Below are 71,914 nucleotides of genomic sequence, written 5' to 3' on the forward strand. Positions count from 1 at the left end.
GGATGCTAATGTCTAAATAAATTCTCCTTGTACCAGCAAGTTACTAAGGTTCTATAGGGTCTTAGGGAAGGGGAGAGTCAAGAAAACACTTGAATTTTTAAAAAACTAATATAAAAATCCTGAGAAAAAGTTGAATACAGTGGGCCAGAGAAATTTCTCTTAAACATATTTCCTGGGTAGGTAGCCCTAGGAATGAAAGGGGGAAGTAAATGGATTACAAAAAACTGCTGAGTTACTTTCAAGTGCTATGCGGATAATAGTTTGGACACTGAATGAAGAGATGAGTCTGGACTTGGGGAGTAACCCTTCAGTCATCAGAAAAGAACTTAACTTTGGATAATGGTGGACAGGAGTGGGCTGGGAAGGACATCCTTTTATTGTATACATGAACTCATGACAAGTTAAAGTGAATCTGATTTTTTTTTTATTAGCGACCTGCGTTCTCAATTTTGATGGATGGAATCATAATCCATTACTCACCAGTTCAGAAACATGGACATCACTGGAGTCACATTGACTCTACTTGTCCCTTGTCCTTCAAGATTAATCTCCAATGAGCCCTGCCAATTTTGCCTTTTCTTTCTCATCCATTCCCTCCTCTCCATTGTTACCACTACTGACCTAGTTTGGGTTCCCATAATCTCCCACTTAGACAACTGGTATTCCTGCCTCCTGTCTAATCCCCTTCCAATCCATCCTTCATGTGCTGCTAGAATAATCTTTCTCAAGCATATATCCTACCATATCACGGTCCTTTTTAATAACACCCACTCCTGCTCCCCAGCTGCCTGGTTCATTCTGTGTAAAAATTAAACACTGAGTGTAACATTCCAGATCTTTCCTTCCCTGTGTAACTTTCAGCTTTCTCTCTGGCCACTCCCCACATCTCATATACACATCTTGTGCTCTAGTCATACTGACCTACTTTCAGTTCCCCAAACACAGCATGCTTTATCAAGCCCCTACACATACCTGGAATGCTTTCTCTTTCCTGTACCAACCTGAAGAACTCCAATTCATCCTTGCAATTCAGTTCATGAATCATTTCTTCCTTACTTTCCCCAACGACAGTCCCCTGTCCCTCCCTCAGAGGCCCCGTAGTTTCTTGGACACACTTGTACATTGCACATACTTGTTTGCTTGCTTGTTCCCAACTGGCAATGGGAAACTCTCTGAGAACAAGATGGATTTTATTGTTCTTTATTCTGTTCATGTCTAGCATAGGCTTAAAATAGGTGCTTGAAGTTTGTTGAATGAATGGGCAAATATTTTATAGGTATTTTTGGTTGCCCCAAGTTGTGGTCAAGGAACTTCTGAACCCAAAATAACTGATGACTGGTGTGCTGGTATGCTTCAGGGAAAGGCCCTGATATTTTTTGTTCTTGTTTTTGTTTTTTGGAGGCCATAATATTTTAACTACTTATTCAACAATTATTGATTAAGCATGTACTGTATTTCAGGTCCTGTGACATTTTTAAAAATCAGGAGGTATTACATTAAGCAAGAAAAGCAGTCCTGGCTTCCAAGAGCTTTAAAACTGTTTGGAATTAAAATATGAAGCTATTTTTGTGTGGTACTAAAGATTGAACCCAGGGGCATTCAACCACTGAGCCATAACCCCATCCCTTTTATTATTATTAATTTTTACGTTTTGAGACAGGATCTCACTATCCTGGAACTTGTGATCTTGTGATCTTTTGTCTCAGCCTTCTGAGTGACTGGAATTACAGGCATATGCCACCACGCCCAGCTTAAAATATGAAGCTATTTTTGAAGTCAGATGTTGGGAGGTGTGACTATTTCACCCTACCAAAGGGAAATTTAAATAACTTTTTGAATAATCTTCAAATGGTCCCCCATGCAATATGTGCAACCTGAAAAGGTTTAGAAGAGTGGTTAATAGGTGGGATGACATGACCAAGAATTGCCACATGGCGGCAGTGCTTCTCCAAGGATAAAGATTTAGAGTCCCAGGACTTTTAAGAAAAGCAAGTAGTTCTCAAACTGCTGCAGAGGAATAAATTGTAGTGATACAAAAGTAACATGGTAGGCTTTCTTGATTAAAAAAAAAAAAAAAAGTAAAAGATACAATTTGGTCATTTATCTCCCTCCAAACTTTGGTATCTGCTATTGTCTGACAAAGAGCAAATATAAATAGGATATTTGGAAATAGGCTGGGTATATTAAATTTCATGACTTATTTTTTCATGGACATGTAGTCTCATAATTTACTTTAAAATACTGGTTTGTGTGATATATGATATATCCTACTATTGAAAATGTTTTAATTTATATGACATGATTTAGAGCATCAGTACTGCAAAATATTTCATGTACAATACTATATGCTTCCAGGTATACTGACAATTAGCACCCACCCAGCACCCCTCCTCTGGTGTTTTTTTTTTTTTTTTTTTTTTTTTTTTTTTTTTTTTTGCAGTACTAGAGATTAAACCCAGGGCTTTCACCATGTTTGGCAAGCATACTACACTGAGATACAACCCCAGTTCAAATTCATTTGAAAATTATGATCTGATCCAATGTTTTCTAGTTACCAACAAGGAAAACAAGGCGTGGAGGAAATAAATGACCTACCTAAATTCACATCTATGAAACAAGATCAGGTTAATCCCTATAGAGGGAACACTCCAGATATTTCCCTCATTGCCATCTATCAACTTGGTAAATAGGGTTTGTTGTATTAATCATGAGGGACAAGGTATTAAGGAGGGTGACTCCCAGGTTTCTGGGTTGGTAAGTGCTGGATTATGATGCCATTCACCAAAATTGAGAATATAAGCCACTAATTTCATTTTAGCTTGGCACAAGTTAACATGTAGATAGAGTAAGAGCTTTCCTGGGCACGGGAGGAAGAAGGAATTGTTTAGTGAGTATAGAATTTCATGTTACAAGATGAAGAGTACTTAAGATTGGTTGTAATTTGAATGTACTTAACACTATTGAATTGTCTACTTTAAAGTTGTTAAGGCTGTGGGTGTAGCTCGGAGGTAGAGCATGTGCTAAGCTCAAGTAAGGCCTTGGGTTCAGTTGCCAGCACATCCACAAAAAAAGGTTAAACTGGTAAATATTATGTTATGTATATGTTACCAAAATAAACAAATGAATAAAAATTTCCCCTTTATAGTTCACTCTCCACTCTTTTTTTTTAAATTGGAACTTTCTCTCTCTCACTTTATTATTATTATTATTATTATTATTATTATTATTATTAGTTGAATCCAGGGAAGCTCTACCACTGATCTATATTCCCTGCCCTTTTCATTTTTTATTTGAGGCAGGATTTCACTAAGTTGCTGAGGCTGGCCTTGAATTTATAATCCTCTTGCCTTGGCTTTCCCAGTTGTGGGGATTACAGGTGTACACCACTGCACTTGGCTGGAGTTTTTTCTCTTAGCTTATCTGGTGAATGAGTAAAGAGCTGTTCCCTAAAGAGATCTGAAAATATTAGTATAAGGTATATTATTTTGTTTATTCACTTTCAGAGGGAGTTCAAAAAGAATAATATAGCTGTCAAATGAATGAATTAATCAATTCAGTAGATATTTATCATTTTTCCTACCACAGGCCAGAGTTGTTCCAAGTCCTTGGTTCTCAAAGCATGGTTGCCAAATTAGCAGAATTAGCAGTTCCTGGTAACTTGTTAGAAATACACATCCATGGTCTCCACTTTAGGCACACTGAATCAGAAATGAGAGGGGTGGGATCCAGCAATCTGTGTTTTTACCAGTCTTTCATATCATCTGATGGATGTTTTAAGTTTGAAAATGACTATTCTAGATAGTGAGGATAGAGTGGTTAAAAAGTCCGAAGTGCCTGTCTTCTTGGAGCAATAATAGACAGATAGATAAAAATTTATTTTAGGAAGAGGTGCTACCAGGGAAAACAGAACAGGGGAAGAAAGGAGTTTGCTCAGGCAAGTTCTTTCTGAGATATGTGAGTTCTGAAGTCACACATAGCAGGGTATGAAAATGGGTTCCACCAATTACTAACATTTTAAAAGAATGTTTTTCTCATATGCTAAAATGGAGAGAATCATTTCTCACCTTACCAGCCTATTCTGAAGATTAAATAAGATAATGATTATAAAATTGTGGCAACTTGTGTCTGACATAAAATGAGCACCCAATAAATATTAGTCCTTCACTTGAGGGAGGGATGCTTATAGATGTATACTTGAGAATCTTCCATGTAGAAATTAATAGTGAAGTGAATGAAAATACAAATAGACTAAGACATGAGGATGAGATTATTATTTCTTTTTTTTTCTTTTTGGTTCTGAGGATTCAACCCAGGGCCTTACGCAGGCTAGGCAAGTGCTATACCACTGAGTTACACCCCAGCCCAAGATCTTGGTGAGTGCAGAAATGGTTTGAGAGGTGATGATGAGGAAAAGAAATGAAGGTGAGGACAGGAGTTTTTTAACAGGAGCTAAAACTGGAAACTTGGAAGAGGAGGACAGTGGATAGGGTGACCAACCTTCATGGTATGCCTATGACTGAGGTTCCCAGCATTGTGGAATTTTAACTGGGAAAGTCCGGGACAAATTAGACTAAGTTGATCATCCTACCATTTGATGTGACCATGGGGGTGAAGTGGCGTGACAGATACTCTGACCTTTCTTTCCTAGTGCCCTCTGATCTTCACCTTGCAGTAATCTTGTAAAATGCCTTATAGGACCTGACACAAAGGAAGCCAGAGGGCAAGAGAGCTGGAGTAATATAACCCAGAGAGGTCACCCTTGCTTGGACACAGAAAGAACACAAGAAAGGACAGAGAATTGAATCAGAGAGGCAAAAAGAAAATAACCCACATAGTGGCAAAACTGAGATTAGAATGAGTAGGATAAATATGACTCCAGAGCTTTGATTCCTCTTCCCCCTCAAGGCTTATTCAAAGGTGGAAAGTCCTCTAGGGGTGAGCATTTTTCACATCCTCGAATCAACTCTGAATAAATTTATAAAGGTTATCCAAGGATATTCTCTGAGCATCCTGCAAGACGTTTTTTTAAAAAAATATTTTGTAGTTGTAGATGGACACAATATCTTTATTTATTTTTATGTGGTGCTGAGGATCGAATCCTGTGTCTCACACGTGCCAAGTAAGCGCTCTACCACTGAACTACAACCCCAGCCCCCGCAAAGGTACAAGGGTGAGTACCTAGTAGACGCAGCAGACAGCATCTAGCTGCTCCAAGGATGGTGTCGCAGATAGTGGTGGGGGCGGAGCTCGGTCTTCCTCCGAAAAGACTACACCACCACTGGATGTCTGATTCCCGGTTTACTTTTTGCCTGGAGTGCTCACTCCTCAATTTGCTTGGTGCGAATTGTCCACCTATTGCAAGGGTCAAATGTCAATGACCACTACCCACAAGGTACCTTCTTGCAGGTAAGAGGCCGGACCGCCCCGACCGGCAGGAACCTATACCCTACTACAGGCTCCGTGACAAGAACAGGCGGGACCCGCCAAACCACCCCAGATTATATTCGCAGGGCCGGCCGGAGGCGCTTCGTGATTGGTGAGACGGATGGGGGCGTGGCCTTGGTTGGAACTCCTCCTCCGGATTGGTGCAAATCATCGAGGGTGGGGCATCCGCTGCGTCTGGGCGCGAAAGCTCGAACGTCGCTTCCTAGCTGGAGACGTCGGGAGCTGCTGTCCTCAAGCTGAGGGAAACGGGAACCGAATCCGGTTCGGAACAGAACGCTGGGGAGGCCGGAATCATGACGGGCGAGGTGGGTTCTGAAGTGAGTTTACGTACATACCTCCCACCGGGCCGCGGAGGCGGCGCACCGAGGGTCGGGGTGGGTCGGAGCCGGAGAGGTGGTGAGCTGTGGCGCGGGTTCGGGCGGACTACAGCTCCTGGAGTGCTCCGCGCCATTGCGGCTCGGCCCGGTGGGTTAGCGACTGCGCGTGGGGTCCGCAGTCGGCTTCCCGCGCGCGGGTGGCCGCGGTACCCCTGGGGTCGGTGGCGCGCGAGGCCCGCCGCCTAACTCTCCTCAGCTGGTCCCCGCAGCCCACCCTTCCCTTTGGCGCCTTTCCAGCGGCGCGGGCTCCTCCTCTTACAGCGCCCCGAAAGCAAGGAGACCCGCGCCGCGGGATGCGGGGCGGGATTCTGAGTAGTCGCGAGAGCGTGTTGAGTTCGGAGCCGGGTCTGGAACGGACCTTTGAGGGGGTCGTGCGCCGGCCCCCTGCGTTTTCCGACAGGTCCCGGAACCGGGAAGTAACACCCGGCGGTCTCGGCTGGCAGCTGACGGCTCGCAGGTGCCTCTGGACAGAGAATACATCTGTTTCCAGACCTGTGTTCTTTTCTGGGGTCGGGACTAGGGCAAGACTCTTGCCTTGGGGGCAAAATTTTAAGGGTCTACGGAAAAATTCAGTGGTCGAGTGAAGTTCATATTAATGCAGTATTTTAGAAAACCAAAATTAATGCAAAAAGCCTCTAATTTGATCTTGAACGGAAATGGCAATTTTTTTTTCTTTTGGTACTGGGGCTTGAACCCAGGATCGCTTTACCACTGAGCTACATCCCAGATCTTTTAAGTTTTTGAGACAGGGTCTCGATGAATTGCTGAGGCTGGCCTTGAACTTGTGAGCCTCCTGTCTTAATCCCTAGTCGTAATCCCATCGTAATTCCCAGTTGCTGGGATTACGGGTGTGTCACTCTGCCCAGCAAAGGAGCAAATTTAAATAAAGATTCGACTTTACATGGTTTTTGTCTAATCTCATCCTAATCCAATAAAGACCTTGTTTCCAACAAAACTATTAGGAAAAGCAGGCAGCTGCAGGCGCAGTGTAATTGGTCTGTTATCTGAAGCTACTGGGGAGGCTGAGGCAGTAAGATCACTTTTGAGGTGTGAGCAACTTGACACTGTCTTAAAATTAAAAAATAAAAATAAAAAGGGCTGATGGTGTAGCTCCATGATAGATCATCCCTGGGTTCAATCCCCAGGACTGGAAATAAGTAAATAAAAGAAGCAAGAAAAAATGAAGAAAGAAAAAGTTTTAAAAAATAAAGAATAAAGACAAAAAGCAAGCAGCAGACCTCATGAGACATAGTTGGCTGGTTTAATTTTTTAAATTATATATACATATATATTAAACATTAAAAATTTTTTAAAAACATTGATTACTGAGTTTTTAAAGACACCTCTGCCCTACACTTTTCTTGGCACTGCCCTTTGAACTGCAAATTGCCTACAGTAGATTTCCTTATTAAGAGTGTCACTGGGGGCTGGGGAGATAGCTCAGCTGGTAGAGTGCTTGCCTTGCAAGCACAAGGCCCTGAGTTGGATCCCCAGTACCAGGAAAAAAAAAAAAAAAAAGAGTGTCACTGTGTATTGAGCTATGTGGTTACTTAAACTCAAGTTTTCACATTTACAAACAGAACTAATAATGTTACTGCTTTGGGTTGTTGGAATGATCATCAGCATATACAGGATAATCCTCAGTGATTCCTCATTACATGTTTTCTTTGGTTATTATTTTAATAATTTGGCTAAGCATTCAAAGCGATTTGATAGTTGTTTTGAGAAACCACTAGAGTAAGGCCTTGTACCCAGTTCCATTACAGATGTTAATATTTTCCTTTTTATTAGTAAGTTGATTCAGAGTTCTGAGAACACCAAGGCAGTACATGACCTGGATCTAGGGTCACCTGGGTCACATACTGATCAAGTCACTTTACATTCCTCTCCTTTATATTTATATTTTTTACTATTGTTTAAAATTTTATTTAGGAATTTTCAAATCTCTACAAACATAGAAAAATTAATATAATGAAGCCATCATCTAACTTTGACTTATCAAATAATGGCCAGCTTTGTTTCTATCCCTACTCACTTCCCCATCAGTGAATTATTTGTAAGAAATCCCAGACCTCATACTGTTTCATCCACAAATATTCCAATGTACATTTCTAGAAACTAAGGACTTTCTAAAAAAGGAGTGCTATAATATTATTACCACATCTAAAAACATTTAGTCAATGTTTTGACTAATACATATATTTTCAAATTTTGTTTGAGTTAGGATCCCAACAAGTCTGCATATTGCAGTAGCTAAAATATGTTTTTTATCTGGACTCCATGGTGTAACCCTGTAATCCCAGTTGCTTGGGAGGCTGAGGCAAGAGGATTGTGAGTTCAAAACCAACCTCAGCAATTTAGCATGGCCCTAAGCAACTCAGCAAGACCCTGTCTCTAAATAAAATATAAAAAGGACTGGGGATGTGGCTCAGTGGCTAAGTCCCCCTGGGTTTAATCCCCAGTACCAAGTATATATAAATATATACATATATATTTCTTGATATTTTATATTTCCTATAAACTCTTTAATCTATAGGTCCTCCCTTTTTTTTTCCTTTTTTTTTTTTTTTTTAAAGGTTCCAGGGATCCAACTGAGGGCACGAGGTATGCTGACCAGTGATGTGCCACTGAGTTATACCCCCCAGCTCCTGTTGTTAAAGAAACCACCTAGTTTCTACCGTAGAATTTCCCATACCTAGATTGCATCTCTCTATGTTACTGTTCTATGTTACTGTTTTTTTGTACCATTGATTGAACCCAGGGGCATTTAACCATTGAGCTAAGTCCCCAGCTCCCCTTTTTTTTTTTTTAGTTGTTAATTATCCTTTATTTTATTTGTTTATATATGATGTTGAGAACTGAACCCAGTGCCTCGCACATGCTAGGCAAGTGCCTCACCCTGAGCTACAACCTCAGTGCCCCCAGTCCTTTTATATTTTATTTTGAGACAGGGTCTTGCTAAGTTGCTTAGGGCCTCCCTAAGTTGCTGAGGCTAGCTTTGAACTTACAATCCTCCTGCTTCAGCCTTCTGAACTGTTGGAATTATAGGTGTATAGCACTGTGCCCAGCTTACCAGCTTAGATTGCATCTCTGTAGGTTTTTTTTTTTTTGCGGTACTGGGGATTGAACCCAGGGCTTTGTGCTTGCGAGGCAAATACTCTACCAACTGAGCTATATCCCCAGCCCTCTGTAGTGTTATTTTTTCCCTCTATTTCCTGTAAATGGATAGCAGTTCCAGAGTCTCAATCAGATACAGACCTGATTGTCTGACAAGAATGTTTCATAGATGGTGTTGGGTACTTCTAGTAGGCTGTATATAAAGTCTGGTTGTTTTTATTTTGGTAATGTTAGCAGCCATTAATGATCATTTTCTAGGCCTGTTATTTAATTGCAGGTTGCTAAAACTGTGGCAGTCTATGATTTCTTTATTGATTAACTGGACATTTTCTCAGAAGAAAAACTTCCCTTATTTTATATTTATTTAGTCGCACTGGGGTTGAATTCAGAGGCCCTCTACTACTGAGCCATGCCTCTAGCCCTTCTATTTAGGACCACACTAAAGTGCTAAAGCTGGCCTCAAACTTGTGATCCTCCTGCCTCAGTCTTTGGGATTATTGGTGTGCATCACCATGCCCAGCTAAAGCTTCCCTTATCAATCATTTGGGTATATTAAGGAAAAGTTTACATAGAAAAAACATGATAAATGATTCTTTTCATTTATTTAATATTACTCAAAAGAGTTGGTTCTGTTAGTATCCTTCAGAGATGTAATTTTAAAGGTTTATAATGAATTTTGTTTTTTGTCCTCATCAAATGATTGTATTGATTCTTTCCTTATTTCAATGTGATGATCCTGTGTTGATATGTTTATCAGTTTATGTTCTGTGTGTGTGTGTCTGTGTGTGTGTGTGTTTTGAGATGGGGTCTTGCTGTGTTGCTCAGGCTGATCTTGAACTCCTTGAACTTGTGCAACCTTCCTGCCTCAGCCTCCTGACTAGTTAGGACTATAGGCACATACCACTGTGCCCAGCTGTTGGTGTGCACTTGGAGCTTTCAGTCACCTTCTAATTAATGTAAAGCTTGTTTCATTTTTTAGGTTCATCTAGAAATTAACGATCTAAGACTCATTTCCCAAGGATCAGACAGTCCTTCTGACAGTGGGCAGGGCAGCTGTGAAATGACTGGGTCCTTGAGTGAAAGAGGTTCGTAATATTTACTTTAATTTTAGGAATGGAGTGTGGGAGCCTGGGTTATAAGTGGATTGTATTAATTTCATTATTGTCTTGACATTAAATTATTAATGTTTCAACCTTACTGTTTCTAATGTTTATTATAAAAGTAAAATAATAGTGCTTCTATCTTTTTGAAATTATTGCTTTCTGTTATATTACTGAATGTATAAAATATCCAATAGCTACCACATTGCCTGGTTAAATGCATTTATCCTTTATTTTTTTTTTTTATTTTTTAAATTTTGGTACTGGGGATTGAACTCAGGGGCACTCCACCACTGAGCCACATCCCCAGCCCTGTTTTGTATTTTATTTAGAGACAGGGTCTCACTCAGTTGATTATTAGCACCTCGCTTTTGCTGAGGCTGGCTTTGAACTTGTGATCCTCCTGCTTCAGCTTCCTGAGCCTCTGGGGTTATAGGCTTGTGCCACTGTGCCTGGCTGTATTTATCCTTTTTTTTTTTTTTAAGTTGTCACTGGATCTTTATTTATTTATATGTGGTGCTGAGAATTGAACCCAGTGCCTCATACATGCTAGGCAAACGTTCTACCCCTGAGCCACAACCCCAGCCCCTGCATTTATCCTTTAATAAAAGTATTTTTAACAAGTACCAGAAGGATTAGAACAATTTACACATTGTCAATATATATATAATTACATTTTTCATCCAGGGACATTTCTTGTTGGAAAATATTTTTCAAAAATATATTTTTAGGTATATTTTGCTACAATATGTCCTTAATGATATTTACATAGTTTCACAAGGATGTATATCACTTGTATAATTGAATGTATTTTTTGAGGGGTAGTGGGACTAGGAGGAAGGTCAAATACTTGTATGCTTTTCTTTTTTTCTTTTTTCAGCACTTGGAATTGTACCCATAGACACTGTACTACTAAGCTACATCCCTAGACCTTTTTTTTTTTTAATTTTTGTTTTGAGGTAGGGTCTGATTAAATTGCTAAGGCTGGCCTTGAATGAGATCTTCCTACTTCAGCCTTCCCTTGTTGCTGATATTACAGACATGCCCCACCAAACCTAGCTGGTTGTATACCTTTAAAAATATTGTTTTTCTTTCAGATTCAGATGAAGAAATATTTGTGAGTAAGAAATTGAAAAGCAGGAAAGTGCTCCAAGACAGTGATTCTGAAACAGAGTACATAAATGCCTCTCTAGAAAAAACTACCTATGACAGTGCTGAGGAAAATAAAGAGAATTTATATGCTGGGAAAAGTGGAAAAATTAAAAGGGTTTACAACACTCTGGCAGACAGTGATGAAATTGACATGGAGGAGTCTTTGTATCAGGGGAATCTTGAAACCCAGGTGACACCTTGCTTAGAGCTGAGTCTCCAATCTGGAAACTCTGCAGAACTTACCACTGGTAGAAAGATTTCCAAAAAGACCATATGTGATAAAGAAGTAATTGAAGGAAAAACAAAAATAAAATCAAAGAGAAGACTTAAGAAAGAGGAGAAAAAGATGGAAAAAATTAGGCGGCTCAAAAGGAAGGAGAAAAAAAATAAGGTATATTATTTTGTTTTAAAATTCTTATGTAATCTTTTCAAAGTTATTTTTTAAACATTTTTATAATTAATTGCACATAATCGTGGAATTCTGTGTGGTATTTTAATACATGTATACAGTGTGTAATGATCAAGGTAATTGGCAAATCCATCACCTTCAATATGTAGCATTTCTTTGTGTTAGGAACATTAAAAATATTCTCTACAAGTTATTTTGAAATGCTCAACCATAAGTGTCCTATCTTTATTGACCTTCTCCCACACCCTTCCCAGGTTCTGGGTATTACTATTCTATTCTCTACTTCAGCTTTTGAATTTGCAGATGTTAATGGGAACATGTATTTGTCTATCTGAGCCTGACTTCTTTCACTTAACATGATGTCCTCCTCCAGTTTCATGTAAATTGACAGAATTTTATCATCTTTATGGTTAAATAATAAGCCATTTTGTATATATGCCATATATATGTATATTATGTGTATGTAGGGTATAGAAGATTGAACCCAGGGCCTCATGCATACTAGGCAAGCACCCCATGACTGGATATGCCCCCAGCCCTTTTTATTTCATTTTGAAATAGGGTCTTACTAAGTTGCCCAATCTGACATTGAATTTGTGATCCTCCTGCCTCAGCCTCCCGAGTAACTGGAATTATAGGCATGAACTATCTCACCCAGCTACCATTTTCTTATCTATTCATTGAGATACTTTTTTTCTTTTGTGGTGCTGGGGATCAAGGCCAAGGCCAAGGCCACCTCACACATGCTAGGCAAATGCTGTATCACTGAGTTACATCCCCAGCCCAAGATATGTATTAGAGTCATTTGCTTTTTCTCATGTAGATTAACATTTTAGAAAAAGTGACTTTCAATTATTAAGGTAGTTTCTGCACTCAGAACATAGCTTTGAATTGACTGCTTTGCATAGAGACTAATAGGATACGTTTTATTTATTTATTCATTTATTTTTTTATTGGTACCAGGGATTGAACCCACTGAGCTAAATCCCCAGCCCTTTTTATTTTGAGACAGGGTGGGTTTCACTAAATTGCTTAGGGCCTTGCTAAGTTACTGAGGCTGGCTTTGAACTTTTGATCTTCCTGCCTCAGCCTCCCAAGCTTCTGGGATGATAGGTGTATACCACAGTGCCACTGGATGTGTGTTTTAAAACTTATTGGGTGTATTTACTGTTGTAGATATGTAGAGGATACTGACAAATAAATGAGTTTCTGATTTTTCTTTGTGAGAACCTGAAGTAATTCATTCTTCATACCCCCAGTACTAGGAACTGTACCAGTGGGTGGTCATAACACTGAGCTGTAGCCCCAGCCCTTTTAAAAAAATTTTTTTTAAATATATTTTTTAGATATTGCTAGACCTTTATTTTATTCATTTATTTATATGTGGTGCTGAGAATTTAACCCAGTGCCTCACATGCTAGGCAAGTGCTCTACCACTGAGCCACAACCCCAGCACCCCCAGCCCTTTTAATTTTATTTTGAGACAGGCTCTTGCTAAATTGCCTGGGTTGACCTTGAGCTGGGGATCCTCCTGCCTTAGCCTCCTGAGATGCTGGGATTACAGATGTGCACCACCATACCCTGCCCTCCCTCCCTCCCTCCCTTTCTTTTTTTTTCGTTTTTTTTTTTTTGGTACTGGGGAGTAAATCCAGGGGCACTTAACCACTGAGCCACATCCCCAGCCCTTTCTTGTGTTTTATTTAGAGACAGGATCTCACTGAGTTTCCTTGGTACTTGCTAAATTGCTGAGGCTGACTTTGAACTCGAGATCCTCCTGCCTCAGCCTCCCAAGCCACGGATTTCTAGGGGTATGCCACCATGCCTAGCCCTTTCTATTTTTTTGTTTTGAGACAAGATCTTTAAATTGTGGAGGCTGGCCTTGAATTTGTGATCCTCTTGCCTCAGTTTCATGAGTAGTTGAGATTATAGGTGTGTACCACCATGCCTGGCTGAAAGGAGGATTTTTTTTTTTTTTTTTTTTTTTTTTAATGCATCCCTCAACCAAAAGTTGGCTAACTAGAAAAATCATCCTGTGTTTTGTAAATTAGTTGCTCAATAAGTAATTAGTTGACTTTTCAAAAAATATTTACTGTTTACTAAAAAGTTAATTTTGAGCAATTGTATAAAAACCCACAGCTTGGACCCAGTTATCAAAGGATAACTGGGTTCAGAACCAGTGAGAAGGTTCTAGATGCCGTGTATTTTTCTGTTGATTAAGTTGGGCTTTTTCTGCTTGATCCAAATTGCCTTGTAATGTTGTGAAATGTTGGACTTAAAATGATTGGATTATGCTTTTTCTTTATGCATTATCTAGGAAAATGATGTAGAACATCCATTTAATGACAGTGGCTGTCTTCTTGCGGATAAAGACCTTTTTGAAACGGGTTTGGAGGAGGAAAATAACTCTCCATTGGAAGATGAAGAGTCATTAGAATCAATAAGGACGGCTGTGAAAAACAAAGTAAAAAATCACAAGGCAAGCAAAACATGGTTACAATAAGTTCTAACCAACTACTTTTAACATTTACTGTATTTTTTTTGATTCCCTGTTGCATCTTCCCCTGCCTCTTTCTTCCTCTCCTTCCCTTCCTCTCTCTCTCTCCCTCCCCATTTTCCTCCCCTCCCCGCTTCCCCTCTCCCTCCCTCCCTCCCTCTCCTTCTTTCTGTTCTGGGATTGAACCCAGGGGCACTTAACCACTGAGACACATCCCCAGCCCTTTTTATTTTTTATTTTGAGACAGGGTCTGCCTAAATTGCTTAGGACCTTGGTAGGTGGCTGAGGCTGGCTTTGAACTTGTAATCTTCCTCCTCAGTCTCCTGAGTTGCCTGGATTACAGGTGCACACCACCATTCCCAGCTTTAATTTTTTTTTAAGCGAATAAAAGCTCGTGTTGATTGATTTCACTTTTTTAGCTTGTTTATTTTGGAAAATTGCAGTACAAGTGATAGGTATGCTGATTTGTTCGGAAACTAGTTCTTGGTTATGGCCCTTGTAGGAATGTTGGGGGAAGGCTTGGGAATGTAGCTTAGTGGTAGATGTGTGCCTAGTTTACATGAGCCCCTCCCTGGGTTCTTTGATCCCCAGTACCACACACACAAAGCATAACTGCTCTTCCTACGATTTTATTTAGCTCTCTGGAAGTCATTGCCTTTCTTGAGAGAAATATGTAAGCAATGGTATAAGAAATGAGGATCCAGATTCCATTTGCAACATCTAATTTGTGCTCTGCACAGTGTTGCATGCCTGTAATACCAGCTACTCCAGAGGCTGAGGCAGGAGGTTTGCAAGTTCAAGGCCAGCCTGTCTCAAGAGCCTGTCTCAAAATAAAAATGAAAGGGTTTGGAATGTAGCTCAGTGGTACAGTGTCCCTGGGTTCAATCCCCAATACTAGGGGAAATAGGGGTAATTTATTTTCTAAGCATAATTGGATGCTGTGTGTTTAAAAGTTTCTATTTGGTAAAAAAAATTAAAATAAATAAATTTTTCTATTTGATAATTATTGATTTATTAGTAATGTAGCATAATATAGTAAGAAATGTTCTTTGAGTTTAGTTGTTTTTTTTTTTGGAGGGGGTGGTTACTGGAGACTGAACCCAGGGACGCTTAACCCCTGGGCCACAACCCAGACCTTTTTATTTTTTATTTTGAGATAGGGCCTCGATAATTTGCTTAGGGCCTCAGCAGGCTGGCTTTGAACTTGTGATTCTCCTGCCTCAGGCTTCTGAGCTGCTGGATTACAGGCGGGTACCACTGCATCCAGCTTGAGTTTAGTTATTATCCTCACAATCAACTTGCAATCTTTTTCAGAAAAAGGAATCATCTTTAGAGAGTGGAATCTGTTCATTTGAAGAAGAAAGTGAGTTATCAAAAGGCATCATGAAGAAGGTAAAGTAGAGCCCTGTGTAGAAGTTACATTGACCTCTTTCCACAGGAGATTGTGGGTTTCTCAGGAATAAATATTTTATCTTGTCTGTCTTATTTTCCTGGTATTCAGTATATTGCTTTGTGCACAAATATGGATTGAATTGAATTAATTTTCTGGGACTTGCAAATAAATAAACTCCGTGAGTTTATATTGTATTACTAATGCTTACTGTTCCTTCTCCTTTTTTCTTGGAGATAATAAACTTCTTGGGAATGAGTAGCTGTCTTGCTGAACAATACCATTAATGTAGTCTTAATTTTTGTTTTCTTTAAGGAAAGAAAGGCAGCCAAGTTAAGTAAGGAAGCATTAAAAAAATTGCATAGTGAGACTCAGCGCCTTATTCGAGGTAATGCAAACCAGTAGGGTAAGAGTAAAATTTAAGGAAAATCTTGTATTGGATGTCAGGGTTGTTTTTGTTTTTTTCACTCATAATATAAACTCAGATAATTTATATCAAGTTTAGAATTGATCTTAGTGAGTTGTCATTGTTCTAAAGCTCTTTGAACATTAGTATAAACTGAGCAAACTTCCAAAAATATAGTGGAGGTAAGGAAGAAATTTTTTTTTAAATAAGAAAAGGTTACTTTGTTATGCCTTTTATCTGGTCGAACATCAATGCCCTTTAAAATCCTGCTCTTCAAGTACAAATCTTTTATTTACAAAGTAGTTATGATTTCAGTCTTATCCCTGTATGTTGAGACTCAACAGCTATCTGTTTGCAATGGTGATCAAAAATAACAACACTGCACAAAGAAAAGCCCTGCCTCATCAGACCATGCCTGGATGGTGCTTGGACCTGTCCTGCACTTCCCACTAGGTGTGATAAAGACAGCCTGGCCTTCATTGGACTAAATGCCTCTTGATTAACAAATGGCTGGGTCACTATTTTCTATGGGGACCAGTTAGAACTTAGCAGTTTTGGCTGCTGCCTATCTATTCTGTGTTCTAAAAATTTCTTTGAATCATGACTTGTAATAGAATGCTTAGACAACACGAGGAAGAAACTTTTTAATGTTTGTCTATGGATTTATTGCATCTGGATCCACTTAGCAGGGTTTTTTGTTGTTGTTTGTTTTGTTTTTTTAATACAAAGTCTTGATTTGTTGCCCAGACTGGCCTTGAACTCCTGGGCTCAAGCAATCTTCCTGCCTCACCCTCCTGAGGAGCTGGGACTAAGGGTGTGTGTCCCTGCACTCCGCTTAGAAGGTTTTCAAATATATAAAATTTTAGGCCCCAGAAAGATTCTGATTTACTAAGTTGGATATGGGATCTAAGAATCTGTATTTCTTAAGAACTTCCAGGATTGTTTTGATTACAAAGTTAGACTTAAAAGCTACTGGTCTTCAAGGAGCTCTTTTGTAGTTAGCTTCTATCTATGTTAAAGGCAGAATTGTTTTCTATTTCTGGGGATAGATTTGGTTATAGTGTTTTAACTGAATATGAAGTTACATTTCAGAATATACCATATATATATATATATATTTGCTTGTTATGTTCCATTTTTTAGAATCTGCACTTAATCTTCCATATCATATGCCTGAGAATAAAACCATTCATGATTTCTTCAAACGTAAACCCAGGCCCACCTGCCAGGGAAATGCCATGGCACTTCTGAAGTAAGAACCTTATTTCCTTGTTGATTATATTCTTAATGAACACAGATGTTTTGAGGCAAACATCTGGTGTAAAAATTTCAGATTCCTTATTCTCTTTAAACTGATTTAACTTATTCTGTTCTAAGGGATGAGGATGTTTTAAGTTTTAAGATAATTTTAGATTCCAGCTCATTTTCTCTTCTCTAGGTCATCTAAGTATTGGCCAACCCATCACAAAGAAATTATAGACACTACAAATATAACTGAAATGAATGGTGACCCCCATAGCAAAGATTCTGAACAGACAACTGGTGCAGAGTATGAAACAGAACTTAATGCTCTTACTATGGTTTCAAAAGAACCTGAGATCACTACTCAATCAGATGAAGCTTGCAGTAAAGATCTGGTAAGAAGCGAAGAAGTAGCATTTCAGGAGGAGAAGAAGCAGAGTGATGCTAGATCTTCACCTGGGAACAGCTCAGTGTCACAGCAGGAAAGCAGCTTCTTTAGGAAGAAGGCCAGTGAGGAGTATCAGATTGGAGGGCTTGTGGCATCTGCATCTCGTGCCCTGGAGGGAGAAGGTGGCCTGAAACAAGCTGAAGAAATAGATGAGAAAGTGGAAGAACCCATGGAGCAAACTAAGTTGGCAGTTGTGCCACCTGAAAAAGTTAGAAAGTTCACTCTGGATAGACTTAAGCAATTGGGAGTAGATGTTTCCGCTAAACCACGGCTGGGTGCTGATGAAGATTCCTTTGTGATACTTGATGAACCTGGAACAAACAAAGGTAATGTTTTAAATTTTGGGGAGTTGCCTTGAGGTGAGTTATGTTGGCAACTTTCTACTGTTTGCCCCTATGGAAGACAGGGAATGTAGGAGAAACCAATAACCACACATGATCTTATTCTCCAAAGATATGGATGGAATTCCATGTAGATAAATTCAGTAGGGTATGAGAATGCTCTAAACCTTTAAAATGGAAGCCTCTTGATAGTTAATATGCAAAAGAAGTACATTGCTATTGTGTTATGGAATTGAAGAATTTATTATAGCCTTTGCAACCTGAATGCCTAAATTTTTCTATGATTCTATGTCCTTCAAATGTAAACCCAGACTCACTGGCCAGGGAAATGCCCTGGCATTTCTGAAATAAGAACCTCCTTTCCTTGTTTTTAAGTCATTTATAAAAAACATTTTTCAATTTTTTACAGTGAAAGATGAACATTTTGGTTCATTTAAATTGTCTATAAAATTAATTTCTTATTTTTTCCATTTATTCAACAAATATCTTCTACATGCAAGATACTGTAGAACATAGCAGGATACACCTGACATTTATTGTACCTTTGAGATGCTTACACACTCTAGTATCAGAGATAAGAAATATGCAAAAAAAAAATACAGGTTAATACAAGGGAGAAAGTTGTGACATCTTTCATAATGACCCTTGTTATTGGAAGGGAATTGGTTCCAGTCTTTCCCATCCCCAACCAAGGATTCCCAAATCTGCCAGTGCTTAAGTCTTTTAAATAAAATTGCATATTTTACATCTGACCTATGACATCCTCCCATATACTTTAAATCATCTCTAGGTTATTTGCAATAATATATAAGTGCTCTACAAATAGTTGTATCGTTTAGGGAATAAGAACAAGAAAAAGTTTATACACGTTTAGTACAGATACAGTTTTCAAGTATTTTCAAGTGGAGCTTGGTTGAATCAGCAGATATAGAAAGAACCCTTGAATATACAGAGCTATCATTAATAATTGGAAAAAATAAAATAACACAAAGAAAAGGGAAAAGTATTCTTTTCTGAAAGAAACAGTTAGAATAAAATGCTATTGAAGTTCAGAGGAGGGATAAGTTTCTTCTAAGGGTGGTTAAAGGAAGGCTTAGGGAGTAGGTAGATGTAACTACTTGTTCCCTGCCTTCTCTTTATACTATGAGTTGGGAATCTCCTGTCTTGTGCCCTTCTTTGTTCCTAGAGTTTTCTCAGTGGATGACATGTTGTGGGCATTTGTATTTATTGAACAGATGAATGATCCCTACACTGAATTTGGGTATTATTACATTGAGTAAACTTCTGAATTGAGGTAGGTATTCCCTCCTCTGTGTTGAGGAAGCATGGCATGGTGGTTATAGGATAGACTATAGTAAAACCAGGGTTTGACTATGGATTATATTAGCAATTGTTTAACCTTGGATATGCTTATTTAACCTCTTCAAATCATCTTTTTAAAAAATGAAATAAGAGGTATATGACTTATGGGCTATAATGAGAATTTATTGATATAATTCAAAGGATAGGATAAAGAAACACTCAGATAGTGGTTGCCACTTCAGATTATTTACACTAAGATTCTCCTTGACTGAACAGCTTATTGTTGGCAGCTGCTATGTCAGCCACTATGTCTGCTGTGTAAACTATGCTCAGTGAGACTTTGTTTAGTTGGATGAACTTGGTGGAGCTAGAGAGAAGGACATTCTTGGCAAGGACAGAAAGGGCTCTGCATGGTGCATATTAGGAGGAGGTAAGAGTCAGTTTGGTTGGAGCTGGAGATGTGGAAGGGTTATGGAACAGAACTAGCCTAACTTCATTAGCAAAGAAGTTTGAATATGAGCTGCTTCCCAGAACATTAATGGAAAAACATGAGACTAGAAGTTATCAGTTCCAGATTAATAAGCGGGGAAGAGTAATTTCTTGTTACTGTATTAGACACTGCAAAATTTTGTTATATGGGATTAAAAGTTATCTAAACTGTCTTGGACTAAAAGGAAAAGGAAAAGATATTTTGGGGGTACCAACTCTATTCCACACTTTTTTTTTTTTTTTTTTTTTAATTTTTGTGGTATTAGGGATTGAACCCAAGGCCTTGTGTGCTAAGGTATAACCCCAGCTCTCCTTTTAATTTTGAGATAGGGTCCCTCTAAGTTGCGAAGGCCGGTCTGATCCTTGCCATTCTCCTGCCTCTATCTCTTGAGTAACTGAGGTTATAGGTATACACTGCTGTGTCTAGCTACCATAACAATAGGGTTGGGGTTTTTTTGTTTTTTGTTTTTTGGATTTTTTTGGTACCAGGGGTTGAACCCAGGGCGCTTAACCACTGAGCCACATTCCCAGCCCATTTTTTATTTTTTAGTTTGAGACAGGGTCTTGCTAAGTTGCTGAGGCTGACCTTGAACTTATGATCCTCTTTTCTTAGCCTTCCAAGTTGTTGAAATTACAGGGATGCACCACCATGCCCAGCAATAATAGCTTTCTTATTACTTATGTTTCTTATTTTCAAAACCCCAGGTATTATTTTGCAAGATGAAGAAACAGACTCAAAGAGGTCGAATAATTTTTCCAGCATTATAATTGGCTTGTATAAGGACCTAGCACAATGCCTGCCACATAGTATACACTTATTTTTAACTCAAAATGATTTCCGTTAGAAATAATTGGCAAGGAGTCTGGGTATGTGGCTCAGCAGTAGTGCTCCTGCCTAGCATGCACGATGCCTTAGGTTTGATTCGTAGCACCACAAAAAGAAAGAAAGAAAATTGAAATTCATGTGAGTTGGTCATATGGTGTATGCCTATAATCTCAGCGACTCGGGAGACTGAGACAGGAGGATCACAAGTTCAAGACCAACCTCAGAAATTTAGCAAGGCTATAAGCAACTTAGCGAGACCCTGTCTCAAAATAAAAGGGTAGGGAATTGTGGTTCAGAGCTTAAGTGCCCCTGGGTTAAATCTCTGATACCAAAAAAAAAAAAAAAGAAAGAAAAAAGAAATCCACATGAAAGCTAGTTTCTAGATCAGCCTTTTCCGTGATATTCTGTACATGAAGTTAAAATCTACTCATTTATTCATGCAATAAACTTTTTCTTATTTAACACTGTGTTGGGTACTGTGTATGAAAGTAAGACATAGTTCCTACTTTCAAGGAAATTAAAGTGCAGTAGGAGTGATAGACACTTAAGTAAACAGACTGTTAGAATCCTGAATTGTAAGTACTATGACAAAGGTAAGCCTAGAGGAATGGTAGCATACTTGGATTATGGAGTCAGGGGAGCTTCTGAAAGGAGTTAAGTCCTGAAAACTTGAGGAGATACCAAGGCACAGAGGTAAGGGAGAGCTTTTTTGGTGGAGGGGACAGAACTACAAAAGACACAGATATAATAGAAAGCACTGAGAGTTCTAGCTGGTGAAAGTGACGATTTCAAGGGTATTGATAACCAGAGTCTAGATTGTGCAGGACTTTTAGGTCATGCTAGGAGTGTGCACTTTTTAGCTTTTGTGAGTGGAGGACCATTGAATAGTTTTTAGCATGGGAAAGGACCTAATCAGATATTTATTTGAGGAAATTCAATCAGGTAACTGGTGGAAGGTGTTTAAAGTAGAAACATTAGAATCAGCAATTTCTTTATCTCATATGGAGTAAAGTTTCTATGAGAAAATGCAGTAGATTACTGATGTTCTTTGCAATAGCCTAGGGAGTACTCTTTATCTCTAATTTCTCTACTCTCTGGACAGAACAATGGAAATGAGAAGAATTTTAGATCCAAGCTACTGGTAGAGTCTTGAACTGGAACAGAGATATTTCTCTTGAAGAGATGAGAGGTTCTAGGAAAAGACTGATGGAGAGAGGAGTTTGAATCAGGATTTTAGGAAAAAGAAAGTGGTTGAGTCTTATAATAAAGGGCAAAGAAAGTGGTTACTGTAGTAGATTGAGGGATGAAGATCTTTGAAGATGTTTACTTTCTCTAGTTACAAATGAAGATAACTTCTGCCTCATTATTTTAATTCCTGAGTAAGCTTCCTACTCAACCACTTCTTTTATTCTTTTGGCATCAGTAGTTATCTGCCTATTTCTGCTTCTTTTCCACTGCCATCACCTGTTGGTTCCAACTTTACTGATGACTACAAAACGGGAGACAGACTTATAGATTCTCTCTCTTTTCTTTTTTTTTAATTATTTTTATATATATTTTTAGTTGTTGATGGACCTTTATTTTATTCATTTATTTATATGTGGTGCTGAGAATCAAACCCAGTGTCTCACACGTGGTAGGCAGGTGCTCTACCACTGAGCCGCAACCCCAGCCCTCCCTTTTCTTTTGTTTGTAATGTAAACATACCATTCTTTGGAGTTGAATTTTTGCTACCAATAATGTTAGGGATAAAAATATTTCCTTTCAGCTCTTTCTTTCTTTCTTTTTTTTTTTTTAACTGTGAACTCTAGGGAAAGAAAAAACACATCTAGATGCCAATCACAAAACTACTAAATTGATTTGAGTACATTTTAAAAAATTAACCAGTCAGGTGTGCAGTGGTCCATACCTGTAATTGCAGTTACTCAGGAGGCTGAGACTGAGGCAGGAAGATTGTAAATCCTTGATGCTGTCAGCCTACTGAGACCCTGCCTTAAAGTAAAAAGGACTGGAGATAAAGCTTACTGCAGAGCACTTGTCTAGCATGTGTGAGGCCCTGGGTTCTGTCCCCAGTATCACCCCCCCCAAAATTTTTTTTTTAATAATAGTTAACCAAACTTGGAAGTCTTAGACATTTTGCCATGGAAGAGAGAAACCCACATGAAAATATACAATGTTCCTCATCCCCAAAAGGAACTTTTCTTTTTTTCCTTTGTGATCTCTTTATAACTGCCAGATCTTACCAGCTAGCTCTCTCACTACAGATCCCAGATACCACAGTAGTTTGAAGTGTTCAGCAGAGTGGGTAGGAATGGTGCCAGGTAGCAGCAGCTGACTGAGGCAGAAAGAAGGTAATTGTAAGATATAGCAATAAGGAAGAGAATAGATGCTCTATTGCATTGGAGCACTGAGCTCGTTGCACCCATTTATATATCAGTTGGGTGTGTGGTACAGAGGCTAACAGTAAGTGGAATAGTTACAGCAACCCATTACTTATTTTCTAATTGTGCCATTTGAACTGGTTTAACAGTTTCACCAAGAAAACCCCTTTTTTCTAGTCTGCTACTGAGTTAACATCACTGACTAGATTGTCATTTTCTTTTTCCTTTTTTTTAAATTGACATTGCCCATAGTTAGATTGCCAATAGTGAAATGTTCAAAATAGGGAATTGAGAAAATAAGATGAAGTTGGGAGCAGGGGTGCACACCTGTGATCCCAGTGATTTGGGAGGCTGAGGAAGGATTGCAAGTTTGAGGCCAACCTCAGCAATTCAGTAAGATCCTTAGTAACTTAGTGAGACCCTGTCTCAAAATTTAATGAATAAATAAATAAAGGGATTGGGGATGTAGCTCCGTGATGGAATGCCTCTGGGTTCAATCCCTGGTACAGCAAAAAGTAAAAAGGAAAAAAAAAAAAGGATGGAAAGCCATGAAAGAGTAAGCTCTTGAATAGTTGAGAATTAGGTATTTCTTTCTATCAGTTTAATACTTACAAGAATTGCTACATAAGAACTTGTAAGCAGTTGTAAATTTCTATTTTAAAATCTGATTTTTGAAACATGGAGGAAGACTGTTAAGTTATATGAATTTGATGCAGCTGTTAGCAGCAAAGGGGCTTCTCTTTGTGTGCGTGATTTTTTCTTCAGCACTGTAGAGCAAAAAAAAAAAACGTACCTTTTAATTCTTAATTGGAATCTTGAAGGAAAGAGCATGGCAAACTGACAAACTTGTTTGCATTTGGATTTAGAACTGGAAGCCTTAAAGCAGCGTTTCTGGAAGCATGTTCATCCAACAAACCAACCCAGGACTGGTCAGACAGTGAAAGTGAACATTATAGTGAAAGACTTAGGCACTGATGGAAAGGAAGAGCTAAAGGCAGATGTGGTACCTGTGACTTTGGCAGCTGAGAAACTGGATGAAGCAAGCCACACAAAACCAGGTATTTGAGTTTTTATAGCTATTTAAGATCCTTTAGTGAAAAGTTATGGAATCTTTTTCCTTGGAGACTTTGGAGATAGAATAGCAATATCTTGGTATGATTCATATGCAGCATACCTAGAAGTGTGGAGTGGGAAAATGGCTTTATTTCTTGAACTTGCATTTGTCAAAAGTAATAAACTGAGCATGGTAGCACACACCTGTAATCCCAGCTACTGAGGAGGGTGAAGTAAAGGCAAGCCTCAACAATTTAATGAGACCCTATCTCAAAACAAAATATAAAAAGGACTGGGATGTAGCTTAGAGGTAGAGTACCCCTGGGTTCAATACCCAATTCTGAAAAAAGAAAGAAATATTCATTATATACACATAAGTACACAAGAAGAATAAACAAGAAATGTAATCAGATGCAAATTCTGTAACCATAAGCATATTGTTTATCTGTCCATTAAACTCATTTCTTTGCATGTATGTGTTTGTTGAAACCAAACAATCCCTAGACCCACCAAAAAAAAAAAAGAGGAAAAGAAAACAAAACAAAGAGGAGCACCGATAGCAGGCTGGGGTTGTAATTCAGTGGTAGAATGCTTGCCTAGCACATGCAAGGCTATAGGTTTGATTCCCAGCACTGGGGAAAAAGTAAATAAAAAGAAAACAAACTAAAACGAGTGCAATCATACCATGCATTCTGCTTTGTAATCTGCTTTTTCGTTCTAACAGTGTATTAGAGACAGGTCTATTGTTCCTACCTCCACATTGAAAATATAAGTAATATATCACATGGAAATAATTAAAATACTGGAAAAAAGGTATCATATGAAAAATTAGTCTCCTCAAAGGTAACTATTAACAATTCATGTGTCCTTATAGGATAATTTTTCTGAATATTCCATTTTGTGTGTTTGTGTCATTGGATATTCACTATCAACCAGACACACCTCTCTGCTTTATATGCTTTGTCTTGTTTAATCCTCACTGCCCACCCTTGAAGTAAATAACAATATCCTTGTTTTATACATAAGGAAACTGACATGCAGAGCATTCACAGCCCTTGCTGAGGTTTACATTGTTACTAAGTGGTAGAAGCTTTAGCCTAATCTACTCCAGAGCTCAGATTCACATTATATTTCTTTTGATTCTTATTAAACACACCTTAATATTCCATTGAATGACTACAACATGATTTGTTTAACCATGGTCCTGTTGATACACATTGTGTTTGTTCCAGTTTTTGGTTTTTGCATCCAGTGTTGCATCTTGGTACCATATATATATGTGTGTGTGTGTGTGTGTATATATATATATATATATATATATATATATATATATATATATATATATATATCGGTATATGTATACACATATAAACAAAATTACATAAGGGCCAGAAACCTCCTGACTGCCTTCTTCCTTCTCTTCCTCTAGTACCTCCTCTTCTTTCTCTTCCTCCATTCTTCCTCTTCCTCCTCTTCTCTATCTTCCTTAGATTCATCTGAGGATGCACAATTCCTTACAGTGGAATTATTGAGTCAAATTTTGATATATGTCATTTAATTGTCCTTTAAAATGGTTGTGCTAATTTATACTCTAATCATAGTAAGAATTTGTTTCCCCCTTTTAAAAAATTTTTTTTAGTTGTAGATGGACACAGTGCCTTAATTTTATTTATTTATTCTTATGTGGTGCTGAGAATTGAACTCAGTGCCTCACATGTGCTAGACAAGTGTTTTACCACTGAACTACAACCCCAGCCCTCCCCATATTAATAACGTGTATTATAAAATTTTTAATTTTGTCAAATGTCAAAAATTATCTTATTTTTATTTTTTAATTAGATATTAATTAAGCATTATTTTAAAATTTTTATTAATCATGTTTCTTTTTCTGTTAACTACCTGTTCATATCTTTTGTCAATTTTACTCTTGTTTCTTTTTCTGTAATACAGGTAAGTTTATCAGTGTTGACTGTCATGGGCACTGAACCAGAGACTCTTAAAGCCCCATTCCCTCCTTTTACCTCCTTTTAAATGATTATTTTATAATCCCTGTTGTAGAAGTTTTCTTTGATACTTCAATTCATGATAATTCCTATGTGTTAGAATAACAAAACCTAGGATACTAAGGTCTTTTTGTGAATGTGTGACAGTTGGGAACTGAACTCAGGGATGTTGCCACTGAGCTACATCCCTAGCCCTTTTTTACCCCCCATGTTTTTATTTTAAGACAGGGTCTCACTAAATTGTTGAGGCAGGCCTGGAACTTGAGGTCCTCCTGCCTCAGCCTCCCGGATCACTGGAATTACAGGTGTGTGCCACCATGCCTAGCGAGTACTAAGATTCTTGATTTTCCCTTTAGGATATGACTAGAACTCTTCCAGGATTACCTAAAATGCCTACTTAATTATTGTATTATGAAGTTCATCATTATGTCTAAAGCATTTCAACATATTTCTGTTCAGGTGAAAAGTTGCAGGTTTTAAAAGCTAAACTGCAAGAGGCAATGAAACTCCGAAGGTTTGAGGAGCGCCAGAAGCGCCAAGCGTTGTTTAAATTAGATAATGAAGATGGGTTTGAGGAGGAGGAGGAGGGAGGAGGAGGAGGAGGAGGAGGAAATGGCGGATGAATCTGAGGAAGATGGAGAAGAGGAGGAAGAGGAAGAGAAAGCAGAGGAACTAGAGGAAGAGAAGGAAGAAGGCAATCAGGAGGTTTCTGACCTTTATGTAATTTTGTTACTTGATCATAATAAATAAAGATAATCAGATATAAATAAGAGTATAATCATTTTAAATTATATAAGAAATTTTAGTGATATGGAGATGGTAACTAACTTCATGTATATCTAAATCTTCGTGCCTTTAGTTCTCTCAGCATCACTGAACACCTGTAGTTCACAGAGCTGAATCCTTGGCTTCTACTTGTTAGTTTAAGTATTTTAAAAATAATGCTAATGCTGGGCTCGGTGGTGCAAACCTGTAATCCCAGTGGCTTAGGGGACTGAGGCAGGAGGATCTCGAGTTCAAAGCCAACCTCAGCAAAAGCGAGACACTAAGCAACTCAGTGAGACTCTGTCTCTAAGTAAAATACAAAATAAGACTGGGGTGTGACTCAGAGGTTGAGTGCCCCTGAGTTCAATCTCTGGTATCCAAAAAAAATAAAATAAAATAAATAAATAAATTAATTAATTAAAAGCTAATACTGAAAATGGCTTTATATTAATATTAACTTTATCTTTGCTGTTTATTTGGTTTTCTCTATCCATATCTTAATCTTGGTTTAGGTCTGAAATGATCAGGCAAGCAGGGACTTTCCTAAATTCGTATCATTTTTTTGTGAAGGAAGTATTTATAGAAGGACTTTTTGTCCTTGGTCTGTAGTATTGTTTTCCGCCCAGGAATAGTAGGTGATTATTGTTAGATATGAAAAAGCTTTCTTGTTTTTATACTGGGTCCTGAGGTTACTTGAAATATGGGTTAATATTTAATCTTGGGTCAAAGAAAAAGAAGCAGTGCTAAACTGGGCAGCATACCAGTCTGTTTGGTTGTAGTCAGTAGTCATTCTGCAATTGTAGTCTAATTATTTAACCGTTAATGGCCTCAGGAATATGATAATGAAGACTTCTTTCATAATCTTATAGCAATTGGGGAGGGTAAATATAAAATAGATATAAAAGAGCTCTAAATGTATTAAGGGGAAATTATGTTGATGATAATGGTCAAGTTTAGCTGTTCAGATTTAAGATGTGACTTGTAATCATGCAGTGTTATTTTCAAATTAATAGTGGATTTGCTTTTATTTTATTTATTTATTATTATTTCTTTCTTTAAATGAGTTTTTAATGTAAGTATTGCTATAGCTTATAGTTTTGGAATGTCCCCCAAAGGCTTTTTTTTTTTTTTTTTTATCTTTTTTTTTTTTATTGTAAACAAATGGGATACATGTTGTTTCTCTGTTTGTACATGGAGTAAAGGCGTACCATTTGTGTAATCATAAATTTACATAGGGTAATGTTGTTTGATTCATTTTGTTATTTTTTCCTTTCCCCTGGATTTGCTTTTAAAATTTTTTATTTATATTGTTCTGTTTTTGGGTTGTATGATTGGTAAAGAGTGCAGAATTCCTTCTTGGTGGTGAAGATCTAGAAGTCAAAGATGAGAAAGAAATGGATAAAGATAATATTGATGGCAGTAGTGAAATTGTCAAGTCTATCAATCTTCTCTCTGTTCCCAAACCTCTCTCATCAGATTCTACCTTACTTCTATTTAAGGACAACTCTTCCAAGATGGGGTGAGTAACCCTAAGGAAATAAAAAATTCCCTTGAATTTGCCCCTTCAGTAAGAAGTGGGAACAGATACACAGTTTACCTTCTTATTTTATAGTTACTTTCCTACTGAAGAAAAGTCAGAAGCAGATGAAAACTCAGGCAAACAGCCCAGTAAACTGGGTAAGTGATTCTTGCACAGAACTCAACTTTGTTTTGGTCCTCCAACTTTGATACTTAATGACTACAATTCCATGAAGTTTCCCTTTTTTGAATCTAGAGACTTCCGAGTCTTACTTGTGGCAATGAGAGGAATTTATAAATTAGAATAATTTTCTTGGTCCATTTTTGGAAAACTTACACAAATTTTCCTCATAGTGCACCATGGATGTTTAGTAGCCCCTTAGTGAATGCATGTTGATTGAGTGAAACATGAATTGTTCTGTATGTAGGCCAAAGGTAGGTGTATAACTGAACAATGAAGAGTTACCATAGGTATTTAGCAGGGTGAAAAGAGAAATTTTCAATGTCATTTAGCTCATCGTAATAAATCTGACCATATAATGCTAATAGTATTGTTATTTAACTTAATGATTGAGAAACTGTGACTAAAGGGATTTGCCTATGAATTTAACCTGTCAGTTCATTCTCAAGTCTTTTCCTAAACCCACCCTTTTTTCTGCAATCTTGCACTTAAAAGATGTTTCTCTTTCTTTAGATGAAGATGATTCATGTTCATTGTTAACAAAAGAGAGCAGCCACAATAGCAGCTTTGAGCTGATTGGCTCTACAATTCCATCCTATCAGCCTTGCAACAGACAAACAGGCCGTGGGACCAGTTTTCTCCCTATAGCAGGAGGATTCAGATCTCCTTCTCCTGGGCTATTTCGAGCCAGTTTGGTCAGCTCTGCTTCTAAGGTAAGGTGGTAATAGTTTTTCTAATCCTCTCCTCCCTTTGCTTCCCACATTTCTAAATAAAGTGTGTCCCAGCAAACCAACTCCCACCTCCTTGGTACTGAGCTTATGTGTGTTCAGCTTTAAAATCCACCCCCCTTATGAATTAAAACAAGCTTCTTACTTTATTGGAGGTATTTTTCTTTAGGCCTCTCTTTGCTATGCATTTGTCCTCAGCTACAATTTCTTGAGAATATATGAATATTGCAAATAGCAACTTCTGTTGTTGTCATGACACTGGATGACATTTGTAAAATGTTTTGTTATTGTTTGTTTTGTTTTGGTGCCAGAGTTCAGGGAAACTGTCTGAGCCTTCTCTTCCCATAGAGGATTCCCAGGATCTGTATAACGCCTCCCCAGAACCTAAGACACTTTTCCTAGGAGCAGGGGACTTCCAGTTCTGTTTAGAAGATGACACTCAGAGCCAACTGTTGGATGCAGATGGGTAGGTAGTTTGTGTTTCTGTGGGTGGGAATGGTGCTGGGTACTGCTTAATTTTGTTTAAAAATAAAGTTAGCTTCTGTTACTCCATCTGTGCTTTCTCTTCTGAGAAAGAGAAGGTGTATAGATCATTAGTGTTACATTCTACAAGTTTGAACAAAGTCTGTCCACAAAATAATGTAAATAACTCTTGCAGGTATTCTGATCCTTGGATCTCTTCTTATTTGCAGCCCGTAGATCTTGAGTTAGAAGGGCATCAAAGTTCTCTGTGTATATCCTACTCTGTTATGATTGTTGGATAGGACTGAGAATTCACGAACTGGTGGCACATTATTGGACATGATACCAGTACTACTCTAGTATTATCTGAAGCCAAAAATTATCCAATTATCCTTTATACTTTGCTGTTTTTTTGGGGGGTGGGGTACTGGGGATCGAACCCAGGGATGCTTTGCTACAGAGCTACATCTCTGACCCTTTTTATTTTTATTTTTTAAATTTTGAGACAGGGTCTCACTAAATTGCTTAACTGGCCTTGATATTGTCTCAGCCTCCTGAACTACTGAGATTACAGGCACGCATGGCACCCAGGCTACACTTTACCTTTTGAATAGCACTTATTCTTTCACGAAACTTCCTCTACCCTTTTAGATTAGTGTGAAGTTTGAATCTTTGTTTTCTGGTTTGAGATTCAGCTTCTAACTTTGGTGTTGGAAATGAATTCAGAATTTTTCACCCATTACTTTGCATCTTCTTTAGAGAATTTCTTACATATGCCTTGTGCTTGTAGGTTCTTAAATGTTAGAAACCACAGGAATCAGTACCAGTCTTTGAAGCCTCAATTGCCATTGGCCAGTATGGATGAGAATGCCATGGATGCCAACATGGACGAACTGTTGGATTTGTGTACTGGGAAGTTTGCATCTCAATCTGAAAAATGTCAACCCAAGAAGAGTGACAAGAAAGAGAACATGGAGGAACTTCTGAATCTTTGCTCGGGAAAGTTTACTTCTCAGGGTAAATATCCAACAAAAGGCAACAGGCTTACTATAGCCAAATTTCTTCTCCCCACCCCCACCCCATTTATTTATTTATTTATCTTTGTGGTGCTGGGGTTTGAATCCATGAGTGCTGTACCATTGAGGTACACTCCCAGCCCTTTATATTTTTTGAGGCAGGGTCTTACTGAGGTTGGGCTTGAACTTTCAGTCCTCTTACCTCAGCCTCCCAAGTAGCTGAGATTATAGGTATGCACACCATGCCCAGCTACCAGAGCCAAATATATTAAGTCAGTGTCCTTGAAAAGAAACAGGTACCCTCAGGTGAAAAGTTCCCAGAAAATAGGACAATGATAGAATCTTGCATGTTGTTAGAATTCACTATAGTTCCTGACTTTTAGATCTTTACTGTCTTAGAATGGTAAAGTATCAATTTAAGACTGCTTTAGCTTTGTCTATATTATTTCATTTGTACAAAATTTAGAATAATGTCTGAGATATAGTACATTTCATATAAATGTTAACTTATTTTTCACCTGTTCTCATATCCCCTCAATACACACACCTTCTAGAGTGTAAGCCCTGTGAAAGAATTGAGATCTCTTTTGTTCATTACTGTTCCTTGGTACTGAGCACATAGTAAGCATAAATAAGGATTTGTTGAATGAATGGATGGTAAGCTTTTTGGCAAGCTTACCTTAGAACTGTATTAAGCTGGCATGTCTTTAGGTGGCTAGGAGAGGATAAAGTTGTCATTTTTTTGGTAACAAATCTTTTCCTTGTTGATGTAGATGCCTCCTCACTGGCTCCACTGGAGTTGAGTAAGCTGGAAAAGGAGAACAGCATGGTTGATCCAATGGAAGAAGCACTTGCTCTGTGCTCAGGCTCTTTCCCAACGGACAGGTGAGTCTTGGATAGGTGGGAACCTGAGAATTCCTAGCCTTTTGATAAAATCCTAGGACCAGGTTTTCTAGGTTTAGGAATAACTGATCATCTTCAGGGCTTAATGTCTTATCAGAGAGTCTTAGAGTGGATTTGAATTTAATATTTGCATAGTAATGAAATCATAGTACTTTGGTGAAAATTAGTATTAAAAAAAGGCAAGAATAAGCACATGAAAGATGCTTAACATCATTAATAATTAGGGAAATGCAAAACAAAACCACAAGGAAGTACTGACTTCATTGACTATGATAAAATGTAAATCACAAGTGTTAGACAGAATGTGAACAACTCGGAGCCTTTCTGTCTTTTGGTGATAACATAAAATAGTGCAACTGCTATGGAAAACAATATGATGATTTCCCCAAAATTAAAAATAAAGCTAGGTGCAATGGCACACACCTGTAATCCGAGCGACTTGGGAGCCTAAGGCCAGAGAATCCCAAGTTTGAGATCAGCCTCAGCAATTTCGTGAGATCTTGTCTCAAAAAAACAACAAAGGGGGTGGGGTGTAGTTCAGTGATATATCTCCCCTTGGTTCAATCCCCAGTATTTAAAAAAATGAAATAATCATTATCATAAATAGAATTACTATCTGATCTAGTGATTCCCTATCTTAGTATAGATTCAAAAGGAGTGAAAACAAGGACTCAGGTGTTTATACACCCATGTTCAAAGCAGCATTATCACAATAGCCAAAATGTGGAAGCAGCCCAAGGATCTGTTGATATATGAATGGATAAACAAAATGTGGCATATGTACACAATGGCATATTTGACTTTAAAAAGGAAAGAAATTTGACACATGCTACCACATGGATGAACCTTTAGGATATTATGCTTAGAACAATAAGCTAGTCAGAAAAAGAGAAATGCTGTTATGAGTCTGCTTATGTAAGGTACTTAGAATAGTTAAATTCTATAGAGGCAGAAAGTTAAATCATAGTTGCCAAGGGTTGGGGGAGGGAGGAAAGGAAAGTTGTTTGATGGGTATAGAGTTTCAGTTTTTATTTTTTAGTCCTGGGGAATGAACCTAGAAACACTGTACGACCGAGCTACATCCCATCCTTTTTAATTTTTATGTTAAGACAGGGTCTCCCTGAGTGGCTGAGGCTGGCCTCAAACTTGCAATCTTCTTGCCTCAGCCTCCCTAGGATTATAGACCTGTACCACTACCTTTGGTTAGGGTTTCAGTTTTAAAAGATGAAAAAAGTTGATTGCTTAAACAACAATGTAAATGTACTTAATTATACTGAACTGTATAGTTAAAAAATGGTTAAGAGGGTAAATTTTGTGTTATATGTATTTTACTACAGTTACATTTTTTTAAAGGAAAATGTCTCTCCTGTTTCTTGAAGAGATTATTGGTGTTGATAAAATATTTTAAATCCTTAACTTAGCCTGCTGCTTCTAGTTTGCTTTCAAAAGTTATTTATTGCTGGGTGCAGTGACTCACTCCTTTAATCCCAGTGACTTGGGAGGCTGAGACAGGAGGATCATAAGTTTGAGGCCAGCCTCAGCAATTTAGCAAGACCCTGAGCAACTTAGTGAGACCTGTCTCAAAATAAAATGTAAAAAAGGACTTGGCAATGTAGCTTAGTGATAAAGCAGCCCTGGGTTCAATCATCAGTATCAAAAAAAAAAAAAAGCACACACACACACACATACACACACAAATGTTATTTATTTAAACTCTATCCAGGCACATACCTGTAATCCCACTAACTCTGGAGGCTGAGGCAGAAGGGTCACAAGTTCAAGGCCAGCCTGGGCAGTTTAGGGAGATCCTGTCTCAAATAAATAAAGGGCTGAGGATGTAACTCAGAGATAGAGTGCTCTTGGGTTCAATCCTCAGAACCAAAAAAAAAGCTCTAACATTTATTGATTCATTGATGTGCATTATAGGGAAGAAGAAGAAGATGATGAAGAATTTGGAGACTTTCAGCTTGTCCCAACTGAAAATGAATCTGATAGTGATGAAGTGAGTATGAAGAGAACATAACTGAACTCCATGTATTGCTGCCCTTAGAGATTTTTTTCTTGTCTGAGTTCTTGAGATTTTGAAGTTTAACATTTTATCAGAAGCAATATCCATAATGAGGCATGTGGGCAGAAGTTTCTTTTTTTTTTTTTTTTGGCAGAAGTTTCTAAATCCTGTTTTTTTGATAATTTTTTTGGTGTGGTCCTGGGGATTGAACCCAGGGCCTTACACATGCTAGAGAAGCACTCTGCCACTGAGTGGTACCCCAGCTTCTAGGTGTTTTGTTTTGTTCTGTTTTAAATAGGAAAAATAACACAAAATTTATTATATATCTAAGGCACCAGAGTATTAGACTCCTATAAATCCATTTTTGTTAAGGAGACATCTTACTCTGCTTAACTGAATATGATAACTGATTTTGCAGGATGAACACAGTGACTCTGGTAATGAAGATCTGGCACTGGAAGACCATGAAGATGATGAGGAAGTACTCCTGAAGCAATCTGAGAGGTTAAAAAGGCAAATGTAGGTATTATGTCCATTCCTTCAACTGCTAGAAAGTTCCCCTGATAGTTGAGTTATGTCATGCCACTTTTTTAATCTGAATTTACTGGTTGTAATTCTATTTTTGTGGTTAACTTAGTTTAAACAAAATTCTTCTTCCACATGACATCTCTTGAATATTTAAAGATGGTCATGTTTTCCTTAAGTCATGACTGTACTAAACATTTCCAATATCTTCCAGTACTAGTGACATTTCTTGTGGCACTGCTTCCTGTCTTGTCTTCCTGGATTTTTTAAAAATTTTTTTATTTTTATTTATTTATTTATTTTTTTGGTAGTTATAGATGGATAGCATGCCTTTATTTTATTTGCTTATTTTTGTATGTGGGACTAAGGATTTAACCCAGTGCCTCACACATGCTAGGCAATCTGCTACTGAGCCACAGCCCCAGTCCCTGGCTATTTTCTTAAACTGAATGTATACTACTTATAATATGGCCAAAGATCTTAAGAACTGATCCATACTCTAGATCTTGAGGATCTATCTAGTGGATAACTAAAGTCCTCTGAATTTGTTTTCTATGAATTGCTGTCATTCTATTTTGTTTTGTTTTGTTTTTCATTCTAGTCTTAGGCAAATGATCCACTTTATTTTTGGAATGCTTGTTGTTCTGATCATGAAAGTGAAACATTTATTTTAAGAGTATTTAAAAAAATATAGAGGGACCTGGGCACAGTGATGCACACCTATAATCCTAATGACTTGGGAGGTTGAAGCTAGAGTATCACAAGTATTGAGACCAGCCTCAGTTACTTAGTGAGCCTCTATCTCAGAATTAAAAAGGGCTGGAGATGTAGTTCAGTGATTAGAGCCCCCACTGGGTTCAATCCTCAGTGGTAAAACATACACACACATAATCAATCAAAAAGAATAGTTTGGATCAGTAGTAGAGCATTTACCTAGAATGTGAGGCAAGATTTCCATAAAAAGTTGCTCATGTCTACTGTCCAAAATGTATATGAAAGTGTCAATGGAAATAATTTCCTCTTAATATTTTTATGTAGGGGCTGGAGTTGTGGCTCAGTGGTAGAGCGCTTGCCTGGCATGTGTGGGGCCCTGGGTTTGATACTCAGCACCACATATAAATAAATTGAATAAAAGATCATTGACAACTAAAAAAATGTTTTAAAAAATATTTTTATACATGTACTTTTTATAGTTGAGATTTATAAAATTTTTCATATGTATAACTTTGCATCTTGTTTTTCCCTCACTTAGCATATCTATAAGTTTCCCTGTGGTGTTAAAAAAATTTCACAATTCTAGTAATAATTTGTTGTTAAATAGTCGTGAATGATTTTTGGAATTCACATACAGTATAGTGTATTGATCTTTGGTTAGATTTATGCTGTTGCTTTTAGCCCTTCATTCCATTCTATTAAGATCTGTTTTGGGTTCTAATTTGTCACCTGTCAGCTTTACTATCTTATATAACTTTAGGTTATCTGTAAATTTTTCTAAGGTAATAGTTCTTAAGCTTTATTTTACTGCAGAGCTTTTTGTTTAGATGTAAGTTTTATAAAGTTAAAAGTTGAACACTCGAAGATGGTGGGTGGGAAGATTGGGAAATTTAGTTACTAGTAAACCTCTGAAGGAATTCCCCAGGAACCCTTGGATTTAGAGGAACTTAGCTTTAAACAAAATAGACTATTAATCCTTGATAAAAATCAGCCTTCAGAAGACAACCAAAGTTCTTCCTTTTGTCACTATAGATAATAGGACTTTAAACCCAGGATGAAAACAGACTTTTTAAGGTTAACTGAAATTAGAAAAAGTAACTAGAGGTGATTTTGAATACCAGAAGTCTCTGCTTTAGTCTTGCCTATAATTTGGGGGACAGTAAGAAGATCCCAGTGTATGACCTTGCTGTACCATACCATTTCCTAAAAGCTGGTGTGCTTAAATGCAAAACAAACTAATTTAATCTTCCAACAGGTATTACCAGATATGTAGAAAGTAAGAGTTTTCTGCCTTTATGGTTACTCAGCCTATTCAGGCTCTGCTATCTCCTAGCTCAGTGACCCTGGGAAAATTGTTTAATATCTGAGCCTTCCTTAAGTGATGTCTATGGTAAATATCTCTAATTCTTTCCAGAACTAATAACATTTGTAGTGTCATTGCTTCAAGTCTCCTCATGTCCTGGTTATTCTCTTTATCAACTATAAAATGAAGGAAATAATAGTACCTACTCCTAAAGCAGTTATTGGCATATGGAATGTTTTAAGTGATTAACTTTTTTTTTGTACTGGGGATTGAATCCAGGGGCACTTGACCACAGAGTTACATACCCAGTCCTTTTTAAAATTTTTAGACAGGTTTTCACTAATTTGCTGAGGTTGGCCTTGGACTTGTGATCCTCCAGCCACAACCTCCAGATTTACTTGGATTACAGGCATGTGCCACCATACCTGGCTCATCAACTTTAAATATATCAGAAAACATTATTTTAGATGTTAACAAAATACATTCTTGTAAGTTTAAGCATATTGCTATTATAGGTGACTGTTCTGTTTTCCTTATTGCGTCCACGTTCTGTGTACATATTCATTATTGTATCTTTTCATCTTCAAAATTATTTTCCAGGAGATTGAAGAAATACCTGGAGGATGAGGCAGAGGTGTCAGGAAGTGATGTGGGAAGTGAAGATGAGTATGATGGGGAAGATATCGATGAATATGAAGAGGATGTAATTGATGAAGTACTTCCTTCTGATGAGGAATTGCAAAGTCAAATCAAGAAAATACACATGTTAGTATCCCAACAATTCTAAGTAACAGGATGCATCTTAAGATAGGCCCTAAAATCAGCCAGAATGGTCCTGGTTTTGAGCACCTTATTTCTTCTGTTGTAGGAAAACAATGTTGGATGATGATAAACGAAAACTACGTTTATACCAAGAGAGGTACCTTGCTGATGGGGATCTGCACAGTGATGGTCCTGGGCGAATGAGAAAATTCCGATGGAAAAATATAGGTATCTTGGTTGCTAACTTTGGAAACAAATGGTTTCAGGACTGAGAATGTTAACACAGTACTAGAGCACTTTCCTATCTTATATAAGGCCCTGGGTTTGATCCTTAGCTTATACACGCAAAAGAAATAAACAAAAATTGGTTCTGATGTGCATATTTGTCCAGGTTAAGATGGCAAATGACAACCAATGGACCTAGCTATAACCACTATTTTCTTTTTTTGGACTGTGATTGAACCCAGGCATGTTTTAAACACTGAGCTATATCCCTAAACCCTTCTTATTTTTTATTTTTGAGACAGGGTGTTACTAATTGCTTAGAGCCTCATTAAGTTGCTGAGGCTGCCCTTGAACTTGTGATCCTCCTATCTCAACCTCCCAAGCCCCTCAAATTGCAGGTGTGCACCACCATGCCTGGCATAACCATTGTTTCTATGAGTGGGTGGGAAAAGTTTATGTCAATTTACAATAAATGATAGGGATTTATTTTGTATCTGTCTGATTACCCTCTGCTGTGGGAATTGCAGAATATTGAAAGCCTTAACTTTTTGCTTTAGATGATGCTTCCCAGATGGACTTGTTTCACAGAGACTCTGATGATGATCAGATTGAAGAACAGCTTGATGAGACAGAAGCCAAATGGAGGAAGGAACGTATTGAACGAGAGCAATGGCTTCGAGACCAGGTACAAAGTGCAAAAAAATTCCCTATTCTGACCTTGGTTTATCAAAAGAAGAGGACCCAGTCACTTAACTTACCATGATTGTTTCAAAATCTTGGGCAACATGTTGCTAGCCCCCTTATATACATATTTAGTTGTAGAAGGACACAATACCTTTATTTTATTTTTCTATTTTTATGTGATGCTGAGGATCGAATCCAGGCCTTGCATGTGCTAGGCAAGCACTCTACCACCGAGCTACAAGCCTAGGCCAGTTGCTAGCCCTTTTAATCCTTGAGTTTGCTTTTTTGCACTGAGAAGGTTTTGATGGGCAATTGTCTTCATGTTTGTCCCCAATTTTTTTTTTTTTTTCTAAAGCAGCAAAGACTGCAAAAAAGAAAACAAATGATATCCCAGTAACCTAGCTTCACAACCAGGCTATGCTATTTAGGGAAGTTGTAGAGTTTTGTGTTAATACTGTATGACTTTTATTTTCAGGCACAGCAGGGGAAAATTACAGCTGAAGAAGAAGAAGAAATTGGGGAAGACAGTCAGTTTATGATGCTAGCCAAGAAAGTTACAGCCAAAGCACTGCAGAAGAATGGTGAGTTCTTATTTCCTCCTCAGGGTCTAGCCCCTTGGATTGTTAGTGCTGAAGCCTTGGAGGTGACACAAACCTTCAGGGGCTGTTGCAGGTTAGTCATAAGCTTGTGTCTAATACTGGCTTAAAGGAGGCCCCATAGAGGTTGGAAGAGACAGAGTACTTGGATCTTAGATTATTGGGCAGTAGAGGTTGTACTTGTGGATTTATGTAGCTGGTTTTGCTTTATGTTCTAAGACTCAGAGTAATGAATTCTGACTTTTAAGTTGCCCAGAATTTCATACCTAAGTGTTAGAGCTGGGATTTGAACCCAGGTATATTTAACTCCAGAAATGAAACTCTTAAACAAGACTCACACTCTTACCAACTCGTTTTTTTCTTAAACTATTTTCTGTTAATGATTAAGTGATAAATTCAACTTCTTTGTTTGTCTTCTTGAGGACATGTACTATACTTTCAAAGTCATCATTATAAAATAAAAGGTTCCTTTGACTTTAGTCATTGATTTTAGTTATGAGGCTTCTTAGCATGTTCATATGTAAAAGTAATCCTGCCCAGCTTTGCCCAGAATGGTCCTCTCTGTCTTTTCTTTTCAGCTAATCCCCCTGTGGTTATTCAGGAATCAAAGCCTCCACTCAGTAATCCTTTTGAAGCTATCAAATCTGGAAGCAATCACCAGGTTGGTTGAAACTTTGTCAGTCTGACAGTCATGGTGTACAGGTTTTAAAGGCCCAGGTCAAGCTAAGGGAATAACCTTTGTCATTAAGGTTGGGAGGTGACCCTTTAATACCTGTAGGCGGGCAGAGAGGGAAAATAACTTTATTCTTCCCTTGGCATTTGGGATTCAACACCAGAGATAACTCTTCATTTCTTAGCTGAAGACAGGCTCACTGCTAAACCAGCCCAAAGCTGTGCTTCAGAAACTGGCTGCTCTTTCCGACCTCAACCCTAGTGCTCCCCGAAATTCAAGAAACTTTGTCTTTCATACACTTTCTCCTGTCAAAGCTGAGGCAGCAAAGGAATCGTCTAAACCTCAGGTAAGGAACTTGAGAACTGATATGGTACCTTCCAAGGCAGAATTTATTTATTTTAATTAAAAAACAAAAGTTCTAGTCTAATAACTTATACTACAGTGTCGTAATTCTGCACTCCCCAATGATGGACAGGTGATTTGCTACCCCCAATAGGTAATTAACTTTTAAACTTATCTGAAAAGTTTATATATTTTTTTCCTTTATTTTTCTGTTGTTAATCATCCATGATTTAACTGAGTTGTTTAAGAGCTAATTGAAGGTAAGTAAATACCTGTTTGAAGGTTTTAAGCTGGCTCTGACTTCCTCTCTGTTCTTTAGGTGAGGAGAAGGGGCCCATCGTTAATGACATCCCCTTCTCCTAAGCGCCTCAGAACAGAAGATAGCACTCCAGGATTGAAGCGAAGCATCTTTAAATATTTGGAAAGCTAACGCCATCAAGGGTGCCAGCACCTATGCTGAGATTACTTTGAGAAGTTTCTGGCACTGAAGGTTGGAATTGATGCTCATGCTGATGAATTCTCCTTCCTTCATAATCAATGCATTGTGATTATGAACAAAGATTCCAGTTTTTCTACTACACGGCTCTGGACATCTTTCCCCTTTCCTAATATTATTTCTTGAGTTGCCCACTAATCTTAATTCTGCAGTGTTCCCAACATCAACTTATGGAATATTTGATTGAAGTCTCATTTCCTTCATTAAACCTTTTACATTTTATTCTAGCAGCTTCTGGGGTTGATACCTCTTTGATAGAGGTGACTAGAGGAGGAGGAAGTAGAATAAAACATAATGCTACAAAAAATGGCACAAGTACAAGAATGATTCCTTCACACCTGCAGGTCCCTGCCATGGTGACCAGGACTGAGTTAAAGAGACACTTCTTAAACTGAGGACCTAGAAACCAACTAATACAAATGGACTGTTGTATTAGTCTTGCCCCTTCCATTTTCCTGCCAAGCCTGCCTCAAATTTCTCATTAACCTTCGTTGCCTTTATAAATAAGGACTTAAACTGGTACAGATTCAGAAAGACCTTAGCTCTAATTTTCTTATGTGTGGAATGAAGATAGAGTTGGACCCAGTGTCTCCCCATTAGTCTGTGGAGCACAGAGACTTTTCCTGGAACTGAATTCTCAATTTGAAACACTGTTTCTCAAGGACCTTCCTTTTCTATCTGACAAGAAGAAATATAACTATTATTTATTGCATCTCCTGAGTTGAGCATAATGCCCTGATCATTCAGGACATTTTAATATTTCATTACTAATTTTGAGAGACCACCATGGAGTTTAATAAAAATGTCATTGAAGAGAATTCCATCATTCCCCACGTTAAGTCACCCTGAGGCTCTTGGAAATTGACTTTTCCCCCTCAAACCTGAACATCAGTGCTGCTTTGGAAAAACATTCCATGTGAATGTTAGTTTCATTCAGGAGCCAGACTTGGGAAATTGGATGAATTTGTGTCAGTTTTTATTTGGAGAAGGGGAACACCAGTTTAAGTGATGAAATTAGGGTATGGGTTTTCTACCATTTTTTCCTAATACTCAAGTTGCTGCCTTTAACAGAACTCATGTTTGTAAATATTTGTAATCTTATAATGCGGGATATGTGTATAAAGTTGTTTTAATATGTATGTAGTTTTTCAATAAATTCCAATGCCTTGAAGACAGGACTTTTTGTTGCTTGAATGCTCATTTTTAGGTCAGTGCCAATCTAATGTTAAGGAGCAGTTGGTTTTCAGGGCATCTCCCTCCCATGAAAGCCCTCTGAGTCTGGAGTGGGAGGCTGCTGCAGTTGTCTCTTCACTGGCCCATCAGTCCCTGTGAACTGATCAGACTAACTAAACCCTAATAGTCTGGGTTGAGTGCAGGTGAGGAGAGGTTACATAAATGGTACCTGTTGTTTTAGCCCTTTGAGTGGCACTTTCTCCTCATCCAACTTTTATATTACTTCATTATAACTGTGGGTCTAAGGTGAAGGTTATTACCTCTTTCTTTGATCTCTCTAAATAGTGATCAAGGTTAAGCAACCCTTGCTGGGCAAAAGTGAACTGGGAAGAAATCTAGAAATTTATCCCTTTTTGCTTCTCCATATGCCTTTTTTTTTGAGGAGGGGGTGCGGTGCAGGAGTTGGGGAGAGCAGAGATGAAGAGGATTGGAATTGACCACTGAGGATAAGAAAATCAGTGCCTGAGAAATCTGGGGAGCGAATGGCTTCCGTTTGAAGTTCCAGGGACTACGTGCGTTTTTGGAAGAAGAAATGTGGAATCTTAAACTCTAGGTTGCTTTTCCTCGTGCCAGTATAACTGCCATAAGGCAGGCTGAGCCTCGATCTTGTTAACAGGATTGAAATGGAGAGTTTCAACCTGACCCACCTGCCTTTAGCCTGAAGCACTGAGCCATTAGCATCGGTTTTCTTTTAGTAAATTGAAACGCAGGGCCCACCACTATGACTCCTAGTAGAACTGAGCTCCACTAGCTTTTTTGTGTGTGGGGTTACTCTGGGGATTAAACCAGGGGTGCACTACTGCTGAGCTACACCCTCAGCATCTCACTAAGTCGCTGAGGGTAGCCTGGAACTTGGCAACCTTCCTGCCTCAGCCTCCTGAGTAGCTGAGATTACAGCTTCTTATTTGGAGGGATGAAAGTCCAAGAGTTGCCCAGCCCAATGTCACAGGCCTATAATCCCAACTACTTGGGAGACTGAGGCAGAAGGATCACATGTTTGAGGTAGTCTCAACAACTTAGTGATACCCTGTTTGAAAAAAATGCAAGGGGATGGTTGGGGATGTACCTCAGTGGTAAAGTAATCCTGGTTTCAATCCCCAGTACCAGGAGTGGGAGGGGCTTTGCTAAGCAGATCTCTAGTCTCATGTCATTTATTCAGTCCATAGTTGCACCAGCCATACAAGGATCTCTTCTAAAAAGCATTAGGTTATAGTCAGCAAAGTGCTAGAGGTAGATTTCTATGGGATCCCTCATCTTTTCAATTGTTTCTCTGCAAACTTACCCCCACTGCAAATTTCTAATGGTCAGTCCAGAAGACTGATTTTTTTTTTTTTTTTTTTTTTGCACTAGGGATTGAACCCAGGGGTGCTTTACCACTGAGCTACTTCTCTAGTCCTTTTTCTTTTTGAGATGACTAAGCTACATCTTAGCCTTTTTTATATTTCTTATGTTGAGACAGGGTCTGGCTGAGTTGCTGAGGCTGACCTTGAACATACGATCCTCCTACCTCAGTCTCCCAAGTCACTGGGATTGTAAATGTGCCCTACTACCTCTGGCTCATGATATGTTTTTATTGTATTATTCCTGAGATGTTACTTACCTTCTACCTTTATTTTCTACTCATGGCCCATGAGACAGCCTGAAATATAGTAGTGTTCAGTAAGATTGAATAAATACTATACTTTTCAGAGCCTCTGTTTATATCTGTGAAATGAGGATCCTAATTCATGTCTGTTTTAGAGTTGCTATGAGGTTTAACTTGGAAAATGTATGTGATGAACACATCGTGTCAAGCGCTACTCTGCAGACATTAGAAATTGCCAATATCACAATAGCATATTTTGCCAGTCATCCTTAAAGGCCCATTGTCTCACAAACACCTTAAACTTAACATCTTTAAGAATGTGATTTTTATACTGTCATGTACAACAAATTAGAACAAATAAAAAATTTTTTTAAAAAAGAATGATTTTTAGATGGGTGTGGTGGTGTACACCTGTAATCCCACAGGCTGAGGCAGGAGGGTCTCAAGTTCAAAGCCAGCCTCAGCAATGGCCAGGTGCTAAGCAACTGACACCCTGTATCTAAATAAAATACAAAATAGGGCTGGGAGATGTGACTCAGTGGTCGAGTGCCCCTGAGTTCAATTAAAAAACAAAAAAAGGAGTGTGATTTTTTTCCTTCCCAGAAGACCTGCTTTTCTTCCTGTATTTCCCATTCTGATATATTGCCTCCATGTTGCCCCTATGCCTTCAGTCACAAGCTGCTTCCCTTTCATGCAATCTGCTTAGCTGTCAGAGTAACCTTCATATAAACATAATTTGGAGGATGTACAACAGTACTTAAAACCTTTCAGTAGAACTGGGGTATGGTGGGTAAAGCACATGCTTAGCATGCACAAGACCCTGGATTCAATCCCCAGCATCCAAAACAAGCAACAAAAAAGTTTTCAGAGCGGGGTTGTAGCTCAGTGGTAGAGCACTTGCCTTGCATGTGTGAGGCACTGGGTTTGATTCTCAGCACCACATATAAATAAAATAAAGGTTCACTGACAACTAGAAAAAATTTTTTAAAAAGCTTTCAATGTTTTCCTTTGCACTCTGAATAAATTCCAACTCCTCACATCCTACAAGGCCCTGCATGATAAAATCCTGCCTTCCAACTTCTGATTACTCTCCCTTCTGTCCTTCACATTTCTTGGATTGCTTTCCCCTTCAATCTCCTTAGGCTAATGTATAATTCTCAAAATATTAGCTTAAATCTAACTTTCTCATAGACACCTCTGACCATTACTACCCCTTTCATAACTAGGTAATCTCTATTAATGTTTCCTACTCTTTTGGGTCTTTTATCACAATTTGCCCCCTTAATGTTTGTAGAGGACTGTTTTCTCTATTAGACCATAAACTTGAAAACGTATCAAGCTGAGTGACATCAGCCAGTAACTCTCTCAGAAGGCTGAGGCAGGAGGATCACAAGTTCAAGGCCAGCCTCCGCAACTTAGTGAGGCCCTGAGAAACTTAGTGAAACCCTCAAAATAAAAAAATAAAAAGGGCTGGGATGTAAGCTCAGTGGTTAAGTACCCCGGGGTTCAATCCCCAATACCAAAAAAAAAAAAAAAAAAAAAACCTGTTTAAAAATGAATGCTTTGGATAGTACCATGACTGGCACATAAAATTATTCAATAAATGAATACTTTTTGAGCAATAAGTGTTGGAAGACCTGGAAGAGTTAATGGTGAAAAGCTTGGAGCTGATCTGCTTACAAAGCTTTCAAGCATAGGATGGAATAGAGGTGACTGTCATGTGAGTCCTTTTTCTCTACAACTTACAAGTGGCATGACCGTAGCTAAGTCATTCTCTGAACTTTTTGCCACAACTGGAAAATGAAGCTCATGGGAAATGACCTGGCTTGACTCACAGAGTTATTATGGTTAGGATCAAAGTTACAAAGTAATGTGAAATAATTATGCATATTTCAGGCCAATCTAGTGCTGAGGAAGGATTGAGGCTGATGCCTCTTCATGCTCTGACTGAATGAAAAGCAGAGGCCATGCCTCAACAAAGCTCCACAGTCCACCAGCCTGTGGACCTATCCTAGCAGCCCATGGTGGCATGCCATGTGCTGGAACTTGGGACAATGATAGGAATGGAGGGAAACTTAAGTTTCCCTAGTGAACTGGGAAACTGGCTTTGTGTATAGCTGGCATCAACCTCAGAATTTAGACTTTGAGACCCAGGTGCCAGATCTCTCTCCCTTAGTTGTATCATCTGGGTCTGCTTTATCCATGTCCTTCCTTTCCATCCCCTCTTTCTGTCCTCTCTTCTCTCACCTTAAAGTTTTTCATTTTCAGTTTATTGATTTAGTTCTTCCCTGTGGCGGGATGTATAATGGGAAGAGATGGTTTGAAGTAGCTACAGCCTGAGGGAGACTGGAAGAAGCTGGGGGCTGGACTTCTGGGTTCTTTCCTTTCATTTACAGGGAAACACAGTCTGATATGTTTGGCTGGTGGGCTAGAGGTCAGGGAAGAGGCATCTGCCAGCTCCAGGCTGGAGAACCACTAAGCCTGGTCCAAGGGGTAGAAAGTGCTGGGGCAGGGTGGGATGTGAGCTGTACTCTGGGTTTTTTTCAGCCCCCCTTTCTCTTTTTCTCAGAGGCAGAGAGAAAGAAAAAAAAGCTGATTGCCCGCCCCTCTTTGTTTGTCTTGTCTAATTTAACTTACGTTATTTATCAAAAAGACAGGTTATTTGGAAAACCAGATGGACCCAGGCAAAAATCATCTGGGTTTTCCAAACGTGAAAAATTAGGTTCTGGGAGCCCAGGAGGGGTGTGTGTGTGTGTGTGTGTGTGTGTGTGTGTGTGTGTGTGTGTGTTTGGGGAGGAGGCCAGGAATATTGAGCAAATGTCTCTAATCAGACCCAGAAATTGTTCCATGACATTCAAGCTTTTCCCCCTCATCCTCTTTTTTCCTTCAATTTGTTGTTGTTGTGGTTTTGGTTTGGGTACTGGGAATTGAATCCAGGGGTGCTTTACCATGAGCTACATTCCAAGTCCTTTTTATTTTTTATTTTGAGATGTGGTCTTGCTAAGTCCTGAGACTGGCCTTGAACTTGTGATCTCTGTGCCTCAACCACCTGAGTCACTAGGATCAAAGGTATCAAAGCCACTGCTCCTGGCTTTCCTTCAAGTTACGTTTGGAAACTAAACACACAAAAAAATAAAATCTCCATGTTGGCGACTGGGTGTGCTGAAAGTTTTAATTGCCCAAGGATGAGACCCTGTGAGGGCTGTAGTAGAACAAGCTAAGAGTTTTCTCTCCAGCCTCTCTTTCACAGAGCAGGCAGGCCTCCAGGAGGCACCGGGTACCAAGAGGTTTCCATCCTCTTGTTCCTTCAATGTTTCTAACCCAAAGCAATCGCAACAGGTATGGAAGTTAGAATTAGGAAAGAATTTACCCTTGTAAGTTTCTAGCGATCAGATGACTAGGGAACACTGAGGATTAAGGGTTGTATATCCATTGAAAATCCAGGGAAAGAACTAGCCCATCTTCCTTCTGGTTAACAGTGGCTTGCTCTGTAGCTACACCCAGGAATTTTGAAAGCCTGTGATTCTGTTATCTCCAGGCAGCAACGTTATTAGGAAGGAATTGAAGCAGGAAACCACGGAGGCACAGCTCTTGGCTGCAACAGGGTAAGTGTTCTGGCTGCAAACAGTGAGCCATCCCATTCATGCACACACATGTACAACAGAGCCAAGACTTTTTGTGGCCTGAAGAATCTTTGGCAGCAGTAATAGCACTTGTCCCATTGCAAATGTCATTTTTTAAAGTGTCATTGGACTGTGAAAGCCACTTAATAACTTGATCTCATCTGAATAATCTGAATTAATACTAGCTCCACAGTTGTGAGGATTAAATAGACATTTGTAAAGTGTCTGCCTCAAGGGCCTGGCACATAGTAAATCTCAATGAATGTTTGTTGAATGAATGGATCCATGAATCCGAGCATTAAGTCTTCCCTGACCATTTCTGAGGAACAGTATTTAACAATCTGAATAACTGAGACTTGTGTGCTATCCCACTAAGCCTAGAGCTTGGAGCCCGAGGCATGATCTGAACTTGCAGTTCATTTAACATGTTTTATGAGTATGGAGTGTGAGGTGAACCCTTACATGAAGGCCTTGTTGGCCCAGCTGCTGGAAACACTATGCAGATGGCCTTCCATTAGCCCCTTCAGGAATCACCTCAGCTGCAAAGCACCTTGCTCAAGGTCATGTCTCTTCCCAGAGCAGCTCACATCCAATGACGACAGGTTCATAAAAACCTGCCATCTCAGCTGACTTGGGGACAACTCTGAAGGGCCATTCTAACTTCAGAGCTCCTTGTAGGATAGGCTGAGATGGGCACAGGTCTATATCACAGCTCAGTTTTTTCCTGTCTACCCTTATTTCTTGCTCTTCCTTCCACAGATGTTGAGCCCAAGGGCATCTCTCTCTTTCTTTCTCTAGTACTAAGCATAGATCCCAAGGTGTTTTACCCCTGAACTATAGCCAAGTCCCTTTTTCATTTTTTTTAAATTTTGAGACAGTCTTGTTGAGTTACCCAAGCTGGTCTTGCTTGAACTTGAGAGCCTCCTGCCTTAGCTTCCTGAGTTGTTAGGATTGCAGGAATGTGCCCACCACAACCAGTCCAAGGGTATGTATGTATGTATATATTTATTGGTACTGGGGATTTAACCCAGGGGCACTTAACCACTAAGCCACATCCTCAACCCTTTGTAAAATTCTATTTAGAGACAGGATCTTGCCAAGTTGCTTAGGCTGGCTTGGAACTCATGATCCTCCTGCCCCAGCCTCCCAAGCTGCTGAGATTACAGGCGTTTGCCACCATGCCCAGCTCCAAGGCAACTTCTTAACAAATTCTACATGCTAAACTGACTCAGATTCAGCTTCTGGGAGAATCCAATTTGTGAGTGTGCTGGTTCTGGTGGCCAAGGATCTAGGACAGGAAAGGACAGATTCCTTTACAATGTGCATATTGGATGTGTTGATGGAGCCTACTTTTGCCCACCAGAGGGCAGCAACCTCCCAGCAACCTGCCCTCCTGAGACCCAGTCCCAGGAGTGGGTTTGAGGACTTCTCTCTGGACCCTCTCTTGTTTCCCACCACCAGTGTTAGACAGGATCACCTCCCTTACTTTGTCCACCCTTCTGTTTAGGGGAAGAACACTCCAAAACTGTCTATGCCTGTTTTGTCCTGGAACTTCACTACTGCCAGCTCTGAAGGTCAATCAGTCTTCTCACTGAGCCCCTCCCGGCTCCTCAGCTGGGCAAGTGCTTACTCCATTTCTTCCACCTCTCACATTTACCACCCACAAAAGATTTGTTTTCTGTGTGACAAGGTAATTACGAGCTTGGGACCAGGAGGCCTAGGGGCCAGTCTGAGGATGGTCACTTCCATCTGGCTCTCCCTGCTCTGCTAACATTATTGATTTTTAGTTTTATTTATTATTAAGATGTGTATGTGTATGTGTGTGTGAGTGATCTGGCCCTGGTGACATAAGATATGGAGGTGAGAGAGCAAAAGCAAATTTATTCTTGTCACAATTTAACTTCTTGAAACTATCCACCCAACCGGCAATTTTTTTTTTTTTTTTTTTTTTTTAATATACTGGGTTTTTTGTTATGGTTGTTTGGCAGTCAGGGGAGGGTACTAGGGCTCAAACCAGGGCCTCCTGCATACTAAGCAAGCACTGTACCACTGAACTACATCCCCAGACCTTTTTATTTTACCTTGTGACAGGGTCTCACTCAGTTGCCCCACTGACCTTGTACCAGGGATCCTCCTGCCTCTCGACCTTCTAAGTAGTTGGGATTATAGACATGTGCCACTGTACTCAGCCTGTTTTCTGTTTGTTTGTTTGTTCATTGTTTTGGGTTTTCTTTTTAAGACAAAGTAGTGGTAGGAATCTTGCTGTGTTGCCCAGGCTGGTTTCTAACTCCTGGGCTCAAGGATCCTCCTGCCTTGTGAGGCCTCCTGAGTAGCTGGAACTATAGATGTGCTATAAACCACACTGGCTGGAGCTTACCTATTTTCATTCTGTCCCCAAGTCCCCAAAGTATTTCCAAAGATTCTTCTGGGAATCAGAGCCAGATATGGCTACTAACAGAAGATTCTGTACCTGCTGTCCCCACTCCTCTTCCCAGTCCCCTTCCTGTCACCACATCTGGCTCCAATTCCCAGAAAACTCTTGGGGAATACTTCATTCAGTAAATCTTTATTGCATTACCAATATCTGTCAGTAATTTCTAGGCTAAACTCCCAACTTGCTGCTTCTTTCTCTGCCCTGCCCTCTTGGATCAGTCCTGAGATGGGCCATAGGCAGCTATGTGTCTATTAATTTTGTTTATTTATTTATTATTTGTTCCATATTTAATATATATATATATATATATATTTATTTATTTATTCCCCCCCCCCATCACTTTCTATGGGTTTGAGAAAAAACTGATCAGGAAGCTCTGGGGAGAGATTGAGATTGGGTGCAGTCAGTTCAGAGTGATGCCTGCCTGGTCTTTGGGCCTCCCATAATTGACTCTACTTCCTTCCAGGGAAGAGGAAGCGTAAGTTTTAGGCAATACATTACAAGTAGGAGGGGTGCTCTGAACTGCAGTGATTGCTGTGGGAATCAGCTGAGCTGGAGGGCGATTTGTGGGGCCACTGTTCCCCCAGCCTGTTTTCTCTGTGTGTGCCAAGAGAATGAATAAATCATTGTTCAGGGGCGGGATGCAGCTGCCCAGCTCCGCCCCTCGGCACATGCCCCGACTCCAGCTCCTCCATTGAGGGCTGCTGGAGCAGAGCGGTTTATACACCCAGCTCCCCAAATCCTATTGAAGCCTCACCCTCTGCACGAGCCACTGGCTCCAAGCCCATTCAGCTTGGCGCTTTGTGCTGGGGGTTAAGTGGTTACATGTGGGGGGCACCCAGAAAGGACCTGTCAGGCCCTGAAAGACTGTGCTGATGCTGTGCCCTCCTACTGATGAATGGAGTGGGTGGAGGAGAGGTGGGCGGCCAGAGGGTGGGGTAGGGGAGAGGGCAAGGGATTATGGAGCCCACAGGGGCAGCTGCTAGGAAGTGGGCAGAAGAGGCACCCCCTTCTCTCATTCCTCCTGCAGTTCAGCTTCTCCATCCAGCTCACTCTCTCTGTTGTGTGCTTCTGGGATGTTCAACAGCGTCAGGACCTTGAATTTGGCTTTTCTGGTCTCTTGGTGCAAGAGGGATGGGAGAGGCCATTTAATAAATTGGGTGTACTGCAGGAAAGAGTACACTACCTTTCTTCCAGCAGCTCCAAAACACCCTCTGTTCTTTGTCCCTTGATGGGTGGGAGGGAGGGTGGGAGGACAATTCATTTTCTAGTTTCATCTGGTACAGAGGGTTTCAAACTGCCCCACTGAGCTTTCAAAGCTTCTTCAGGGCTGGAGGTATAGCTCAGTGGAAGAGCTGTTGCCTAGCAGGTGTGAGACCCAGTGCAAAAAATAATAATAATAAAATAAAAAGGGAGAGAGAGTGAGAGAGCTTGATCGATTCTAAGGCTAAAAAATAGCTTTTAAAGCTTATTGGATGTACCTCACCCTCATTTCACAGCTTAGAAAATTGCCATGTTGAGAACAAGGGAATGGCCATGTTTTACCTATGGTGGTTACACAGTAATTTCCTGATGAGCTCTTTACCTTTAAGAGGCAGTGGAGAAATGGATAAAGAAAACAAGTAGGTCACCAGCTTCCTAGGCCTGCCACACAATGCACCCCCCCCTAATTCTGGGGAGGAATTTTCCTTCTAATCTGTTGTAAGAGCTCTAAAGTTCCTCCTGGGCTGTGCCTGGTATTGGGAGCCCAAGTAATAATGTTCATAACTATAAAGTTATTCAACAATTTTCAAGGTGTGTTATCCTTTCTTAGCTCAAAAAGGTTAAGATGATTTGATTTGCCTAAGTTCCCAAAGCCAGGCAGAGAAGTTAACAGGTGATGTAAACTCAGGAAGAGAGAAGACAGCAGGTGGCAATGTTGCCTGAACTCGGGGATTAGACCGTTCTGATGCGGAAGCTATGGGGACTTTCCCTGTTATTTCCCTGCTGCCCTCAGGATGCCTGAGTTTCATGGACTGGTGCTCAAGACCTTGCACAGCTGGGCCAACATTATTCTCAAACCTTATCTCCTTCCTTTCTCCCCTACCCCCAAGTTTTAGACTCAATGGCCTCCTCTGTTTTCTGAACACACTCTGAGTATGTGGCTTCCTGTGCTTTCTTCTTTCTCTTAGTAAACTTCTATTCATCCCTCAAGGTCTGGTTCAAATGTCACCTCTGTGAAACCTCTCCTTTCCCTCTTTTGTGCTCATTACTTTTGCCTCTTAGCTCTGGTGCAGGATCTATCATGCTGTACAGCCCACTCTCTTGTGTCTGTCTCTCTTCCTAAACAGGTAGTTCCCCAAGGCCAGGACCACTTCTGATTCTTCTTGGAATCCCCATCACAGCATCTGGCCCAAAGTAGACACTGTGTAACTGTGTAAATGTAAATGAATGGATAGGAAGAGGCAATCTGTGAGATTGTTAGCGCTTTAATCCTACCTACCCCTTCTTCCTGGGCCTATTGAAATTAAGAAATTATCTACCTGTGAGAAACTTCAAGACATGTCCTATTTCCTGGATCAGAATTTCCTCCCCTCTCTTCTTGTCCTTTTGCCTGACACCCAGACCCTGGGACCTGGATCTGGCTACTCCCTGCTAACCTCTCCTGGCTCTGACATTGGTCTTTTTGCAAATAATCTCACTCACTGCCCATTGCTGGATCTTCATGATAGCCTGGCCTGCAACAGAACCCTGTTCAGGCTGGTACTGGTCATCTGGTGATTTCTGTGTCCCTGTCAATTAAGTCCCTGACATTTATAGAGGGAGGTAGACATAGCCGTAGATACCCCTTCACTTGGCATGATTTGGTCCCCTGGTGTCCTGACTGGAGAAGCCTCTGATATATGAATAACAGGCATCCCTACACTTGTTTGTCTGTCTTCATGTAGACATAGACACCCCTGTCTTCCTGGGGCTTTTTATTCTCAGGTTCTGAGCGCTCTGAAAATTATACAGTAGCCAGGATTACAGTCTGAGCACTGACTGTGTTAATTAAAGAGTTTTGGAGTATCCACACAACATTGCACTTGAAAAAAAAAGAGTGACCACAGCCTGATACCCTTGGATTCACTTGATTTATCAGCATTATGTTATTTAACAGCAGCTAATTTATAGAACAATGATGACCCAGCTATGCCAGATTGGGGGTGCTGCCTTGCAGAGTACAATGTGTTTTAAATCAATTAGATGACATCTAAATATATATATATATATATATATATATATATATATATATATATATATGGTGTCTTTCTATGTTGCCCAGGCTGCCCCCTCACTCCTGGGCTCAAGCAAGCAATCTTTTTGCTTGAGCATCCTAAATAGCTGGGACTACCTGTATGTGCAACTGTGCCTCCGTTCAATCTGTAATTCTTTGTGTTTTGTAGCCAGAATATATGTGAAGAGTTAGACGTGGGTGAGGCACCTTATGTGATTGCACCTAAGTTCTCCAAGAGTTTGCTTCCTGTCTCTGAGATTCTAGGTTCTGCAAGTCAGGAGGCTTCAGAATCTAGGGAGGAATGTTTCTAACCAGGGAACACAGAGATGCTTCCATTACATTTCAGATTCCTTATAGCACTAGAGGAATAGAAGGGGGATCACAGTGAGCCTGAACTGACAGTGGCTATCAAGGGAAAATGGAGTAGGTACTATGTAATGAGGACTGAGAGGTGCATGAATGGAACCTAGCGTTACAGCTTTGTGCTGTTCTACTAACTGGGCTTCTTTTGATTGTCAATGAGAGAAATTACACTCAAGTTAGGTTGGAAAACAAAGAGCCTCTTGGGAAGGTATCAAAACTATAAATGGATTGGGACATTACCAGAACTTCTTTCATTTCTGCTGCCGTGTGTCAGCATCTCCTACAGACTGACTTCTTCCATATGATTGCTGCCGCCCTAGGGTCACATTTTCCCTGCTTCATCTCTCTTTCTGTTTCATTTCAGAAAGTCTCAGAAAAGATTTCTGACTGGCTCACCTGGAGTGGGGTTCCTATCCTTGGACTCATCAGGCTTTTGAGTCATGCGTGGTTAGAGCTGAAAGAGCAGAGTCTGAAGACAGACCAGTTAGACAACGTTAAGGTTCTCTGGTGTGGGGAGACTTGCATAACCCTAGACCACCAAAGCTCAGAACCTTAAGAGTGAGGATTTGGGTAAAGTCAAGGGACTTCAGTGGAAAGTAAAAGGGGAAGACTAGGTAGGCCTCAGAACCTGGTGTAGAAATGGGGTTAAGGACTGCCAACCTGTATTTTCCCAGCTGTGGGTGGAGGGGATTGTCCTAAGTTTAAGCTACTTTTACTTCCACCTTTTCTTTTTTATTTCAAATTTGCTTTTTATTAAGTACTGAGGGCGGGGGCCTACAACTGGTCTATATCCCTAGCTCTTTTCAATTGGTGGGTTTTTTTTTTTTTTTTCCAGTGCTGGGGATTGAACCCAGGGCCTTATGCTTGTGAGGCAAGCACTCTACCAAATGAGCTATATCCCCAACTCCTCTTTTCAGTTTTGAGACAGGGTCTCATTAAGTAGCTGAGGCTGACCTGGGACTTGTGATTCTCCTGCCTCAGCCTCCAGAGTTGCTGGATTATAGGTGTGTGACATTGCCCCTGGCTCCCGTTCTCTCCCAAAGTAGAAGTTGTTGTAATCATATATTTTTTCTCTTTTCCTTTTCTCTCTCCCTCTCTCTTTCTTCCTTTTTTAAATGTAAGATTTGGTGTATGTGTGGTGCTGGGGATGATTCTGGGTCTGGTGCGTGCTAGGCAATCACTGAGTTACACTCCAGCCCTTTTGGTGTGATTCAATGTGCTATTTAGTTTCTAGGTTGCAGAATGATGAGTTATAATCATGTTAGAACTGAAGGAAAATGCCTCATATCATTAGGGTCAGCAGTTTTATTTGATTGCAAACTGGGCCCCCAACCTCTACACGTTTCTCTCAAGGAGGAAGGGACTGAGGGAAAGCAAGCTTCAGTAAGTAGAACTGAGAAGGATCCATGGGAGTTGGGATCCCGGAATCTTTCTGATTCAGTTCCTCCTCCTCACCTGGACAAAGCTCAGGAGCCCACTGCTCAGGCGTCATGGAGAGGATTCTCTCCCCTGAGGAAGCTACCGGTTGGTGGTATTCATGGACCCTGAGCCTCACCGAATTGTCTGTTTTCTCTTAAAACGTAGCTTTCATTAAATGAATTTAATCAAATAAGCACGACATTGATGTATAATTCCAAGTTGTGACAAAATGCTATGAAGGAAAAAAACAAAAGTGTCCTGAATGGTGTAAAAGGGGGAATTCATATGAATTGTTGAGAAAAGATCTGAAATATGAGGACGCTCTTGAGAGGGGGAGAGAATTTTAGGCAGAAGATGGATGTGTGTAGAAGGCAAAGCCAAATGGCAAAAAGGAGCGTGAGACCCAACTAGAGGGGACGGTGAAAGGTGAAACTGGAGAGGCAGAAGGAGCGCGGATGGCGCAGAGCCCAGAAGCTGCAGTCTTAGGATTTCCCCTGCAATGGGGAAGGCATTGAAGGTTTTTAAAAAGGAAGGTGGTGCATGGTCAGGTTTTCAGCTCGGAAATGTCCGGGTGTCTGCAAGTGAAGCGGCAAACCGATCGGAGGGGCCTGGCGAGTGCAGTTGGGAGATGACATCCGACCTGGAAGGCCTGGGTCCAGCATCCGGAGGTGGGGGCGGCGGTTCCTGCGCGGAGAACCGAACTGACCCACGTGGGCCGGGCCGCCTCGCCCCGCCCCGCCGCGCAGACGCTGCCAGACTCCGCAGTACCCGCCCGAGGCTGGGCGCGCAGCGCGGCGACCCCCACATTCACCCGGGCGGCGTGGACGCCCGGGCCAAAGGACCCCCGGTCTGCCGTGACCCGTTCCCAGCGAGCTGGGTTGAGTGGAACCAGCGCCAGCCCCGCGGGAGAGGGCGCCTCTAGGCCGTGAGTCCGGGCCCAGCCGCGGGAGTGCAGGGTGGGAGTCGCGGCCTCCGCCCAACTGTCTCCTTGGCGGAGATTAGGGACGCACAGTCACTGCCCTCTGCCTCCTAGGGGTTGACTCCATCTCCTGCAAGGAGGCCACCAAGCCCCATTTCACAGCAAACTGCAGATCAGCTGGGGAAAATCTTGATCCTGGGGTGGTGGGGTTCTCATTTTACCATCTCTGACCACCCGTGTTCCCTAGCCCCACCCTACCCCATCCCAGCTTCCTTCGTGGCACCGCCCAAGTTTAAGGAAAAGGGAAGAATGGACGAGGGAAGATCTCCAGGCATCCTCCCACAAGCCAGTGGGATGGTGGTATGCTGGTTAAGAAGGGACTGCCCTTACACCTTTCCTGGGCAATGTCTACCCACTACTGCATGTGGGGAGGGCCCCTTCCACCTATAGAGATCCTTCTAGTGACTGTTCCACTTAATAGTACCCCCAACTTTGTGTATGTGTGTGGAGGGGGTACTGGGGATTGAACTCAAAGGTGCTCTACCACAAAGCTACATCCCTAGTCCTTTTGATTTTTTAAATTTTGAGACAGTATCTTCCTAAATTGCCCAGGCTGACTTCGGATTTGCGATCCTCCTGCCTCAGCCTTCCTAGTCGCTGGGATTACAGGCGCACACCACCACACCTGGCTCCCTCACCCTTAATGATCATCGATTCTTCTAATTCTAGCAATGTGTGGTCAGTAGAAACCTTTTGTCAATTTAACCCCCTCATTTGGTTATTAGGGAAGGAAGAGTGGTGTGTACGCCCTCTCTCCAGGGCCTTGGTGGAGCAAGATGGGAGCAGAGACAATATAGAAAACATGTACCCAGAACACTGGGAGGAAAGGGGCAATCTCAAAAGAGAGATTTATCAGTGGGAGAGGTAATAGGTGCTCCCCAGGGCAGAGGAGGAAACTAAAGCCAGCTCTTGCAGCCCTGGGTCCACTGCGGTAGCCCCTCTTTGTCTTGGCTCCTTCCTGAGTATTGAAATCCCACTGCAGCCCCCTCTCCCATTCACTGACTCAGAAGCATGTGCTGACACCTGCCAGGGCCAGGCTCTATGCTGACTCCTGGGAGTATGATGTAGGATACATGAAGAGTTCCAGGTTTAGTCAGGGAGCGAGATTATAAACTGCTGTTACAAGATTATTCAAATAAATAAACAATTCCAGTTCAATAGACAATTACTGACCATAAACCATGTGTGCTAGGGATTGGAAATAAGACAGGGCAGTTGGGAGATGACCTAGAGTAGTAGGAATCAGAGGAAGACGTAATTAACCATATTTGTATATATTGGGGCAGTGGGGAGAATATCAGAAAGGCTTCGGAGAGGTAGGGATACTAAAGCTGGGTTTTATTTATTTATTTATTTTGTTCCAATTAGTTATACATGACAGCAAAACCGGGGCTTTAAAGCACAAAAAGGAATTTGCTGGGAGGAAGAGAAGGAGCTTAGAGGGAACGGGTGAGGCAGGATATTGTCAACCAAAGAAATAGTGTGAGGAAACTAAGGGTGTTTTGAGATGTCTGGGCAGTCTGCGGGAGCAGAGTGGTAAGAGGCAAGTATGGAGGGGTCCTCAGGGGCCAGATCAAGCAGGGCCTGGTAGGCCATGTAGAGGTTCAACAGGAGTTTAGGGATGGCACTCAGGCTGTGAGTGCCCCCAAAATGAAATTTACACTTGTTTAACTGGAGGTAAATCAGTGAAAAACTATGGCAATAATCCAGGTAAGAAATGGTCTGAACCAAGTGGAAGTGAGGAGGAAGAATTGTCACAGTTTGGTGACCGGTGGGATGGGGCAAGGAAGGAGAATGAGTAGCCCAGGATGCTCCTAGTCTGCTGGTCAGAGTGACTGCATAGAAAGCAGAGCCATCTTGCTGAGGACTCTCTGGGGAGAAGTGTGTAGAATGAGAAGGAACTTGTTTCAGAGGACTGAGGAATAACCCTGTGTGTGTGGAAGACTGAGGACAGTGGAGAGAAGGAGAGGAAGAAAACCATGAAGGCAAGTGTAAGGGACTGAACCACAGCTAGGTTGCCAGGACTTCAGGCCACCCCACCCGACCTGCTATTGTTCATGCTTCTGCTTCCCCTTCACAGACCAGATGTTCGCCATCCAGCCAGGGCTAGCCGAAGGGGGCCAGTTCTTGGGGGGCCTGTCTCCTGGAGTATGTCGACCCAAGCTGCAGCCAGACAGCAACTCCAACTTCTTGGAGACTGCCAGGGATGCCAATGAGAATTGGCATGGGATGCCAAGCAAACTGGAACCCATCCTGACAAGGAGCGCCTCTGAGTTGCCCTCTGACAACCAGGCCTTCCAGGCATCTGGACTCCCTGAAGGGGGCATCCGTAGCCCCCCAGAAGGTGCAGAGATTCCTGGTGCTGAGGCTGAGAAGACAGGTGGTGCCAGCACTATCTGCTCTCCTCTGGAGGACAATGGCTATGCCAGCAGTTCCCTGAGCATTGACAGTCCTAGTAGCAGTCCTGAGCCTGCCTGTGGGACCCCTCGAGGCCCTGGCCCTCCAGATTCCCTTCTGCCCTCGGTAGCCCAGGCTGTGCAGCAGCTGCAGGCTCAGGAGCGCTACAAAGAGCAGGAGAAGGAGAAACATCATGTGCACTTGGTGATGTACCGTCGCCTGGCACTGCTCCAGTGGATCCGGGGCCTGCAGCACCAGTTGGTTGACCAGCAGGCACGTCTGCAGGAGAGCTTCGACACCATCCTAGACAACCGAAAGGAGCTTATCCGCTGTCTCCAGCAGAGGGCACCACCATCCAGATCCCAGGACCAGGGCTAAGGGTGTGCCTCCATAAGTGTGCAAGCATATAAGTGTATGTTTGTAGGCATGAATGTGGTTGTGCACAAATAAGTACATGATTATTTGTTGGCATGAATTCAGGTAAGCATGAGTGTATATGTGCTAACACACAGGCATTTGTGTGTAGGCACATGTGAATGAGCTTCAATGCACTGTGTGTGCACTTGTGTAATACAAGCTAACTTTATGAGTAAGAGTGATTGTGTATGTATAGCATGTATGTAACAGTCAGTAAATTTATATATGCATGTATGGACAGATACCCAGGAATATATATATGCATGAGGAAAGATGTACATGCAAATGATGTGTGTGCACATACATGGGTTTGCATGTAGGCTTATGGTGGGTGTATGTGAGGGAATCCTTGTTTGTTCAGGTCTATGTGTAGGGATGCATGTGTGAAGGTGCAGGTATGGGAAGTATCTGTTGGGAACATGCGTATTTGCAGACAGACTCATGAGCACGTGTGTTCAAATACATATTTAGTTGCACCTGTGGGGCATCTATCTACCCACATCCTGCTACCCACGGTCTACCCTGGCTTTTTTTCCTCCACTGAGTTCCACTGTTCCGTGGAGAGAATGGGCTATCTTACTGTCATTTACCTGAAGGTTGTGACTGATCCATTCTCCTGGGGCTTCCCAGGCCATGTTTCTTTTTCCTGTTCCTTCACTTAACCCTTGCTCTGCTAAGGCTGTTGTCCCTGATTTTGGCTTTGATTCTGGCCCACTGTGGCACTTTGACTGAAGTTTTGTTTGGGCAGTTGATGAAGAATGGATATCAGAGGGCCGTGGGGAATCACGGCAGGGGTGAGAGTGGGGACAGAGAATGAGATAAGGTACTGTCCCTCTTGAACTCTGACTTTGACCACAGAGGAAATGGGGGTGGGGGAATGACAGTGGCAGAACTCTGTGAAGAATAGGAGAATCAGAATTCTAAAATACCCATTCCCAAACAAACCATATTTCTCCCCTGGGAAAGGAGCTATTGAAAACCACATTATTTTAAGTGTCTGATGAAAAGGAGCGTGTACTTATAAACTTACAAGTAACAGGCAAGGTGTTCCAGGGCCATTAGAGAAAATCTCACTTCCCTCTCTGGGCCTGTACTTCACTGTGCCTCTCTGGGTTTAGCAACATTGGATGTCTAATTGTTTTGGTCCATTTCTCTGAAATCTGTCTGTTGGGAGGAACCAGAGCTTTCCAGGTGGACAGGGGACAATGTCAACCTCCAGAAGCTCTTAGAATGTCAGATCATACCCCTTTCTGTCACTGCATAACCCTTTAAACAGAGATTGACAGGTTCCATGGAGCGTCAGAGGCTCCATGAGTTGGAGAGCTGCTGAGTCTTCAGAACAAACAACTAAGGTAGCAGAGCTCTCTGCTTTGCTTCCGGGAGCCAAGAGAGAGCAACATCTTGGTGAGCAGTGGCACAAAGGGAACATCTAGCAGGCAAACAATACCATGGAAGTCGCTGCTGCTGTCTCTGTCCTCAGTCTCCCCATCTGCAAAACATGGAGACTTTTTCAGTCTGTCTCTAAAGAGTTCCATCTCTTATGGGTGGGTGAAAGATAAAGGGAGTAGGCATGAGGTATGGGCCCTGGGGACTTTCCTCTCTGTAGAGCTTGCATGTCGAATGTGCACTTGGCCTCTGGACCAATACAGGAACAATAAACTGAAGCAGAGAATTAAAAATTTCTTGAGTATGTGTTTCTGTTCCACCTGTTTCCTGGTCACCTTTTGAACAGGGTCCTTGGTTGGAAACCAAGGTGGGGAAGTTGGGGAGACACAAGAGGGAAAGAATTCAGACTCCTCTATCTAGCAACTTCAGTGGCCTCACAGTTGTGATGGAGGAGACTTGGCCTCTCCCCTGAAAGCTCCATAAGGGACTGTCCTTGTCCTTTGGACCTGAATGGATTGTGAGGGACCACATTCCATGTTCACACTCACATACTGAACTCTGCCTTGGAGTCACCACTGCTCTGAAGCGTACCCCGACTGTGAAATACTGAGTGAAGGTCCTTAGATGGTTCTAAGGAGTATGCAGTTACATTTTATTTTATTGGTGTTGGGAGTTGAACCTAGGGCCTTTGTGCAGGCTGGGCAAGTGCTTTACCACTGAGCTATACCCTAGTCCCCAGATGTAATTTTAATGCATGTCCATGAGTTCAGGTATTAGTTGATGCCAATTTAGATTATATCTTCTACTCTAGGGTAGTTTGTGTGATGGTTTATTCTAAAAAAAACAGGGGCTTGGGATTTAACTCAGTGTTAAAGCACTGACCTAGCCTACACAAGACCTGGGATTTCATCCCCAGAACTGTGTGCATGAGTGTGTGCTGAGTCCGGATTTTTTTTTTTTTTTAAATTTTTAAAATATTTTTTTAGATGTCGATAGACCCTTAACTTATTCATTTATTTATATGTGGTGCTGAGGATTGAACCCAGTGCCTCACACATGCTAGGCAGGAGCTCTACCAGTGAACCACAACCCCAGCCCACTAGGCCCAGGTTTGAAGTCTGATATCTCCCAAGTCTGGGGCTCAAGCTCTTGGCTTTTCTGGGTCCAGCAGTCACTATAGCTGGCCTGGCCTTTCAAAAATTCATTATTTTATAAGTAAGGTATATTAGTTTTCCACTGCTGCATAACAAATTACTCTAAAATGTAGTAGTTTAAAATCAATACACTTTTTTTTCTCTGTTTCTATAGGTCAGGAATCTGGTCAGAACTGAGCTGGGTTTTATGTGTCAATCTTTTTTAAAAAAATATTTTTTAGTTGTAAGTGAACACAGTACCTTTATCTTATTTTTATGTAGTGCTGAGGATCAAACCCAGTGCCTCACACGTGCTGGGCAAGCGCTCTCCACTGAGCCACAACTCCAGCCCCTTATGTATCAATCTCTTGATCAAGGTGTTAGGTTCAGGGTCTATAATCTAATTTGTTGGTAGCATTTAATTCCTTTCAGGCTATTGGACTGGAGCCCACTTTCAGCTGCTTCCCATATGGGCCCTTCAAACATGGCAACTATTTTACCAGAGCATGCAAAGCAGGACAGAAGTCACAGTTTTCTCAAACCAAGCCTCAGAAGTGATATCTCCTCAATATTTGATGGTAGAAGCAAGTTACTCAAGGGGAAGATATCACACAAGGCTGTAAGTACCCGGAGTCAGGGGTCATCCAGGGTCATCTTAAAGGCTGTCTATAGTTACTATTTTTCCTCTTTCTTTCTTTCTTTCTTTCTTTCTTTCTTTCTTTCTTTCTTTTTTTTTTTTTTTTTTCTTTTCTTTCTTACAGTACTGTGGATTGAGCCCAGGGCCTTGCATATGCTAGGCAAGCGCTCTACACTGAGCTACATCCCCAGCACCTTTTTAAATTTTATTTTGAGTTAGTCTTGCTAAATTGCCCCGTTAACCTTGAACTTTGCAAATCTCCTGCCCCATCAAGTATGGTCAGAGGGAATGGGGTTAAAGCCTGGGGTGCAAGGAGGCAGGAAATGAACTGGAACTGAGAAGAGTGCAAAGAGGGGGATAATGGTAGGTGTTTCCCTTGTCCTGATCTGGCATTTTAGAGTTCTGTGTAGTGACTCTAAGCAGATTGAATGCTCCCTATTGGTAGTCTGTGACCTGTCTACCAGCCCGTTTCCTTCAAGCTTCATTCAAAACCCAGTGTTAGCACCTGAACACAGTAGCAGGAAAAGGTGACAGAAATCAGAAGCAGAGCCTAGAGAACCAACAGAAGGCCAGGTGACAGAGAATAGTGATTTCTAGTACAGACTGGACCCAGGTGCCCTGGATCTTCCACTTAACTAGCTGTGCTTCACTTTCCTTAGCCTGTAAAATGGGAGGCAATCATAGTACTTCTCTCATACTTATGTGAGAGCTGAGTGAATGTATGTAGAGGGCTCAGATCTGAACCTGGCACATAGGAAGTAGTCCATAAATGTGAGCTGTTATTATCTGACTAGGAGAGGACAGGAAGGCCATCAGAGGTTAGGAGATGCAGCTGAGTGGCTATGCTGTATATTAAAAAGCTTTGCTGGAGGGCACTGAATCCAACACCCATGAGTTTAATGAATGCTGGTGGTGAGCAGAATGAGATGGGCATCTTCTGGGATCTGAGCCAGAACTCAAATTCACACATGCCCACACCCATCAGGCACCCAGTTACTCAGGCACCAGACTCCAAACTGCCCTGGCATGCAACTGCACACGCACCATTGCTCACACTCACACATGCACACTGGAAGACACAGACCATGCACTCTGCACCCTCCAGTATCAGAAATAAGACTGCAGACTGCCAGAAATAAGTCCGCTCCTCCTCTCCGGGCCTGTGGGCTTTTCTGGTCGAACTTTACGCTTGCCCAGATCCTCCCACCGCCCTCATCCCTGCTTCTCGCCGCTACAACGAGGCTCAGAACCGGTCGATGTCCTAAATGACTCCATTCTCATTTATCACCAAGTAGATTTGAGGAAAAATTCGTTTGGTTGAGCGACTGGCAAGCAGGGGATCAGGGGTGGCGGGGAGAAAGGCCGGGGGCGGAGGGAGTGTTGTGGTACCAAGGTCTCAGGTGTCAGAACCTGGGGAGCGGCTGGTTCCCCGGTCCTCCCACACACTGGGGATGAAAGAGGACTCCGGCTGTGGGGTGGGTGGGTCCCAGGGACTCGGGCGTGGCAGGGAGCTCCAGTGCTCCGCGCGAGGGACTAGGGAGAGGGCCGGGGCGGCGCTCAGCTGGTGTTCAGTGGTCCCCGGGCGGGGCTCGTCCCCCGAAAGCGCAGACAAAGGGGCGGCCTCCCCGGAGTCCGGCGGCACAAAGCGGGGACCGGGCGGGGCTGAGCCCGCCCCACGCGCCGCCCGCACCCGACGGCTGATCTGCACGATTCCGAGCGCCGTTCCCGGCGCCTAATCCCAACAAGCATGAAAACGGCTCGGGCCGGCCCGCCAGCAGGCCCTTTGTCCGGACCCCTCGCGGGACAGCTGCAGCCGGGTCCGCTCCCTCTTTTGTGTCTCCTCCCGCCGCCCGCTCCGCCCTCCTCACCTCAGCTGCCTGCGAGGCCGCGAACGGTCCCCGGGCTTTCGCCTTCGGCCCTCAGGCGCACAAAGCGGGGCAGCGCCCCTCAGCTGGGGGAGGGAGGATTAACCCCGGGGTCTGCGGGAGGGCTGGGGCCGCCGAGCAAGCGGAGAGGGCCGCGGGTGCGCCTTCCGCGGAGGGGTGCGGGCTGATGTGGGCCTGCGAGTGAGAACATAGACGTGGGACTGGATGGTGGGAGCGTGCGGTGGAGGGGACTCAGCATTCAGTCGGCAGCTCTCAGGGGCAGGAAGTCTCCCTAGACCCTGGTGCACCCTGGGCTGTTCCTGGGACCTCTTTCCTGCACAATCCTCCTAGGAGCGCCTCCTCTCAGTGGCCTCTCCCAAATCTCTGTCTCCAGCAGGGCCTTTGCCCCTGCCCCACCTGCATGTCCATCTGCCCACTAGGCGCCTCCACGCAGCTGACACAGAAGCAGCTCAGAATTCCCAGACCAGAAACAGAGCTCACTTCTTCCCACGCACAAAGCCACTCAGGCCATGCCTTCACTTGGGTGAGATGGGCCTCAGGCCCTCTTTCCGCACTCCTCATGCCAGCGAGACACTAGGGCTGTCTGCAGACAGGCCCTCCTCTCCACTCCCACTTCTATTACCTGGATTCAGGCCACCGTCATCCCTCATCTAGCTAACTGGATTGGTTCCTGGTCTGGCCCACATGCACTGACAGTACTCTAGCATGCACTTCTATAGGACAAATATGGTCCATAACTCCTCCAATTTAAGACTTTTCCAGTCTCTCCAGTGACTCTAGTAGCTTAGCTTGGTTTGCAAAACCATCCGGGGCTGGTTCTTGCACCTCTGCTGGTGTAATCTTCCCCAGGGTCTGGTGTTCCACAAGTCGGTAAAATCTTCCTCAAGGATCCTTCATGGGATTTTCTTCCCTCTCAGGAAAGGGAATGAAATATTACCAGTTAGCCTTGTTCCTCACAGAACCATCTTTCAGAGTTCCCAGTTCCAGGGGACTACAGTGCGGTGGATGAATCAGAGAATCCAGACCTTCTAAAGGTGATGATACATGCTGGCCTAACCTTGCCCGCACTGTTCCTGCAACATACAGGCCATGGTGCTCCTCCAAGCTGGTGAGGTCCTGCCCTTCTAGGTCTCCATTCCTTAGTCATTTGGCTAAAGAGGCCATTCAAGGTCTGTAAAATCCCCACTCAGGCCTCAATGTGCCTGAGGAATGCTGGACACTTTGTCTTTGTCATAGACTCCTCAGGATGGACTGCATCCCCCAGAGAACCCCACAGTCTGCAAGCATGTGTGTGTGTCACTTTGTTCCCATCACCACTGTCACCAAATACCTCCTTCCTGGCACTGCCGAGAACCTGCTTCTGAGGTGTTCTTTGCATCCTCATCTTCCTAACAGGAAATTCTTCTATTATACAAATATTTATGACTGTGTACCACATTTTGCTAGGCACTGGGGACCCAGATAACTCAGACACAGTGACAGTCTTCAGGGACTTCACAATCTAGCAGGAGTCCCAGACCCAAACAAGGATAATGAGAGTGCAGTGTGATAGAGCTAATAAAAATCTGTGCATGGCACTACAGAAGCATTTTCTGCAGCATGTTCCAATAGGCATTAAGGGAAAGAGTTCTGTGATCAGAGAGACTTGGGAAATGCTGGGTTGAACAAGGCTGACTGGGCTTTGTTTCCACAGGACTTCTTAGAGCCTTTGCTATTCCAGTGTGTGTTGTAAGTTCCTGCGTGTGTGTGTGTGTGTGTGTGTGTGTGTGTGTGTGTTTGAGCACTGAACTCTTTTTTTCATAGATCATCTTATAGATTCCATGTTCTAGGAACCACATTTGGGAAACAAATTGGTATAGGAACCTAGAGAATGGAGAAAACAATTTTGTGTTTGGGGTAGGGAAAAGGATAAGGGAGGTGAGGGACAGGTCAGGAACTAGTTCACAGAAGAGCCTGGAGGATGAAAACAAGTTAGGTGAGGGAAAGAGGATCCTAGAAGCCTGGCATGGTGGCACATGCCTGTCATACCAATGACTTGGGAGCCTGAAGCAGGAGGGTTGCAAATCTGAGGACAGCCCATGCAACTTAGTGAGACCCTGCTTCAAAATAAAATTTAACAAAGGGTTGGGGTTGTGTAGCTCAGTGGTAGAGTGTCCCTGGGTTCAATCCCCAGTACCACACACGCAAACTAAAGCATCTGGAGAAAAGTGAAGGAAACTGGACCCAGGCAGCCGGAAGAACCTGCAGGTGCTGAGGGATTCAGAAGCAGGGCACTCTCCCAGAGACAAAGGATTTTTTTTTCTCCTAGTGCTGGAGATCAGACCCAGGTTCCTTTATGCATGCTGAGCGAATGCTCCACCACTGAGCTACACCCATAATTCAGAGGATTCTTTTTGAACTGGCTGCTGCAGCATGAAATGGGACTTTATCTGAACAACTGTTAAGGGTGCTCGCCCTTGTAAGCTACACCTGAGACCTCATATCATTTTGTGAGATGCTGGGCAGTGTAATAAGGTCAGTAAAATATCCCACTTGTCAAGAACCAGACAGGCTTCTGTTTTCAGGTACATCAAGACCTTCACAGTTTGGATGTATCTGAGGGCAAAGGGGGACAAACCTGGAACCCCACAGTCAATTGTCTGAAGAGAGGGGCTTTATGCCACGGTCATTAGGTTTTATCATGGGAGCCACCAAATCTCCCTCAAAAGATTCTCCCTACTTAGTGTCACTTGAATTTGGTTCTTCAGGAGCTCAAATCCCAATAACATGGGTTAGGTCCAGAACATGCAGGTGTATATGTGCAGGTCCAGGTCCTGATGGGTTTGCTGGAGTTGGGGTGGGAGGGACATTGGGGAAGGACTGCAGGAATTTCCTTCTTTAGGGTTTATGTCCTGGAATGATGGTTTAGTCTGAGTTAGAACAATGATAGTCTAATCTGAGGCAGAAGACTTCTCATGATTGCCCTTTGCCTCACCTTGCAAAGCATTCCTTCCCTTGGCTCATGCTCAGTCCAGTCACATCCTCAGTCTTCAGCAGTGTTATGACCACATCTTCGTACCCTTCCCCATGTCATCCCAACCCTAGGCAGTTCTATCCACGCCTCCTCCCAGAGCTTCTCCCCTTCCATAGAGAATTCTCAGGTCCATCCCAGGCCACGCTCAATGCCACCCCCCATTTCATTCTTATTTTCTTTGGTGTATTATTCCTGTCCCACGAGCAGCTCATGCCCATGCAATTCTAGGCACCACCTTTCCCTCCTGCTCCTTCTCTTTTGCAGCCCAAACCATCCTCTTAACAACAACAGAAAAAAGGAGGCAACGACTAAGAAAGCGGGGCGAGGAGAAGAAAAGAGCACTCCACAGAGCATTCACTTCACACCAGGGTGGACGATGTTCTAGGTGCCCTACATGTGTTAGCTCATTTGATCCCCACAAAATCCCTAGGAGCTAGATACCATTAAGAACCCTGTAAAAGAGACCCAGGGGTGTTGACCAACTTGCTTAAATTCACAGTTGGCAGGAGGCAGAGCAAGAATTCAAACCCAGGCAGTCTGGATACAGAATCTGTGCTCTCAGCATCTCAAACTCCATATTGCCCCACATCTACCCCTACCTTCCTTTATAACCATCCTCATTCGCTCCTACCCAGACCTGTCTCACTCCCATTACCATCCTGGCTGGAACGTGCTTTTCCTATCCCACTTCCTTCAAGCCCAATTTCATCCTAATTCCTCACCAACACCCACTCCAACCTTTGAATCTTCCCCATCCCCATTCCTAACATCCCATACCCCCCTCTTCCTTGTACCCCTTAGAAAACTGGCTTTAGGATCTGCTTTCAGGCTCACTAACTTGTGATCCAGACATAAATTAGCTTAGTCTTTAAGAGGCTTATTTCCTCACCTGTTAGAAGGGGGTAAGAATGAAAGTCTATCTACTTTACTATCAAATAAACAAATCTCTTGAAATTGTTTGTAATTTGCAAAATATTTTACAACCAAATATGGGTTTTTTTTTTTTGCTAATTTGTTTTGATATTATTATTTACCCCATCTATAAGTAAACATTTTTATGTCAGTAAGTGACCATTTGTGTTCTAAACAATGAATAGAACGTTCATGCTCTTTCATAACTAATTTTGTTGCAGGCAGTCGAAATGGCAATCTTTTTTTTTCTTTCTTTTCTTTTTCCCCCCTGGTGCTGGGGATCAAACCCAGGGCCTTGCACACCCTAGACAAGGGCTCCACCACTGAGCTACACTGCTAGCCCCTGAAATGGAAATCTGTATTGCTTGTGATTATCAATAATTTAAGAAAAAGAAAAGTAAAGATTGCTTACATTAACAAGATTGACAGCATTTTCTACAGGATGTCCTGCCTGTAGTATTCCCAAAGGCCATCTTTGGTATTCCTAAAAATGGTATGGTTGTGAATAACAGATGGGAAGAGGATGAGATGGTAATGAAAATGAGGATGAAGAAATGGATGGGAATAAGGTAGCCATAGGGAGCAGCAAAGAGATAAGGGTGAGAAGACACATGACCAACCTGTCCCAGGGTTTCCCATTTTGCCCTCACACCAACCCCAGGGGCAGTTTCTCTATTGTTCTATTTTACAGGTGAGTAAACTGAAGTTTCTCTAGGTGGGTTCTGTTTCTGGGAGGACAGACACATTTCATTGTCATTCCCCTGCAAGAAGAATCAAGGTTACAGACCTCTCACCTGAGAAACAGGATCATCTGTACCCAGAAAGGGTTCCCAAGAAATCAAACAAACCTCCAAAGTGGTTGGGCAAGGCAAACTTTTATTTGACCCAGAAGGGCGTGCTAGGGAACCTGGTTAGCCAGGGGCCTGGACGGCCATTCTGCTTCTTTATATCCCTAACCCAACGCTGCCCTTTGCCCTGATTGGAGGAGCTCAGGGGTACAGTCTACGCAATTGGCTAATTTTAAAATTGGGGTGGGCAAAGGGAAGGGCTATAATTAAAATGGCTACAATTGGATCCAATTAAGGCTGAATACTACGTTCTGAAAATGGGCCACCAAACTTTATATTTCTCACAGGGAGCATTCATCTTGGGTTGGGCAAGGTGTCCACAGCGGAACGTAGAAAAAAGAGATGTGGATTGTTATTAGACTAAGAGGGGGAGCCAGGCGCGGGGGGTGGGGGGGTGGGGGGGTGGGGGGGCGAACACCAGTTATCCAGGTGGCTGGGGGAGGGGGAGCTGAAGCAGGAGGATCACAGTTCAAAGCCAGCCTCAGCAACTTAGTGAAACCAGTCTTCAAATAAAATACAAAATAGGGCTGGGGATGTGGCTTAGTGGTCAAGTGCCCTTGAGTTCAACCCCAATCCCCAGTACCCACAACGTCCCCCCACCAAAAAAAAAAAAAAAAAAAAAAATAGAAGTGGAGGGAGACACAGGAGTAGATGTCTGCTTCTTGCTACAATGTTGTATTTCATGCTCAAGTTAACTGCTTCCTTCTTCCCATGGGAAGGAGAAAAGACAGGGCACTTCCTAGGCTGCTTCCTGGGCCTGGGGTGCCTGAGATCCTTACATGACCTTCTGGGACCTGTAGGCTACCATACCCTTGAATTTATCCAGATTCATCCAGATAGGAGCAGAACCTTCCGAGTTTGACTTCCTAGATGCTCCCAGTGCTTCAGATACAATCACCAGTTTGATGTACGAAATGAGACTTCTTTGTGTGAGACAGATGCTGTCCTCATTCCTAATGAGACCTTCTAAACTGGTGTGTATGTGCATGTTTGCATGCCGGTGCACCTATGCATTTTGGAACGGGGCGGGGGGAGTCAGATGGCTACATAACCATGTAACAGATGAGGAGACTAAGGCAGGGGGAGGTGAAAGGGAGATTTTTTGGGTTTATCTAGAAATGGCAAGTTACCTCCTTGAGTCTTCTAGTACCTTGCTTATTTAATGTTTTTCTAGTCTCTTCCACTTCTGTCATTTGGCTATGGAGGAGCTGCACCCCCATTTTCAGGGGACAAGCTATAGCCAAGGCCAAGCAGCACTGACTGGGAAGTGAACCTTATAAACATGACTTCTTCATCCAATGAGGCAGGACTGGTTGGGATCACCAGGGCTTCATAAGCGTCTCAGAGAAGGGTAACTACCCTCCGGGATCCCTTACTAGATCAGCAGCTTAAGGCTCTATTCCCCATTATAATAACACCCCCTTAGAGATGCTGAGTTTGAGAGTTTCTAGAACCCTGTCCCTTTATCCCATTGCTTTCTCTTGACTACCTTGAGAGGAAGGCATGGGTAAATATATTTTATACATGAAGAAATAGACTCAGAGAAGTTAAGTGACTTGTACACACTCTACAGCTCCACTCATCCAACTGTGTGACCACACAGTCTGTTGATCCCATGGCAGCACAGTGTGGCAGGACTTAAAGGAAAGGCTGATTTGTGTGTGCACACGCAGAAGCAGGTTGGCTCATGTGAGTGCCTTTGGCATTTGGATAATTCTTTGAGTGGGACTGTCCTAAGCAGTGCAGAGTCCCAATTAGCATCCCTATCCCCTAGACATGAATAACAACAGCACTGTCTGCCCACTCATTGACAACCAAAATATCTCGGATTTTTAAAAGCTCCCTATTGCACTCTCTACCCCCAACCCAGCCACCTCCACCACTTAGAACCACAGGGCTAAACTCAGCTTTGGATGTCGATCCCCTTTCTTTCTACCCGACCCCCCATGCGCCATCCTGGGGACTGAACTCAGGGGTGCTCTCCCCGTGAGCAACACCCCAGGTCCTTTTTCTTTTTTCATTTGAAACAGGGTCTCACTAAATTGCCCAGGCTGACCTCGCACTTGGGCTCCTTCTGCCTCAGCCTCCCGAGGAGCTGGGATTACAGAAGTGTAAGGTGCAAGGAGCCACCTCTCCAGGCCAAGGTCCCCTTTCTCTTGCTCCACCTTCCATCCTTCTTCCCGCCCTGGGCAGTTCCAGGGCCCCTCCGTGTTGGGCTCCCTCAGCAAGAAAGTGTCCACGTTACTGCGGCTTTAGCTTTTACCAGCCTCTCAGGCTTAAGGAGGCTGTTCCTTTATGGAGGCTGGTTCCCAGGATTAAGCCGGGCATGGGGTTGGGCTGGTAGGAGAGGAAGGAAGGGACCCCACCCCCGCCCCCTGCAGGCCTCACCTAATCGCCACACTCTGCGTTATTACCCGCCTAACGCAGCGTGCTTTTAAATAAAATATGCAAAGATTTCCCTCTCAAATTATCTCCCCAGGCAAGCAAGTTCAACTCCAGCTTGTTAATGGAAAAAATGCAAATAGGTCCTCCCGCCCCTCTCCCTCAGCCCCTAGGCTCTGGACAGCTAATGCGCTTTGCTTTCCTCCTTTCTGGGAATTTGTTTCCACTGAAACCATTATTTTTTTGGGGGTGGGGGTGCACCGAGGAGACCTTTCCCAGGTGTCATCCAAAAGGAGAGTCTTGGAAAGCAGGTCATGCAGGAAGAAGTTTGCAGAAAATGCACTGTTGCAGAGCTCGCCTCTTCTGAGCCTCATTTTCCTGGTCTGAAATCTCAATTAGTCCTTACCAGGGCTACGGAGGCTGAGTGGAGGGAAAGGCAGGAGTGGCCCACACGTGGTAGGTGAGCTTGTTCATTTTAAACGTGCTACATGGGGCTGGAGATGTGGCTCAGTGCCAGCGCACTTGCCTGGCATGTGTGAGGCCCTGGGTTCGATCCTCAGCACAACATATAAATACATATATAAAATAAAAGATTCATTGATAACTAAAAAATATTAAAAAAAAAAAGAAAAAACAAACCAAAAAACCCTGCTACACTTAGAGGACAGGGAGATGGCGAAAACAGACTTCTGCCTGCATCAAACTCACAGTCTTAGCAGGAAAAAACAAAAAGCAAGTAAAAAATAAAAAACTCAAACGAACAAAAAACCCCCACATCATTTCAAATTTAAAAAGTATTTACAGCTACCTTAACCAAGCAATCAAAATCAATCTCTTCATAATCGGACAAATGACCATCTGTCTGTGTCCCAATGTGTAGCCCTGAGGACACACTCTTAGGTATTATTCCTTCCAAAGATGCAGAACCTGAGAAATGCAGAACCAGGAGGAAACCATTAGGCAAATCTAAATTCATTGTCAGGTTATAAAACAGTTGGTGGATGTTCTTTTTTTTTTTTTGAAAATTTTTTAAATTTTTATTTTTTTTAGATGTTGATAGACCTTTATTTTATTCATTTATTTATATGCGGTGCTGAGAATTGAACCCAGTGCCTCACACACGGTAGGCAAGTGCTCTACCACTGAGCCACAACCTCCACCCTTGGTGGATGTTCTTAAGAAATATCAATGCCATCAAAGAAGAATCAACAATTCCAAAATAAAGGGGACCACAGATGCAAAACAATTAAATGCAGCCTATGATCCTGGATTGGACAAAGTTCTGTAAGGGATGTTTGGCAAAATTTGAATATGAATTATATTATAGATATTGTATCCATCTTAAATATTCTGAATATGATCATTATATTGTGGTTATGTAGAAGAATCTCCTTGTTTGGGGAAAATATATGTGGAAATGTTTAGGGGTGAAAGATCATGACACTTTGCAACTTCATCTTATTATGGGGCACAACTTAAGAACAGACTGATCACCAATGAGAAGTCCAAATTTGAGAGTCTTTATTAAGCCAGCCGGCTGATTGTCTCACACAATGCCCCAAAAAATGGCTATTGGGAGAACAGCCCCAACCATAGGGTTGTAGGGGTTCTTATACCAAAAATCACATCAATCATAAGTGTCTGTTGCTATGATTTGAAATTACAAACTAACATCATGAGATCATTAACAGAGGGAGAAGTGGGTCAAAATGACCCTTACCCAGGTACAAACTAAAGAATGGTTACTAACATCCACACAATCACTGTTTACATGGTACATTGTTTAGGAGCAATAGGAATCAAAAGAGAGCAATTTTTCTTTACATAGGAATTATCATTTTGTATTGTTAAACATGTCACAAAGGGCTGGAGAGATAGCTTAGTCGGTAGAGTGCTTGCCTTGCAAGCACAAAGCTCTGGGTTCAAACTCCAGCACCTCAAAAAAAAAAAAAAAAAAGAAAGAAAAAAAAATGTCACACTAATTACCTGATGATGGGTACAGAGGTGGGGTGTTCCCATGGGAGAAACTTATTTCCTACATAACATGGAGTCTCAGAGCAAAATGGAGTCTGTTTAGTCATTTCCCTTATAGTCTGGCCTATAACATTCGCATGGAGCCAGATCTGTCAGTCCAT

The 71,914-nt window shown here is 41.7% G+C and overlaps 2 protein-coding genes and 1 non-coding gene across 4 annotated transcripts; 2 read left to right on the plus strand and 1 right to left on the minus strand.

The window, feature by feature from the left end:
- The first annotated feature begins 5,632 nt into the window (after positions 1–5,632).
- Positions 5,633–41,054, plus strand: Clspn (claspin). Its single transcript, XM_047559508.1, is given in 26 exon segments — positions 5,633–5,750; positions 9,919–10,024; positions 11,137–11,582; positions 13,915–14,076; positions 15,409–15,486; positions 15,800–15,872; positions 17,034–17,142; positions 17,329–17,906; positions 23,786–23,977; positions 26,435–26,550; positions 26,552–26,680; positions 28,081–28,259; positions 28,353–28,417; positions 28,953–29,152; positions 29,479–29,633; positions 30,420–30,646; positions 31,419–31,530; positions 33,475–33,550; positions 33,975–34,075; positions 36,699–36,863; positions 36,967–37,088; positions 37,643–37,770; positions 38,245–38,350; positions 38,944–39,026; positions 39,223–39,384; positions 39,700–41,054. Coding segments are annotated over 26 exon segments (3,993 nt in total). The 5' UTR covers positions 5,633–5,738; the 3' UTR covers positions 39,811–41,054.
- On the minus strand, positions 8,931–9,004 carry Trnaa-cgc (transfer RNA alanine (anticodon CGC)). Its single transcript has one exon. It is a non-coding gene; the product is annotated as a tRNA-Ala (tRNA).
- A 13,376-nt stretch (positions 41,055–54,430) lies between the features above and the next one.
- Positions 54,431–59,246, plus strand: C1H1orf216 (chromosome 1 C1orf216 homolog). Of its 2 annotated transcripts, XM_047561405.1 has the most exons (3): positions 54,431–54,714; positions 55,321–55,446; positions 56,849–59,246. In XM_047561405.1, exons 2-3 carry the CDS (start codon positions 55,440–55,442, stop codon positions 57,541–57,543), a joined length of 702 nt encoding a protein of 233 aa, XP_047417361.1. In that variant the 5' UTR covers positions 54,431–54,714; positions 55,321–55,439; the 3' UTR covers positions 57,544–59,246. The 2 variants fall into 2 exon arrangements, with proteins under 2 accessions (XP_047417361.1, XP_047417371.1); XM_047561415.1 differs by lacking the exon at positions 55,321–55,446.
- The last annotated feature ends 12,668 nt before the right edge of the window (positions 59,247–71,914 follow it).

This window comes from Sciurus carolinensis, chromosome 1, assembly GCF_902686445.1.
Source record: "Sciurus carolinensis chromosome 1, mSciCar1.2, whole genome shotgun sequence".
Lineage (NCBI taxonomy): Eukaryota > Metazoa > Chordata > Mammalia > Rodentia > Sciuridae > Sciurus > Sciurus carolinensis.